We start from the raw sequence: 72,089 nt of genomic DNA on the forward strand, positions 1-72,089 counted from the left end.
CCATTCATCAAATATATGGTTAAACAAGTCCTCCTCCATCTTAAACTTAGAGTTAGATCCTTTCACAATTTGTTCCAGCAAGGGATCCAAAGTTCTCTAAGGATCCCTTGTCATTTTCACACGGATAAACTGTCTATGTAGCCTGAGTGGCTCTTAGTCTCTTGTCTAATTTCTCATGACTCTCTTGGATTAAGACTCTTGCACCCTCCAATTTTTTAATTTCCAATTGCGCATTGGGATATTCCCCAACTCACTTTAAGGTGACTGGCTTCATTTAAGCTCTTTTCTCCATGACAGCTTCATCCTCCTTTTCTTGAGATTGTGGTTCCTCTTGGCTGGACTGTGGACATGCTTTTGATAGTTTCCTCATCTATTCTCCATGCCAGTTTCTCCCTCCTTTTCTTGAGATTGTGATTCCTCTTAGCTGGACTGTGTGGATATGGTTTCAATAGTTCCCTCATCTATTCTCCATGCCACCTTCACCCTCCTTTTCTTAAGATTGTGGTTCCTCTGAGCTGGATTGTGTGGATATGGTTTCAATAGTTCCCTCAACTATTATCCATGCCAACTTCACCATCCTTTTCTTGAGATTGTGGTTCCTCTTGTTTTGATTGTGTGGATATGGTTTCAATAGTTCCCTTATCACAACTATCTTGTCTAGTTACTAATGGTTCATCTCTTTCTATATAGTCAATAGTTCCCTCATCAGACCCATCTTATATAGTCACTAATGATTCAGCTCTTCCTACTTTCCCAAGCCCTCTTCTTCTTCTAGCCTTGAGTGTGTGGAGTTAGAAGCATGATTCTCTCAGTTTGGTCCCTTTGTAGCATTCGTGTTTGAGCTCGTGTTAAGACCTTAAAAGGTACAACAATAAATTCTAGTTGCACACTCATCATTCTAAGACCTGCATGGTAGGGTTGGTAGAAGTGAACACTTCATTACTTGTTCTTTAAGGACATTCCTTAAAGAGGTGATCTATTGCACATTTTACATAGCTTGCACTAGGGCTCACAAAATTTTGTATGGCTTGTTGGATCATTGAGGCCAACTTGGGACATTTGGCCACACAATGAGACCCTTCGCAGTGCTAGCATTGTAATGGGGCTCTCTTCGTGCAACATTCATGTCTCTTCCCTTCCATTACATTATGGTTTGAAACATAGGCACTGGTGCTTTTCCTTACATGATTTAATATTAAAGAGTGATCTCTAGAATTTCATTAGGGTAATCAACGTTCATCATCAAATCTCTAGATTAGTCTACATCAACAAATCCTCAATAACCACACCTGAATAACGAGTGTCATTTTAGGTGATGGTTGCAAGGTGGGCAACACCAACGGTGGTATAGGTATGTCAGGTATCTTAAACATTCCCCTAGACTGTTTTTGCACATTAGATACATGAGTTTCCTAAACATTCCCATTGATAGGGAGTGCTGTAATGCCAAAGGCAGTCTTGCTACATGCAGTTTTGTGGAAATTACAATTGTTGTTTGTGGGCCACATACGGCACATACTGGTATCATGGTTTCCCAACCATATACAATGCACACAATACATCAAAGATTGAAGCCTTAGATGTGGACATTCTATAGTTGTATGGTTTTACCTATAAATGGAGCTCCAAACTAGTTCTCTCCTTTGGTAGAGGTGCTGGTTCATCAAACTTTTTGTGGTCTGAGTTAGCTTTAATATGTCTATCGATGCACTGTTGATCTCATCAAGAGGTTAGATTCTTAATTTGTTGTCCAGCCTTCTCAAGTTGTTATGCCTACTCGAAGCCTATGAAGAAGCAACTGAGGTTGCGACAAAATGAATCATCCACTTGGGGAAATTCCAACATGTTATCCTCAAAATCGATGGACATAGCGATGTCGACTTAGTAAAATTAACAGGTAATCATGCATCTTAAAATCTTGTAGTCCTCTTCAAAAGCAGAGTAATAACTGCTCAATCAATCAATCTTTCTCTACACCTAAGTTGAGATTCTTCTATTGAGAGACATAATCCCTCATCGATTCGTGTTCTTCATGTTTTATGTTGTATAATTAAGCTATTGGACTCCATTTGTCATTGCTTTATGTAAAACTTGGTATGAACATATTCCAAAACCTTGTGAAGTTAACTTTGTCCCCAAGTTTTGTCACTACTTTGTGCAAATCTTGGTATGAACATATTCTGAAGCCTTGTGAAGGCAACTTTATCCCTAAGTTTTGTCATTGCTTTGTGCAAAACTTGGTACGAACATATTTTAAAGCCTTATGAAGCTAACTTTATCATCAAGCTTAAGAGATTGATACCATTGGTATGCTTTTCCATCCAAAGTTAAGAAAAAGGTATGTATTGTCATTTGGTCACTCAAAGATCCATAGGTTTCACACACTGACTCAAAAATTTCTAGGTGTTGAATGGTATTACCATCACCTGTAAACTTTTGAGCTTTGCCACATTTTATGGCTTATCTTGCAAAACTCTTGATGGTGGAAGAGCGTACCCAACTCCCTAGCAACCCCCTACCTATTTCTTTAGCCATCCTTAATAGATCATTGGGTGTTTGCAATGACTACCAAATGTGGTGGTGGTCTTATAAATCATGGCACTACCCTTCTTGTAGTTGTTGAATGTCTAACTATTTCTCTAGCCATCCTTAATAGATCATTGGGTGTTGTAATGACCAAATGTATAGTGGGTGGTCTTGCAAATCCTCCTGGTAAGACTCATGGCACCACCCTTCTTGTAGTTGTTACACTTCTTCCTCTTGCAAGTCCACCATCGTGTGTCTCATAAGGTAATAATGCAGGGTTTACAACAATGGGGGTATGGCCACCATCAACTCCCCTTATGTCAACAATCGCAAGCTCTCCAGTCGAGAATAATAGTCAGGTAAAATTACATTTCTCACGTGGTCCACAAATTATGGGTCTTCAAGCATAGCATCAACTTCAGCCTTGGTGTACACTCTATGGTTACTCTATGGTTCTTCTAAGGCTTCACACCCTAGGGTTATTTTAGCTCTATGGGTGCTATTCTTTCCAGACTCTTCAAGAACAGGCTCCAAGGGTGGCATCCCTTCCTCCATCACCTAGGACAAAGCTTCTAGATTAAGCGGAGCTGTTTGATCCCTTTCCAAACTAGGTCGCACTCCTTTTGTGTTGTCTCGCTAAGTCAATTCGACCCATCTCTCGACCAATTCTCTCCTAAGATCCAATTGTACCCTCTCTCGCTCACAAGGTCTTGCAGTTGGGCCTCTCAAAATCTACTCTCTAGGTTCATCTCTTCAATGGGAGGAAAGAACATCCTTCCCATCCTCTAAGCATTTGCAACATCTCTTCAATGGGAGGAAAGAACATCCTTCCCATCCTCTAAGCATTTGCAACATCTCTCTAGATCTTACGTATGAGTTAAGAGGTGGATGTCAGCCTCCAGCCCCTTGAAATGTTATAGTGGTAGGAGGTTGTAGTTGGACACTAGTTCCAGCCCTAAGGGTTTCTCTCTCGATACCCATTGCTTGATCTATGTCAGCTAAAGTGGTTGTGTGTAATTCAGTTGGAAACCCGAGCATACCTCTTGCTATTTCAAAGAAGTTTCCGAATCTAGTTGTTGGAGATGAGGTTTCCCTTTCTTCAAATGCCTCCTCGTTGTGGGGGGCCTCCATGGAATTCTTGCTACTTAATGTCTCAATTGAGTTCTATCTCCTTAGATAGTACACACTCAACCGACTAATGTAGATGATCGGATAGACCCAAAAATGAAATGAGTAGGTAGATGATGCCAAGAATGGCACTCTAAAGACCAAAGGAAGAACCATGGCATATTATAGAAATAGAGTTGTTTTTAATTGCCATTGAAGAAGTGTGCAATAAGACAACTAATGTTGCAACACATGATGATTCTTGGATCATCAAGAGTGGGGCTCCTAGGCATATGACCAATTACAAGGATTTCCTCCCTCTCGAGCTTGGAAGATGACATCATGGTGGTAGTGGGAAATAATATAAAGTTCCTAATTAAATATTCATGTAAGTATAAAGAAGATTGTGTAAAAAGTCTTTCAACTATGGGTTCTAGAGATGAAGAGGAACCTCCTTTCTGTCTCAGCCCATCATGGACCAGGACTTGCGGGTTCACTTTGACAAGAATAGTGCACACATTCTTGATGGAGATGACCATGTCATTGCAAAGGGCATTTAGAAAAACTATTATTATTAGCTTTCATTCATGCCACCAATTTAGGTAGCAACAAACTTTGGCACGAGAGATATGAGATATATGGGCATCTCAATATGTAGACTCTTTTTACCAGCACAACGAAAACCCTTTCCACACAAGAGGCCATTTTTAGGACTCACGCTCAGCTTGTTCACGCTAATCTCTATGAAAAGATGAGTACAATTGTGATTGGAGGTTCTTCCTATTTTTTCACATCCATAGATGATTACAATAGGAAGTAGATTTGGGTGTATTTCCTTAAGAAACAGTCTCGAGCTTTTAGAAATTTAAAGAATGGCTTGCATTGGTTAAAATTGAAATAAGTTTGGTGAATTCTTAGGTTTTTGCAAGGAAAGAGGCATATAAAGTGGCAGACTATTGCTCACACTACTCCGTAATAAAATGATGTTGATGTAGGAGCATAAGATCTACACCATTATGGAGATGTCAAGGAATACACTAAATAGTAGGAATCTTCTTAAATCCTTAACGCAGTTAGCACGATAGTGTAAATTCTTAATGGGAGTGTAACAAAGGCCATCACAAATACGAATGACTCCATTACAGGCATACTTAGGTAAGAAACCTTCAACTGCACATTTGAAAGCTTTTGGGTGTGAATATTATATGTACATGTTTTAGATGTTCAAAGAACTGAATAGGATGCTAAAAGACAAAATATATCTCCTTGTCTTACAACATGACATCAAGAATTTATACTCCTCAGGTAAAGAAGATCGTATTATTGAGTCATATTGTTAAGTCATGATGTACTGTTCCTATAATAATCCCCATAGGATACAAGAGGAGCTTACTTCTACATCATGCAATAAATAAATCACCAAAGTACTACTGAGTCACGATGTGGTGTTCCAAGAACAACCACATAAAATGCAGAAGGAGCTTCCTTCTTCACCAATAAAGGAATCACCAAAGCAGTACAAACTCTACATGCAACAACATGGACATCCTTGCATTTTATTTGAGGGAAGCATGTCCCATTTCCTATGGAGATAAAATTTGAAGATAAAGATCTACATCATGCTATGTCATAAAAGGGTAATCCATTCCCTAAGTAGATGGACTAGAACCTAAGTGGATGGAGCCATAAAAGGGTAAGCCATTCCCTAAGTGGATGGAGCCATAAAAGGGTAAGCTGTTCCCTAAGTGGTATAGGTAACTTTTGGATGGAGCAAAACCTCCGATCCTATCGAGGGTGTTCACAAATCCATAAGGTTAGAGAAGGAAAACAACAGGCTCAGAAGAATCTCGTGAATTTTACTCTCATGACACTGAGGTCCTACCACCTTTGTTGAAGAATAAGGGGATCCGAAGTGTTGGCACTAAGTGGAAAAGCACGAGGCTGGTTGCTAAAGTATTTGCCTAGGTTGAAGGTTTTGACTTTCAAGAGAATTTTTCTCCTATAAAACTAGGTTAACCATAATATGTACCGTTCTTGCATTGCCAATTTGTTGGGGGTGGCCTTTTCTCCAAATGGATGTAAATTTTTATTTTCTTAATGGAAACCTCAACAAGGAGGAGGTATATGCGGAGCAGTCACATATACCTCAAGGAGGAGGTATATGTGGCTACTCCACATATACCTTGAGGAGGATGTAAAATATGCTTTTTTTAATGGAAACCTTGAGGAGGAGGTATATGTGACTAATTCACATTTACCTCGAGGAGGATGTAAAATTTTATTTTCCTAATGCAAACCTCAAGGAGGAGGTATTTGTAGAGCAGCCATTGAGGTTTGTTGTTCCTAATTTCAAAAGAAAAGTTTGTAGGGATTATGAAAGGCACTCTACATGCTAAAAACAGGCCCCACGAGCATGGTATCAAAGAATTCACGGTTCCCAATTCTGAAGAGAAAAGTTTATAGGGCATGTGTTATATGCACATTATGTGTGCATATACTAGGAGGCTAACCCACATTAGGCTTGTGAGCATGGGAGCATGGGAACAAGCTCTAGTGGAGCATGGGTTAGGACTAACCTTAAGGGTTAAGGTTAGGGTCAGGCATCCAAGGGTCACACATGGGAAATGGAGAGTCAAGAGTCACTTGAGGGCCCTCCTATATAATAGGGGCATGGGACACACTCAAGGGGGGCTTGGATGCTTAGGCTATGGCCTCTTGATGTTATCTTGAGGCTAGGTTATGTTATGTTCTCTTGTGTAGATGATCATAACTACTCACCTACCATTTCACACTATAGCTACATGCTACTGGATTGGAGTTATATACCTCTTGATGGTATGGGACATCAAGGTAAAGGTATGATGTATTTCATTATAATTCATGTGTGCATCCCTTGGGCTCGGGGGTGGTCGAGTGGATGAGTTTATGCCTGATTTATGCATAACAATTATTTAGAGAGATCTTAGGGTTTTAACAGCATGCAACGTGCTAAAATAGGCCCCACAAGCATGGTATAAAATGGTTGATACTTATTTTATGAGTATCATTTTTTACATAGCCCTTCAAATGAAATTTGTATGTCTTTTGTGAGCAGGGAAAGTATATAGATGACCTCATCATTAATAGGGGATCACCATAAAAAGATCTCATAGACACTTAATGCAGAGTTTAAGATGAATGATCTCAGGCTTATACATTTATTGTTTAGGGATTGAGGTTATCAGGCAAAAGCTAGATAACATTTTCATTTCTCAGTAGAAATATGCAAGTGAGATTCTCAAAGCATTTAGCACAATCAAATCCAAGGCAATTGGTACCCCAATGGAGTTTGATATGAAGTTGTCCATTGAAGGCACTTCAGACCTTGTGGATGAGAACTTATATAGGAAATTGGTTGGTAGTTTTATCTTCTTGTGTAATACCAGACCAGATATCAGATTTCGTTGTTGGTGTTTTAAGTAAGTTCTCAAAAAATCCCTGCGAGAATCATTAAAAAGTAGGTATGCGGGTGTTACAATACATCCAAGGTACTCGTGTATGACATCACCTATGCTATGTCCAAGAGCCTTAGTGGATTTTATGACCTAGATTAGGCAAGTGATTCAAACAGAGTATTGTTTTTCTCTTTCTTCGAGACGCATTTCTTTGATAAGTAAGAATATAGGTGTGATGTGACATGGCTACATAGATACACAACCAACTCCTTCTCCACATAGTTCATCAGTATCATCACTGTGAGTTTACTCCCTAGGTTCTACTAGCATACAACTTTCATTCCAAATCAGAAGCTTCCTTTACGTAGGAGCACACTGTGTCGGGCTTTGCCATCTATTATATCAATTCATACAATCTTTTGCTTTATCTCTGTTATTGTGCAATTTGAGTTTTGTTTTTAAGTTTTGTGTTATGAAAGATCCTACTTCTTGTGAGTGTTCTCTTATATACACCGCACATTGTATCCTTTGACACTTATGAGCTCTTGCTATTTAGCCAGTATGAATATTAATAATAATGTCTTGCTCTACAATATTAATGCAACCTTTGTTGTTAATTGTGCTTTCTTCATGACTATATAGTCGAGTTTCATTCATGGATATAGAGTGTAATCTTGGTATAGTGGAGATCTTCAGAAACTCAGAATACATTACCTCCATCCTAATTTACTTTCTATATAGTCGAATACATTACACTCATGGATATAGAGTGTAATCTTGGTATAGTGGAGATCTTCAGAAACTCAGAATACATTACCTCCATCCTAATTTGCTTTCTATATAGTCGAGTTTCATTCATAAATATAGATAGTAATCTTAGCATAGTAGAGATCTTCAAAAACCTAACCTCTATCCTAATTTCCAAAAAGATAGATTTTCTTTTGCTTACATCCTCTCTCAACTTCAACTGCAATACTAATTAGATTGTAAGAATATAGTAATAGAGAAGAAATTCTCAATTCCCTTCTATGAGCTTAGTTTGTTATTACATTGCTTTGGTGTCAAACATGAAGTGCTTAAGTTTTAATCACTCTCAAGAATATAGTCAACCAAGTTTAGCCCACAAATGGTATCAAAGCTACATAATAACAACATGGAGTGTGGGAGCAAGTTCACCATCCATGCTTTAGAGAATTTTGATGGTCAAAACATGAAGTGCTTAAGTTTTAATCACTCTCAAGAATATAGTCAACCAAGTTTAGCCCACAAATGGTATCAAAGCTACATAATAACAACATGGAGTGTGGGAGCAAGTTCACCATCCATGCTTTAGAGAATTTTGATGGTCAAAACATGAAGTGCTTAAGTTTTAATCACTCTCAAGAATATAGTCAACCAAGTTTAGCCCACAAATGGTATCAAAGCTACATAATAACAACATGGAGTGTGGGAGCAAGTTCACCATCCATGCTTTAGAGAATTTTGATGGTCAAAACATGAAGTGCTTAAGTTTTAATCACTCTCAAGAATATAGTCAACCAAGTTTAGCCCACAAATGGTATCAAAGCTACATAATAACAACATGGAGTGTGGGAGCAAGTTCACCATCCATGCTTTAGAGAATTTTGATGGTCAAAATTTTCATACATAGCGGGTTAGATTTCGAATATATTTTTATTTTGTTTTTCGAGTCAAAATCAACTTGGCATAGACATGCTCCATTAAACTCGAAAGACCATCGCATGAAGGAAGGGGTCCTGGAACATTATCAGGGGTGAAAAGAAGGAGTAGGCCAACAACCAAGGCTCTTAAGGATCCATTGCTCAGAAGAGAAGAGATGATAAGGCCTTAGCTTTGATTAGGTTTCTCAAACATATTCATTGACCACATGGTTTTCAACACATCATATAAATGATGGATTCATATTTCTTTTACATGGTATCTACACAACATGGTTGGTCTACTGGGACCATGGCTAAACTATATGCAAGATGTCACTTAGTCCAAGGTGGACTTGGTACTTTTTGGCTTTGGGAGACAAGCTTTAAGAGGAAGGGCTTCTTGTTGAGTTCTTGCCGCATAGCTTTTATACTAGCAACATAACTAAATTTATGCATTGAACTAAACTTAATAGTTGATGATGACATCGAGCATAGGTTACACGTCAAATAAATATTGGGAGGTTTTTGACTGAAGGACACCTATAAGTTTACAGAGGGAGAGAATCTAATTTTGCATGCATGCATAAAAGGTAAAGAGAAGGATTTCACTTAAAGTGGAGTTATACAAGATTTGCTATTATAAGTCTCGGTGGGTACCATTTTTTGTTGTTGAGAAGACTGGGGATTCAAGAGCATGAGTGCCTTTGCTTGGGCAAGCTGACATATGGAGTATCAATCAAATCCATCATCAATGGCAAGGGGACATGCAACACGAAGGCTCTCTCAAGCTAGCCATTGTTCCTATTCTATCAACATTTTTGAAGAGATCTTTTCCCCAATCAATATCGAACATGATTGCTATTCAAGCTTGCTTATTCCACCTAATTGTAGATTGATTCAAGAGTTTGAAGAGTGTTATGTTTCACATTCTTCCCAAGTAAAAATTGGTACACCCATGGTACATACCTTGCTCGTATGGAGATAACACAAGCCCTTGTCAAAAAATTTAGGTAAACTGTCAAGGTGGGAAGAAGACTTGTGTGCACATACCTTGCTCGTATGGAGATAACACAAGCCCTTGTCAAAATATTTAGGTAAACTGTCAAGGTGGGAAGAAGACTTGTGTGCACATAAAAGAATGTGAAGAAGGCTTGTGCACACAAAAAGAATCTGTGAGATTTATGAGTTATGGATTAATAAGCTTGGGCCAAAGCACATCAAAATAAAATCTAGAGGCCTAAATATATATTTTTTTGCCCGCAGGGAAGTTCGTTCCTTTATCCCCACCCATTTTGGAGTGGAACCCCACCCTTTAAAAGCTAGGAGCGAGTGAGTTCGGAGGGGGGGTTTGAACTTGCACCTAGTTTTCAGGCCTAGATGCTCTGTCATTGAATTGCAAAGTGATAGGGCTTCAAAATAAGTTACCATCTCATTGAATCTTGGTTAGTGGGAAGGTGGATTACTCCATCGGCTCACAACCAACCCCTGTCGCATAGCTCACTAGCATTGAACCCGAGCTCCCATAATGGGACCCAACCGTTCTACCACTAGACTAGGCGCCCCATCTCATTGAATCCTGCCCATGGGCTTCATCTCATTGAATCCTAGTAAGAACGTTTACACACTATCCAAACGATGTTCCCGGTCGACTTGTACATGTCCACACTTGCCCTCTCCTAGCTTAGTAAAACATGGCGAGCCCTGCACAGGACTGTCCACCACCAGGTCATGGCAATAGGTCTCATCTTCCACCTGCCATATGTGAAGCTGCAGGTCATGGCGACCTTGCCAAGGTCCAGGAGATGCTGGCATCCGGCTCAGACCCTTGCTCTCACGACAGCCTTGGCCGCAGCCCCCTCATGCATGCTGCAATGCATGGCCATGCAGATGTGGTGAGATGTCTCCTCGATGCAGGGGCGCCCTGGAATGCCCTAGATGCATCTGGAAAGTGTGCAGGCGATTATGCTATGGAAGCTGGCCACCAAGATGCCTTTGACATGCTTTTGGATACAGGTACATGCTTTTTCCTCAGTTTGAATAAAATGTAAACTATCCAGGTGCTTTAAATGAAAGAGATTTTGATAGGGATACCCCTTTGGGTCGAAGCCCACAATTCTCAATCTTTACCATATGAGCTTGATGCGTATGATGCCATTTTGTTGGAGGCAAGTTGTATGCACATAAATATCTCTCAAGGTTGGAAGGAGCAGAAGTGGCAACAAACCTGAAGGAGCTACTTTTCCCCATACTGAGTGGGATGGCTGGTGTATACCGTCGTGGTTTGAACAAAACCGCTATCAAAAATAGGTTTTGTGATTGCAGGATTGACGAACTTTTGGATGGACTCACCATTCTCATGATTTTACCTGCAAGCCAAAGCTGTTGAAATGTTTGCATCCCAACTTGCCAGCCAACCCTTGATATCGCCAAAAACTTCAGCTTGTTTGTAGCTATCATCACCTAATTGAAATTGGTTGAACTAAAGGTGTGTAATTGATAAGCCATGAGTTTGATTATCAGTAAGTCGGCTCTAATGAGACAATAATGTTGAAGCTTGAGGATCCAAGCTCGTATGGAGATGGTGATGATGAGGATGACTTAATCGTATACTAATTAACAACGTGATTAATACTAATCTAAGCTAGGGTGAATGATATCTAAATACGGACATGATCAATAATCTAAACTAATTTAGTTTTAGACTCAAGCACAATTAGGTTACAAGATTAAAACTTGATTAAAACTTGTACTCATAAAGAGGCTTGAGAGCTTGCTTGAAAGTGATTCCTTTTATACGAGAGAAGTATAATAAGACTTTGATAGCTTGCGTGATTCCCTTGCTTGAACGTGACCTCTTTTATCTGAGGGAAGTACAACAAGGCTTTGATAGCTCATGTGAGATAACTTTGACTAGGTGACTTGGCACTCTAGCATTACTCATTTCAATACCCTCCCTTAATGCTAGACTGGGTGCAATTTTTAGGCTTTCACTCTTTCTCTCTCTCTCTCTCTCTCTCTGCTTGTGCTAGGCTACTTTGGTCCTTGTGTTACTTTAACACTACACCTATTTTGGCTATGAATTTTAGCTTGAGTGCATCATATGGCCTCAGAGACTGATTACATCACACTTTTTGTAGAGACAAGAGGGGTGAAGAATACAATGGTTCTTTTTTTAGAAGACCTTGATGTGGTTTGTCTGCCTCTTTTTGTGATAGCATTCTTCTTCTAGGTGAATAAGTTTTCCACAAGAATCACAAACAAGCTTTGGTTTATCTTTATTGTGACATTCATTCTTTGTGTGACCAAGTTTTTCGCAATGACAACATCTTGGAAGCTGAGGGACTGATTGATTTTTCCTTTGAAATATCTCACCCTTTTCACTTGAATGTGATTTAAATGGTTGAATTTTGATTCATGTTCAAGCAAAGATGATTCTATGTCTTGAATTTTAGTGTTGGGCACATTTTTAACTGTAGCAACAGAGGATTTGAATAGGCTTGTGCTTTTTCCTTAGGCTTAGGACTAGAACCAGTCCCAGATTTTTCTTTGCCATGAAAAGAGGCAACAAATGCCTGATCTATAGCAATCGAGTTATTCCGGTTGGATCAGGATTGCCCTTCTTGTAAAACAAGAGAGCTACCAAATCATCATATGTGTACAAATTTGAATTTCTCTTCGTCAAGAGCCGAAGAGTAGTAGCAAATCCTTGATAGTATCCAGGCAAACCATTGAGAACCGTAGAAACAAGTGAAATGTTAGAAATCACCTCGTCAATATTGATTATCTACTCTCGCAAATCCTTAACATGGATGAGAAATCCATCCATAGAATCACCCTCAGTCATATGCTCCGTGTCAAGCTTTTTCCGGAGATAAGCTACACATGAGCTTCATTGCGGATCTTATACAAAGATACAAGTATATCCCATGCACCCTTAAAAGAAGTACATGAACGGATATGAGGAATGACTTGCTGTTTATACGAGAGAGCAATCAAGGCATGAGCCTACACATCTTTAGCATCCCATCTGAGTTGTTCTTGTGTAGAAGGAACAGGCATAGGTGGTGCACTTCCACTGGAACCAGAATCACTCATTCCAATAGTGGATCTCCCTGACGTGCTAGCTACAGATACGGGACTAGCATGTCTTAACTCAGCACCAGATACATATACCCATAAATTCTTTGCAACCAATACATGCTTTATCATTTATGCTCACATGGGATAGTTAGTCCTGTCAAGCTTGTCCTCTGCAAAGAGCTTCCCGAATACTGTCTCAGAGGGCAGTGGAAAGATGTAGACGAATGACAAAACGTTGAAGCTCCAAGAGAGACGAGAGAAAACACCAAAACGCTAATGCACTAATCTCAAGAAAAGAGTGGATACAACCAGCCCGTGGGGGCGAGGAGTGGATTCCATAGGTGGAGGGTTGAAGGTGCTCACCAAAGTGATCAACAAGCATGATCAAGGAATGAATGATAAATGAGGAAGAGGACAGTCCATATATATACTCCAATATGAGCTGGCCGACCGCATCCTAGTTTCCTACACGACCTGAAAATAGGTGAAAAAACTCCATAAAATGGGTGGGCAACCCGCATCAAAAACCCATAAAATAGGAAAAAAAATGTGGAAAAATATGGGGAATGCCTGAGCATAGAAATGGCCCCCTTGGCCCCCTAAAACACCAGAAAAGCCACCAATAGGAGATAATATATACTAACACCCCCTCTCAGGTTTTCTGGGGGTGGCCCAAGACCCAAGGAGCTGCCATAAACACTGATAGCTGATTGAGATAATCCTTTGATGAATAAGTCTACAGCGTTGTCCTGGGTAGGACAATATTCAAGGATAATGTCTCCCTCCAAGATCCGCTCCCGCACAAAGTTGTACTAGATCTCTATGTGCTTGGTCCGTGCATGAAATACCGGTTTCTTAGCAATAGCCGAGCAACTCTGGTTGTTGCATGAGATAAGGGTAGGTTGTTGCTGTCGAAAACCGATCTCCTCAAGTGGCCGCCGCAACCAAATCACCTCACAAGCAGCCGAACAAGCTGCTCGATACTCTGCCTTAGTCGATGAAAGCGCCACCGTAGGTTACTTTTTACTCGTCCATGAAATGGCTCTAGATCCAAGAGTAAAGCAATACCTTGTAGTAGATCATCGGGAATCCACATCTCCAGCCCAAGCGGAGTTGCTCCAGCCACATAAAGTGCCCCCTTCTCCATAGAAGATGCCAAAATCTGTGGTACCTTTCAAGAGCTTGAGGTCACACGTGGGCAATTTGCTCGTTGGTGAGCAGCAACAAGCAACAGGGTGGCGTGGAGGTGATGGTGAGGAGCGTATTGCTCTGATACCAATGTTGGGTGGAGGTTGAGACAACCAGAACTTCTGGGAGCCTATGGCTAACAAGGAGGTGAGCTAGCTTGCACCCCTTCTATTTGGTACTAATCTTGTTGCTTGTGTTAAGGGAGACTTGGGGGGTCTTACAGATACCAACTGTAGAGCACTCGTGCCTATGTGCTAGGGTTTCCAGAGATAGAAAGAAGGATGCAGTGGAATCACACACATGTATCCTATGTATGTCTGTATTATGTGCAAGAAAGAAGTAAAAGAATTGAATCTCTAGTACAATGGATATGGCTGAGTGAAAACGCCAATTGCAGCCCTATCACCTACTATACACCCCTGGCGAGCACTTCACCTCTAGAGAAATGTTATGTGAAGTCCAACTGAGAAGGAAAGAAGATGATTATGATGAATTGACTACCCACGGATATATATGCACCAATGCTACTGGTTGGTTTGTTTTATTGCTATCAGCCAAGTCCACGACTTAGTGCCCAATCATCAACATAATAACGGTCTAAGCGGGCATAAATGCAACATGCACCACTCCTGCAATTACTCCAAGAAAAGAGGAGCGAATCTAGCTTCGTATGGAAGTCATCCTCTAACCAACAATCCCTTCCATGAAAGGAAAAGGTAAATCTCTCGCAGGATGCTCTCTCAAGTGACGCCACATCATAGCCACGTCACTACCACATGGCACTTAAGAGCAAAGGTGAGGTGTATCACAGTCAATGCCAAAGAAGACCTCAAGAACTTCTGATCTTGGAACAACCCATCAATAATTCCTCTTTTACTTTACCACATGTACCAATACACATGGCTTTCAAACCCTTCTTTAGTCATTTGTGCAACTAAAACCCCAAAAATCAATAGAAGATTAGTGGGATAAAAGAACGTAAATGTGCTGTGGAACTTGAGCGGCCTTGATTGGAGTTCAAGGCTGAATGGCAACAGAGGCAGCGCGAAGCTGAAGCTTGCTAGGGAGGAGCGCCTTAAGAGCTAAAGTAGTGGCAAGTATTGCCAAGGAGGAACACTGTAAGGCCGAGGAAGCCAAACATGAAGCAGAGGACAAAGCTTGCTGTCGTGGTGGATGAAGAACTTCACCAACGGGAGTTTCTCACCATTCTTCACTTTAAGTTCGACAGAAAACCTTATCACCAGTTGTAGCTAACTCATCTATAAGAGAAGATCAATTTAATAAGTATGATGGTCTTGAACTTAATGCTCTTCATTCTTGCGTTCATCAATTTATTGCTTATTTTTACGAAGGCCTGATTAGGGCAAAGTGATGGTGGCCGCTTGTCATTTGATGGGAGGAGCCTACATCTTGTGCGATGATTGGGCTCGTCAGCATGTGGACCTAGTCACAAGTATGGCAACTTGTGGGACATGTTTGAGGTTGACCTCAAAACTGGGCTCCTCCCACCGTCGAACCTTGATCGCTTTGAGGACGAGTTTCAAGACTTGCGTTAGCTCTGGCAGCCTCCTCACTTACGTCTACGAGGTCACTCAATTGGCCTTACAGTTGTGACATGACTTTGGAAGTTACTAATCTAACATTCTAGGATGGTTGTGAAAGTGTCACATGCATGAGTTAATAGCCTGGCATGTGGACATGGATTGACCTTGTAGCCGCTTGAGCGGCAAGATTAGTGGCAAGATATGGTCCGATTTGGGTTGTTTGGACAGTCCAAAAGGTGCCAAGAGGTGTTCAGGATTTGTACAAATGGATGAGACACAAGCTGGGCGCAATATGAACATGTTTAGTGACCTTTTTGATGATATTTCTGGGTGATGGTGGTTGATCAGCATACGATGTACTATCATATTCCTATAGAAAGGCAGTTCACGGGTCATTTGAAAGCATCCATTAGCAAGAGTTTGTAGGTCTAGAAGTGTCACCATTTGGCCACCCAATTGGTCCACGCGTGCTTTCTCAGTATGTGTGTACATTGGACTGGTGTCCATGGCAGTTGCATATGCCAGCGATTGATGCCACTCATGCGATACTGTGGATTTGGCTTTCTGTTGGGACTTGTGCTTGTGTGTACATACTTGGAAATGCCTGGAGGATTGGTGTTTCATTGGGTCTGGTACCTCGCGTACTTGCTTGGAGCACGTCTATTTTGGTATAGTCTCATGAATGGGGATTGTCCATACCAATGCTGCATTGCATAACATCTTTATGTGCTTACTTGCAATTGAAATTACATGTTTTCATGCTTGCCGGACCAATGTGTAGTTCCGAGGAAGGGGATGCCCGCCCGTGAATCGTACGTGTGAACTGTCTGTTGATGGTTATGCGGCATGTGACAGGTGTAAGTATTGGTCATAAACCTAGCCTTAGGAATTAGCACTAATTTATAAGTGAGTGTGTACACACTTCATTAGGTTTTGGATGACCAAAACTCACAAGTTATGACCAGCTCTGTGTTAGCACACACTGATGTCCCGAGGTGGACAAAACCCAATGCCCACCGGTTAGACCTTATCCCCTTTGCACAAAGGGAGAAACCAGTCATGTGTCTGTTCTAGCTTGCACCACAAGGCACTTGTCCTCTCTACTTGACACCTAGAGTGGATAACTCACCATCTCTCTCTTTCCTCTCTCTCTAGAAATAGGTGCCCCCTTCATGAGGCCTCTTTGGTTGTATTTTCTGCACTTTCTCCTTTCCAACTCCATGTCCAAGCTTGCTAGTGTGTTTTTCAAGCTTCCAAGAGTGTTTCCAGGTGGTGTTCACTCTTCCACATACCCCCAATGACTGAAATTCAGCATAACAGCTCTTATTTTTGCTGTATTTCTGGCCTTTTTGTTGAAAACCTTGATTTCAGCCTTCCTTTTTCAAGTTGAATCATAGGGGAAGCTTTCCCAGGGTTCCGTTCATTCTCTTGAAGACTTTTGTCACGAAGGATCGCGACAAATCGCAAATTTCAACACTCCAAATGCTTCCATCGTGAAGACTTTTGCTGTCATCGACTCTACTTGCAATTGGTAAGCTTTGATGCTTGAATATGGAAGCAAGTAGGAGGAGAGAGGAACCGGACTTCATGATCACATACCTTGTGTAGTGTTCTCTTTGAAGGAATGCTCAGCGGAAGATGGGAAAGTGGAAACGCAAGAGAGAGAGAGAGAGAGAGAGAGATGGAGAAAAACGTAGGTTGTATACCTGCTCTCAATATCAACCAAACAAGATGAACATGCTGGTACAAGTCCTGAGCAGGAGGGGGAAGATCACCACGTATGTGAGGGACTGTAGCAAGCCAAAACGTAGAGGCACAAGACATGCAAGAGGCAAATACAGTGTGTGTGAGGGGGGTAGGCCCGAGGGCTGGCTATATATATATGCCCAAAAAGGGGCAACTGACTAGCACATGACTGAGCAAATAATACCCACGACTCCATAAATGGGAAAAAAGGTGACCAACCCCTCAAGCTAACATGGTCAGCCATAGAGGCTCAAATAGGACACCAAAGAGAAACCAGCAGCAAGGGGACGATGATGTCTAACACCCCCGCTGAGCACCGAATGCTGAGTGAACTCCAAGAAGCCAGAGATGCCGTCCTTGATCAAAGATGAAAGACTGCAGCAACAGGTACGAGGAAAGCTCCACAAGCAATCTCCTTAGCAACTCAGCTACAAAAGCAATAGAACAAGCTGCCAGGTACACCACTCCTCTTGAAGAAAATAACCATGCAGACTGCTTCGTGCTGTTCCAGATAATGGTTCTGCTCCCAAGTGTAAGATGTAACATGCAGCGGAAGTATTCGTAATTACGGATCCTGTCACACAAGTCTCACACCGCCTTATGTATCGTGAGTTTCGCGAGTTTAGCAATCCACTTTTATGACTTCAAACTTTTAAGAGATTTAGAGAGAGAGAGAGATAGAAAGTGTACACCGTATGGGGTCCCGAATTACCCACTGAAGGCCCCCCTATCCCGTTATCGAAATAGTATTTGCTTTATTACTTTGAAGAGAATGACTTTGGACTGACGATAAGCCAAACGCAAGATCTCGAAGGACCAAGAGTCGGGCTGAACTGCACGCGGCTGTAGAAGCACCAATAATGACCGATCTCGAGCCTATGCACTCTTCCAATGGAATGAGGGAAGGCTGCAAATCTGAGGCTAAGGTATGGGCTGTTTGGGACTTGTTCTAAGCTATGTATGAATGCTGAAAATGAATGAATGCATGTGGGTTACCTTCACCGAAGTGCTGTAGCAAAGCGATGATGATACGAATGCTGAAAACTGGTTCTATGCAGAAAACGCAAGTCTTCTGATGGGTTGAATGCTGGAAACTGATGTGTTTTGTTGATGGAGGCTGGATGCTCCTAGATGCTATAGGATGAAACGCTGGCTGAAAACACTGATGGCTGAAGTGCTCTATATGCTGAATGGTCAATCGTTGATGCTCCTTAGGCTGAAGGCTCCAACGCTTGATGCTTGATTGCTAAATTATGAGATGATGGTGGAATGGTGCAAAAGCAAGGCTATTTATACTAACTATGAGTTGTTCGGTTGGCATTTAATGCTGGCCGATTGAAGCATAAATTGCTACACGACTTGTTTATCATGGATAATGGTATTAAATGCTAGAAAATATGGAAAAAATGCTAATAAATATCCTAAAAATACCAGATGCTATTTCAAGGCTTCTTCAATGGTCTATGTGCAATGAATGAATGATATGCAATATGCAAAGTGCTTTCTAATGCAAACCTAAGGTTTCTACTGACTCTACATGCATGAGTGATTCTCTCCAAGTGGGTTAAGGTACTTGACTAACTGACTGACTTACTATGGCTGAGGAATGACCTACATAGCTTGTGCCTGACATTTCTTGGAGTGAGGCTTACAATGGGGTCACGACGTACGACAAATATCATCCTAAAGGATACTAATGTTGTACAAATGTTGCACTGATGATGATGAGCCATCTTGTCACCATGCACTACAATGCAGAGTGCATGTGACATTCCCTCCTGCTTAGCTTGGTGGCAGGTTCATGGCTTCCAAGTAGTCCACCAATAACTGGGGATACTCTTGAAAGAACTCCTCGTCTAGCCACACGGCTTCGTGGGTACCTCGATCGTGGAACTTCGTGTAGAACTGACGTGTTCTTCAACCGGAACCATGCTTCCAACGATGAAGAAGGATTTGCTCAGGCTCAATGACTTTTGCTTTGTCTACCACGTCTGGCTGTTGTTCATCTGAAACATCAGGCACTTCTGGTCCAACATATGGTTGTAGCCAAGAAACATGGAAAACATCATGCATCGTCCAACCGTTACGCAACTTTAACTTCATGGAGACATCATTTATCTTTTTAACTATTGGAAAAGGTCCAAAACTACAGAAAGAAAGCTTGGGGCAACGTTTGCCCACTTGTTTCAATCTGATTTTCATGATGCGTACATAGACCCAATCCCCTTCCTTGAAGTGGACATCTCGTCTAGACTTATTTGCCTCATAGTCACCAGAAACGGGAAACGGGAACGGAAACGACGAACACGTAGAAACATGAAACTCTTGTCCCTAGGAATCGGGACCGGTAGGAACCGGCAGGTGGAGGTGGCTAAGTATAAATTATTGAAATAGATAACGAACAACAATGAAAAACATAGAAAAATGTAAATAACGAACAACAATAGGAATTTAAGACTCCTTGATTTATAATCAATGAAATTACATTGGGATACAAGTTACAACAGTCTCATAAGTGAGAGGCTAGCTCAAAAACCGGAATAAAAACCTTCCGGCTCGAAAAAATCATGATCAATAGACTCGTTGGAGCCACAATCTCCTATTGCTGTAGCAGAAGAACTAGCAACCATGTCGGGTGGAGTAGAGGGATGCTCCATCTGCTCCAAACCCTCTTTGTCCTCCTCAAACCAATGCTTCCAAGCATTTGGAAACTCCAAGCGCTCAAGAAGATGTAGATTGGCACTCACATAAACCAAGTCATTGGCTTTTAGAGTACCTAGACGGTTACGCTTCTTTGAAGCGACATGGCTGAATGAGCTCCATAGTTGCTCTAAGCAAGACGAAATAACAGCTTGGCTTAGAATCTTGATGGCAGCTTGGCAAGCCCTTGTAACTCTGGTGCATCTACTCCATAATCTTCCCACCACACATGGATCAGTTGTCATTTGATCCAGCAAAGCATTTGCTTTACCAAACCTCTTCTTGAGGGCCCTGTAGTCAGCTAGTTGATTCCTGATGGTTCTTTGTAGAGTTGGATCCGGCACAAGTTTGTCGAGCACCTTGTCCCACCCTGCTGACACCTCCCCATCTGCATACTGCTCCCCTGATTGGAAATATTGGTCGACCACAAGAGCAGCTGCATGCATAGGAGAATGGTACTCACTCCACCTGTGAGAACATATGTTCCTCATCTCTGTATCAAGACTTTATTTGTCTCTATTTGCACCAGCTTCTCTATCATCCTATCCATTGCTTAATAAATTCGATCAATGCATGGCTGCAAAGCATCTGTCATCCTTAACAAGTGGATGATGGGCTTCCCTAGATCAACAATTTTCCTACATTGCTCCCTAAATTCCGAGTCTGCGATGTTTGTCTTGCAATCCTTCCCTGCTTTTGTGCGTGCTAGATGATGTTTCTCAAACTCATCACTCACCATGAGTTGCTTTAGAGCACTAGAGCTCTTCTGTATAGACTCCATCATCAAGAAGTTGTATCCGAAACGAGTGTCCGAATACTTTCGAAGATCTCTTTGCGACCTCTTCCTAAACTCAGCCAACAAGAAAGTGTGCTTGTAAATGAAGGACACAATCTGGTTGCCCTTCTCTATGGTATCTGCTACCCACTTTATGTGTCCTAGGTCTTTGAGCAGGTTGTTCAAACAGTGGGCCATGCACACGGAGAAAGTGATATGTGGATATCACTCCCAATCTACCTACTGCCTTGTTTGCTGGCTCCCCATCGGTCACAAGCTATATCACCTTCTCTGGACCAACTACTTCTACCGGATCTGACCACTCTTTGAATAATGTCTCTGCACTCTTCCCTGTCTCTGATACGTCATGTGCACTGATGAAGTATGCTTGCCTCCTAGAATAGGCAATGACTCCATGAATCGACCTAGACCGCGTGTCACTCCATCCATCTGTAATTAGAGTGATGTCGTTCCGTTCCCAAGAGGCCCTCACAACCTCCGTCGCTGCACGCACTGTGTCCTCCTTTGACAAGATAGTGGTCCTCAAGGCCTCAGAAGTAAGGGGAGTGTAGGTGGGTCCAAACTCTGCAATTTTTCTCACCATATCCTTGAAATAGAAGCTCCGGGCTACTTGGAAGGCGATGGCATCATGGTAGAAGAAACAACCGAATGCTGCATCCACCTCCTCCTCCTTCTTAGGATCCCACCGACCTGGAAGAGTGCTCTGCCTCATTGAAGCTCCCGTATAGATTCGGTGTAGATTTGTAGCTCACACAAGTTTGGCTCCGGGACCAACTCTGCACGTATAATCTTCTTTGTCTGCAGCCTTTGAGAGAGAGAGTAGAAAGGATACAAGAGAAAGGGCTGATGTAGAGAGAGAAAGAAAGAGGAATTGGTTGCACTATGGTTGATGGAGAGAGAGAGAGAGAGAGAGAGAGAGAGAGAGAGAGACTTGTGACAAGCTGCTCTGTTTTTTATACAGATTCTGCAACCATAGGCCCATAGCCCAACGTACATAAAAAAACGAGCGTATGCCCAACGCTTAGAAAAAAAACGGAAGGAAAAAAAAACATGCTACACTTTTTTTTTTGGAAAAAAATGGGCTGCGCTTTTCTATCTCATGCACGTTTTTTATTTTTTAAAAAAAACTGGCTGTGCTTTTCTATTAAAAAAAACGGGCTTCAAACGTTAAAAAAAAAACGGGGAGCTTCAGGCTACGCTTTTAATAAAAAACGGGCATGAGATGGGCCACGTGTTCTCAAAGCTGGCTGCACGTTTCCGCTGGTTTCCAGCCCGCCTATTCATACGATCCCTATGAGAAACGACTTTGCAAGTCGATTAGCATTTCTACAACGTTTCATGCATCACAGCCCCCAGAAACGACGTTTTCACGTTTCTACCCTTGGAAACGGGCGTTTCCTGTGTCTATGATTTGCTTGTCCGCTATGAGCTTCTTGGTGCTTTGGTCAAGCGGTCTTTAACTGACTCAATGATTTCGGAAAATGCTTCCGTCGTTTTGTTAACCTCAAGAGATGGAGACATCATTCTCGTCAAAAGAGAAAAGAAACGACGGCCAAAGGCTGCCTCATATGGAGTCCGTCCGACATTGGATAAATGAGTATCGTTCAAGATGGCTTGGACCAATGGAAGATAATGTTTCCATTTGGGCGGCTGGTCATGACAGTATGACTTGAGAACATCAAAGGCCAACGGGTTATAGATTTCTGTTTGGTTGCCTGTTTGTGGATAGACTGCACTAGACAACTGTAACTTGGTTCCAAAGTTCTCGGACAATGCCCTCCAAAAATGTGAGGTGAACTTGGAATCCCTGTCTAATGTAATGGTGCTAGGTAAACCACAAATGGGATACCAATGCTTGAGAAAAAGGCAGGCTACGTCCTCAGCTGTGGCCGTATGCTTACATGGAATGAGCATGCAGAACTTACTGAAGCGATTCACAATGGTAAAACACTGAGTATTACGGGATCCGGTGGATGTTGGTAGAGGCCCTACAAAGTCCATAGAAATGTCGATGAAAGGTCCGTCAGGGATAGGCAAATGTTGAAGTAACCCAACCTTCTTTGTATGTGAAACCTTAACTTTTTGACAAATCTTACAGGCTTGAACATGTGAATATACATCACGTCTCATTTTTGGCCAATAAAAGGACCATTCCAATTTCTCAAGGGTATTGTTGATACCGCGATGTCCTCCAACTAAGGAGTCATGGGCATCATGGAGAAGAGCTGCTCGCTTTTCCCGAATGACACAGAGACGGTTCTTGTAGAACAAACAACCGTTCTGCACTGAGTAATGGCCAGGCTCAGAGGTGAGGGCCAAATTGTATTGAGTACCAAACTGAGGGGAGTCGACATACTTGTCTTTCATGCTATTTAAGTCTTTCCCCGTGATTTGGAGAATGATAGACTCCTGCAGTGGCTAGATGCTGGCCTTTCGACTAAGAGCATGTGCGACTGGGTTATGCTTACCAGGGATGTACTCGATCATTCCTCCAAATTGTTGGAAGAGCTGACACCATTTGGCTTGCCGATCACTTCACTGGGCACTTGGCATGGTCTGAAGTCACTTAAGTGCTTGGTGGTCTATTTTGACTGTGAAAACCTGTCCATAAAGAAAAGGCTTTCAATGTTTGAGCGTTGTGATCACACCCAAAAGCTCTTTGTCATAAACCGAATAATTCTTTTCGGTGACATCCAACTTTCGACTGTAGTAGGTCACGGGTCTATTATCCTACTAGAGAACTGCACCTATGGCTACATTGCTGGCATCGGTAATTACCTCAAAAGGTTCATCCCAAGATGCTAACTTCAAAACAGGTGCTTCTGAGGCAGCTTTTTGGAGTGCATGGAATGCACCAAGCGCCTTGCATGTGACTGTAACTTTTTGTCTATGAGTCTTCGTCTCCTTGAGCAAGTCGGTGAGAGGTGCTGCAAGGTTAGAAAACTGTTGAACATGGGTGCTGTAGGCTTGGCAGAGTCTTAGGAAAGAACGGATCCCTTGGGCGGTTTGAGGAATGAACCTTTAAGGGGTCCAAGTGAATCCCATCGGAACCGATGATACATCCCAAGTATTGAACCTCTTTAACGCTGAAAATAGACTTTTTGATGTTTATGTAGAGCCCATTATCTCGCAAAAGTTGCAAGACTTTCTCCACATCTTTCTCATGCTGCTCCGCAGTGGCTGAGAAGACAAGTATGTCATCAAGAAATATGAAAACACACTTACCAATGAGGACTGCGAAAATCCTGGACATCATTTTATTGAAGGTTGCGGGTGCATTGGTAAGCCCAAAAGACATGACTACGGACTCGTAGTGACCACGCTCTGTCCGGAGAGCTGTTTTTGGAATGTCAGCTTCGAAAATGCGGACCAGATAGTAACCACTCTTGAGTTCGATCTTAGCGAAAAATTTTGGACCGTCTAAATGCTCCAAAATGTACTCAATCCTTGGCATAGGAAACTTATTCTTAATGGTGAGTTTATTCAATACCGTGTAGTCTACACAAAGGCGTGCAGACTTGTCCTTCTTTTGGACAAATAGGATGGGTGTAGCAAATGGTGAGGAAGAAGGCCGAACGAATCCGGCTCGGAGGAGCTCAAATAACTGCTTTTCTAGCTCGCCCTCTAAAGTCTTGGAAAGACGACAGGGGAACCTGCAAGGAGGTTCTAATCCAGGACCAAATCGATATGATGGTCCTTAGGACGAGATGGGGGGAGACTGGGTGGGAGATCGTTTCTAAGCATAATATCCTGATGTCTAGACAAGAGGTCTGCTAACTGTGGGACTGAAGATGAGATAGCTGCTAACGATGTGGTAGAGGCTGTCTGAGCACGAACATAAAGCAGTGCTCCTTCCGCTCCCTTGCGGATAGCTCGTCGGGCCTAGAGATGAGAGATCAATGGGATGCCAAGAATGCTTCTATCTCCACGAATCATAACGAACTCAGGAAAACCTTTACAAATAGTAAAAGTGTCCTACCTCCAATTGGTAATAGGCTCATACTGACGAAACCACTGGATTCCTAAGATCATGTCACACCCCAAAAGAGACGAGACGATGAAATCTCGTTGGAATGAGGCCTTTTGAACCTCAAAGGCAAACTGCTGTGCCTTTTGAGATATGTGGGTGCGGAGACCAGGTGTGAACCCATCCACATCCAAATGATATGGCACTAATATACAGCTCATTTTGTTAGCCAATTGCAGAGAGATGGCATCCTCAGAACAACCCATGTCAAATAGGACTACAAACTATCGGCCCTTGGCAGAGCCATAAGCTCGGATGAGGTTTTTTGGGCAGCATCACTCTCATCCTCCTGCTTAGCATCAAATACCACGGAATGCATAGGATGCATAGAAGGTAAAAGCTGATCTGCGTTTGTGGTAGTAGGCGGGGCTGGAGGAGTTGGAGATGCTGTGGCAACTGTGGAAGTTAAACAATGGGGAATAGAGATGTGGGATACAGAGATAACTAGGTGACACCCACCGGGCTTTATTTTGATGTAATGTGTGAAGCAGAATTGTTGAAACAAGTGTGTGCAAGTACAGACTGGTACAGTTACTTCCTCCGTTGCAGATCCACGAGCTGATTTTGGTAAGCTCTGAATTTGTTCATCTACTTTTCTTTCCAATAGCTTATGTCTGCTGCTGCAGATTTGTGCTATTTGGCCCCTTGTGAGAGGAGGGGTATGGCAGATTGAAAAGGGTGGAAACAGAGAAATTGGAGAGTGAATGTATGCTTGTGCTAAGTTGTGGAATCATGTGCATGAGATATGCCAGATGTATGTTCAAGGTTGTCCTGCTGAATAGTCTTGGCTGATCGAGTGTTGCTTTGAGACACAGATCTGTGTGTGTGAATCCTCTGTGCTGAGAGGTATTGTGGGCTGCCAGATTGGACATACAGGTGTATTCTCTTGGCTGGTTTTGGTGTACTCAGCCTTACATATTTTTGAAATTGAATAAAGAAATACCGCAAGGGGCGCCAAGCTTTGGGGCCAACAGGTGTCGTTTTATTTTCAGATTTGGGGCACTCTAGCTCCAATCCAATTTGTTTTCATATCTAGACTACAAGTGGAAGGGTGACTGCTAGTCTACCGCACTTTGGTTTCTACCAGAGGCCGGTTTCAAGGTTCCGTCCCCGGGACCAATCATCAACTTTCTTAAGGAGGTGAGCTCGTGGTTGACTCGAGGAAAGCCATCGCTGAAAAATTCAGCAAACATGTCTCATACAGAAGATGAGTACTTTTATCATGAAGAGGAAGAGCAAGAGACCTCTCCTGAGAGAAATGCATCTGAGGATATTTTTGCAGGAGAATAGGCTGCAGATGATGAGCATTATGAGGATGTAACACAGCCAGAAGATGTACTTGGTAAAGAGGATGATGATGCTCAATTTAAAGATCGTTTGGCTGGTGTTATGGATGTATTTATGCAGCTCACACAAAGTGAGAAGTTTGCTGAATTTATGAGATCCTGTACAGAGCCCGAAAAGAAGAAGAAGAAGGTGCGTTCTAAGAACGTTCCTCAGGGTCATAGTGGTGCCATCCCACAGGATCCATCTTTTGGACAGTTTCCGAACATGCAGCATGCTTATGGTGCTAACTATCAGAGTTCCTTCTTTGTGGACAGCCATCTATTCCTCAGCAGACTATGCATCCAGGTTATTTTGGTGGTGGCTCGGTGTTCCAATCTATGACTGGGGGTTATCCTCAAGGAGGCATGGGTATGCGAGGGCCTTTTGGAGCAAATTTTCAGCCTGGTATGCAGGGGAATATGTATGGTGGTATGCAGTCCGGTATGCAAGGAAATATGTTTGGGAGCATGCAACCTGGAATGCAAGCAAATATGTATGGTGGCATGCAGCCAGGGATGCATAATGGTATGTTTGGAAACATGGCTGGAATGTATGGCATGCCAGGTGTGGGAATGAGTAATGTTGACCCTATGATGGGCATGAATGTTGGGGGCAGCAATCTTACGAAGCCACTTCCATATGATAATCTAACACCTATGGGAAAGGCGAAGGATTATAAGGAAGGGGAAGGTGCTGTGAAGTTTGATACATTCAGTGGAGCCAAAGATAAATTGAAAGCACTTACCTTTTTACAGCAGTTTGATGCTGCTTTTTCTGGTGGGAATTGCACAGAGTCCTCTTAGGTGAGGAAAGTTGCCACTTTTCTCAAGGGCAATGCTTTGCAGTGGTGGTCTACTCTTCTTTTGCAGGGCATAGCACCCACTACTTGGGTACAATTTAAACAAGTTTTCTCTTCCGTATGGCTCACATCTACATTTGAGATGGATGTTATGACTGCATGGCATGGATGCTTCAAAATGTGAAAATTTGGAAGATTATAACAAGAAGTTTTGGGAAGCTTTACTCCCAGTGACTTCTTACCGTGCAGTACCTTTGTCTGAGCAGGTAGAGAAGTATTGTTGTGGGCTGCCCAAAGAGATGCGAGAAGTATTGTTGTGGGCTGCCCAAAGAGGTGCGAGATTATTGTATCAAGACTCGAGTAACGAACATGTCACAGATGATAGAGAATGCTATGATAGCTAATGCGTTATCCACTGGAGGATCATCTGGGTTTAAAGGAAGTAAGAACTCGAGTAAGAAAGCTGAAAAATCTGGGCATGCTTCTCGTGATACTAAAGGGTCTTCAGAGACGAGGTATAAGAAGTTGCCAATGCCCAAGAGAACTTCGGAGGAAAGACAGTCTTTGAGAGATGCTCGGAAATGTTTTTACTGTACAGAAGAGGGACATATGTCATTTAATTGTCCCAAGAGAAAGTCCCAAAAGGACTCTGACAATAAAGGAGAGCCCAAGTCAAAGAAACCAAAACCTTCTGCGGGGTTAGTTCCTTATCTTGTGGGGGAACAGCCAGGTGGTGAGGAGACAGAGTTGTGCAGGGCATGGGGCAAAGTGAGAGATCAGAATGCCTTGATATTCTTTGACACAGGTGCTAGAGCCAACTTTATTTCACCGGATTTGGCTAGCCGATTGGGGATTCGTGCAGAGGAGATGGGGCCGTTATATGAGGCTAACATGGCTTGTCCAGGGTATGCAGAACCCTTTACTCCTATCATTGGGAAGCTCAAGCTTCATTTGCAGGGTTATGTGGACAGCGAAGAGTTTTTCATCATGCCACTTGATGGCTGTGATGTTTTGTTGGGAATGCCATGGTGCCACATAGTACATGCGGTGATGGATACATACAATAGGAAAATCACTCTGACTCATAGAGGGAAAGAACATGTTTTGGATGTAAAACTCAAAGGGGAATCTGTCCCTATTGTATCCACCTCGGCAATTTCATCAGTAATGAAAAAGCATCTTTCTGCGTACTTGATTTATGTAAAGGATGCACAAGATGATGAGTCTAAGTCTAATTTGTCTATGTTAGATAAGGACACAACTGATTTCTTATGTGGGTTCCAAGATTGTTTTTCCGAGTCATTGCCAGGAGAACTTCCTCCTGAGAGGCCAGAAGATCATGCCATTGATCTAATTCCTGGTAGTACTCCACCGAATAGACCGCCGTACCGTGTTAGTGCAGCCCAACAGGAAGAGATTATGAGTCAGGTGCAGGAGCTTTTGAATAAAGGATTGATACAGCCTAGTTCATCACCCTTTTGCTCACCTGTACTCTTAGTGCAAAAGAAGGATGGTTCTTGGCGCATGTGTATTGATTACAGAGCGCTGAACAAGAATACCATCAAGAATCGATTTCCCATACCGAGGATCGATGACATTTTGGACCGCTTATTACAGGGCTCCACGGTCTTTAGTCGCATTGACTTGAAAAGCGGGTATCATCAGATACGAATTAGACCCGAGGATGTGCATAAGACAGCATTCCGAACCACGTTTGGGTTGTATGAGTTCTTGGTTATGCCCTTTGGTTTGACAAATGCACCTGCCACATTTAACAGAATGATGGACAGGATTTTCAGGCTTCATAGAGCGTTTGTGGGCACATTCTTTGATGATATTATTGTGCATTCACAAACTGAGGAAGAGCATAGAAGGCATTTGGCCATTGTGTTTGCAGAACTCAGGAACCATAGGCTGGTTGTTAATGGCAAGAAGAGTGAGTTTTTCTTGCAAGAGATACATTTCTTGGGGCATATTGTGTCTAAGCATGGAGTCCGTATGGATCTAGCAAAGGTGGAAGCAATTCTTAATTGGCCAGATTTGAGGACCGTGCATGATGTACGCAGCTTTCTAGGATTGTGTTCCTATTACAGGCGGTACATACGGTACTTTGCTGAAATTGCTTCGCCTCTTCATGCCTTGACAAAGAAGGCAACTCCGTTTAGATGGGCTGATCGGGAAATTACAGCATTCAAAAAGCTCAAAGAAAAGCTTACTTCGGATTTAGTATTGGTGTTACCAGACCTCCGAAAGGCTTTTGTTGTCCAGTGTGATGCATGCAGAAGTAGCATTGGTTCAGTTCTCATGCAAGAGGGACATGTGATAGCCTATGAGAGTAGAATATTGCAAGATGCCGAGAAGCATTTACAGGTTTATGAAAAAGAGATGTTGGCTGTAATTCACGCTCTTTCTACATGGAAACACTACTTGCTTGGGGCTGATTTCACTGTGCAGACAGATCATCAGACCTTGCGTTATTTCCTCACGCAAACTAAGCTTTCAGAGAAGCATATGCGTTGGGCAAACTTTTTATCTACGTTTCACTTTCAGATTGTGCATGTGGAAGGCAAAAAGAATGTAGTGGCAGATGCTTTGTCACGCAAGCCACAGGTCTCCGCAATTTCACTTGTTTATCATCATGAGCTTGATGAAATGAAAGAGCAGTATGCTCATGATGAGGACTTTGAAAGGTTGTATGATCAGATGTCTGAAGGTCAGCGGCATGAGCATTACACTCTCAGAGATGGATTTTTATTGATGCATGGCAGACTGTGTGTTACTAGGCCATTGCGACTCAAGGTTATGATTGAAAGTCATGCTCCACCGTATGCAGGTCATAGAGGTATTGACGCCACAGTAAAAGCAGTGGAGACTTTCTTTTATCGGCCAACCTTGAGAAGAGATGTTGATGCCTTTGTGAGGCAATGCATCGTATGTCAGAAGGTAAAGTTTGACCGTCAAAAGACACCAGGGTTATTACAGCCATTACCTATTCCGGATAGACATTGGGAGAGCATTGCCATGGATTTTATATTTGATCTTCCACGGACACAAACGGGCAATGATGGCATTTGGACTATCATATACAGGTTCAGTAAGCAGGCTCATTTCATTCCCGTGCGTAAGACGATCAAAGTGGATCATATGGTGAAGTTGTTCATGGCGAACATCTTCAAGTATCATGGCTTGCCTACGTCTATCATTAGTGACCGTGATCCATGGATGACGAGTTTGTTCTGGAGAGGGTTGTTTGACAACATGGATACAACTCTCAAGTTTTCATCGTCATTTCATCCACAAACAGATGGTCAGTCAGAAGAGGCTAACTCTACAGTGTTGGATCTTCTTAAGTGTTATGTGTCAGAGCACAAGCAACAATGGGAAAAGTATCTTCCTTTAGTGGAGTTTGCATATAACAACACTGTCCATACCTCGACGGGCAAGGCGCCTTTTGAGATTGTGGAAGGAGGGAAGAAGGTACCACCCATTTTGCATACAAAGGATAAGATCTTTGAGGCTGATCAGTATGTGGAGAGTATGGATGAGGCTTATCGGAGAGTTAAGTTGGCACCCCAGAAAACTCAGCAGAAGCAAAAGAAAGCCGCAGACCGTCACAGGCGTGCTTTAGAGTTTGCATTGGGTGATTGAGTTCTTTTGCGCTTTGAAAAGGCTAGACTCAAGAAAATGAAGGGTAAAGAGCGCTTATTCCCTAAGTTGAGCATGCGTTATTATGGGCCTTTTCAGGTATTGGAAAGGATTGGTGAGGTAGCCTATCGCTTGAAGCTACCAGATCACTGGAGGATTCACAATGCTTTTCATGTGAGTCTCCTTAGACCTTTCCGTGGGGATGTGCCTGAGGATGTATGAGATGAGGCTCAGCCAGAGGTTGAGGAACTTGATGAGGTTCTTATTCCAGAGCAGATACTGGCACATAAGGAAAGAAAGGTACGAGGTAAAGTTTCCCGTCGCTATCTTGTGAAGTTCAAGAACTATTCACCGATGGATGCGAAGTGGATGGAGGAAGGTGACTTAACAGATTCACCTCAGGTTTTGCAGCTTTATCTCGATGCCTTTGAGTTAGAGCCGACTCTTGTTGTGGCTCATTCAGGTTCAGCAGAGCATGGGTCTGGAGCATTACCTGATGCTCAAGAAGGGGGTAGCACCTCCACTCCCTTGATACAGACAGGCTCAGATGACATATAGAGGTCGCTTGGTGCAGTTTTTACCTCACCCGAAGGTACTGATGGCTGAGAGTACATCTGTTTATGGGACTTCTATGATATATGTGTACTAGTCACATGGGATTTTGTGGATATGTATGGTTCACAGTGGTATACAACTTGGACTATTACTATGCCATTGGTTTGCAGTGAATGTTGATACATGTGCATGGCTTAGAGAGATTGGGACGCTGATCTTGCCATATTGTATATTTCACTTTGGATATTTTGCTGTATCACCAGAATGCAATCGAGGACGCTTGCCATTTTTCAAGAGGGGGGTATGTCATGGCCCTGTGAAAATGGAACAGCACAAGTGTGGGCATGGTGGTTGTTGAGTCAAAATATTAAATGATTCACATTTGGGGTGCCCGGACAGAGATAATGATGTGTGGACATTTCCAAGTGTGAAGGGGGGAACTAAAACATTAATATTTTAATGTTTTATTGAAGGTTGCCCCTAGGCCTTAGTGGACCCTAGGGAACTTTAATAATTATTAAAGTTGGGGTCCTAGGACAAGTATGGAGAGGGGACAACTCCACTTTTGGAGTGCATGCCTCTCTCACTTCACTCTCTCTCTAGCTTTTGGGAATTGTGCAAGAAGGAAGCGTGGAGAAGAAACGTGGGACTAGTCGGCTGCTGTGCAGAGAAGTCCGGCTGCTGATTACTGTGTGCTAGAATAGGCCGTACAGCACTGTGGAAACTGACCGTACAGTCCTGTACGACAGCAGGTACTGTTGTAGGCTTAGGCGGCGGTTGTGGAGCAGGTACAGACTGTTGCAGGCGGCTACAGCTGCAGTTTTCAGGCAGCACAGGCTGGTACGACTGCAAGTACAGTCCTGTACTATTGCTGGTACACTGTACGGACAGAGCAGGCGCTAGACAGGTGCTGGACAGAACTGGAACCGGCGACGCTGACTGGCTGAGCAGGTACAGTCGGGTACAAAGACTGTTTTCAGGCAGCACATGCAAGTACAGTGCCACGTGGATTGCTGGTACAAGCTGTACAGTCAGGTACAGTGCTGTTTTTTTGGCCTGTACAGACAGGTACAGCACTGAGGTGTATGCAGGGAGGAAGGTACAGACAGGTACACCCACACGTGTGAAGCAGAATTGTTGAAACAAATGTCAGCAAGTACAAACTGGTACAGTTACTTCCTCCGTTGCAGATCCACGAGCTGATTTTGGTAAGCTCTGAATTTGTTCATCTACTTTTCTTTACAATAGCTTATGTCTGCTCTGCTGCAGATTTGTGCTATCTGGCCCCTTGTGAGAGGAGGGGTATGGCAGATTGCAAAGGGTGGAACCAGAGAGATTGGAGAGTGAATGTATGCTTGTGCTGAGTTGTGGAATCATGTGCATGAGATATGCCAGATGTATGTTCAAGGTTGTCCTGCTGAATAGTCTTGGCTGATCAGAGGGGAGCACAGAGTGTTGCTTTGAGACACAGATCTGTGTGTGTGAATCCTCTGTGCTGAGAGGTATTGTGGGCTGCCAGATTGGACATACAGGTGTATTCTCTTGGTTGGTTTTGGTGTACTCAGCCTTACATATTTTTGAAATTGAATAAAGAAATACCGCAAGGGGCGCCAAGCTTTGGGGCCAACAGGTGTCGTTTAATTTTCAGATTTGGGGCACTCTAGCTCCAATCCAATTTGTTTTCATATCTAGACTACAAGTGGAAGGGTGACTGCTAGTCTACTGCACTTTGGTTTCTACCAGAGGCCGGTTTCAGCTGCGCAGCATATTGCTGCTGCTAGGGTTTGGTACTAGACTGGTCAGAGTCAAAGCCCGGTCATATGTACTGGGTTCAAAGTTACGAATTGTGAACCGGATATTAGGATCTAATCCGCGAATGAATTGATCCATCTTAGCCTGCTCAGATAACCCTAACTGTTGTGCTAAAGTTATAACCTTTCTCGAAAACTGAAGCACGGGTGACCCGTTCTGGTTGAGTCCATAGAACTCATCTACGAGGTTGGTCATATATTGGGGAGGAAGAAATCTGGTCTTTAGGTCATGGACAAATGTATCCCAGCTAAAAGCTACGACACTTGTGGTCTGGTCTGTATGAAGACTATACCAATGCTACCACCAAGTGACTGCCTCACTAGTAAGGTAGGGAGCCACTACGTGGACTCTATCCTGAGGGTTTGTGATCCTAGCTAAAGGAAAATGAGCATCAAATTGATGAATGAATTGGTTAACTGCTGAATAATCACACTTAACATCATACTTACTAATATATGGTTGAGTTTGAATGGCGGTAGTCGATATCGCGGGCTGTTGGCTGGTGGCACCTATGGTGGGGAAACTGAAGAGAGGTGCTGATACCTCAGATGTATGGCCTCCTTTTCCCTTTGGTGCTCGAGTAACATACGTTCTCGATCGAGCTCTCGTTGGTGCTACCGAGCCGTGAGTTCCTCATAGTCCCGTCTTTAGCTTCATCCTCTTGTCTTTGCTGTTGAGAGAGAGAGAGAGAGAGAGAGAGAGAGAGAGAGAGAGAGAGAGAGAAAGTGTTGGTGCAGGTATTCCGAGTATCTCTCATGCCACTCATGCCTTCGATGTGCTCATGAGGGAAAAGCTATGGGTGAAAATGCACCAATGTGTCTTGAGGGGCCGGCCATGCCTCATGCTTACAGGGCACATGTATCTATGCCTAATGCATCACCTTTTGTTTCTAAAATGATACCAGTCACAGGGGCTGTCCCAATTGACAAACATGCGGGAAAACGTGTTGAGATGCAGGCTAATGCATCAAAATCTAGTGACTTCAAAGCCGGAGACAAATCTGTGAAGTTTGACACATATCATGGGGAATATGATGCATCAAAGGCACTTGATTTTATTGCACAGTTTGATATTGCTTTTAATGATGAGGATTTCACTCAAAAATCCATGATCTGGCATGTAAGCATGTTCATGAAAGGCACTACTGCTCATTGGTGGCTCATTGAGAAGCTCTCACTAAATCCTGTTAGATCATTGGAAGAGTTCAAGGAGAGGTTCTATATTCAATTCCTACCTCCCAATGCATTGAATGAGATAACAATGAAGTGGGATTGGGTGAAGCAGAATTAGGGGGAAACAGTGAATGCATATGTGCAAAAGTTTTGGAAAGTACTTTTGGAGGTGTCTCCATTTATACATGTCACCGAGGCGGAAAGGAAGAGAAGATTTCAATCAGGATTGCAACCCGTGTACAAAGCGGGACTACAAATGTATCTCGGCACACCTTACACCAACTAATCACAGCCGCCATTGCCACACCAAGCAATTGGAACTCAAGTTGAGTCAATCCAATAAGGCTAAACCCTCATTTCAAGGCAAAGAGAGGGCTTTCTAAAACCTGCAAAATAATGGACAGCCACCTAAAAAGGACTAAAACCAAGCTAAAAATGGTCCAAAGGTTGAAAATAAGTCTACCAAGAAGCGTCCCTTCCAAGTGAGAGACTATGGTCTCATTCCGGAGCGAAAAAGCAATATATTAGCGAGGGGAAATGCTTTACTTGTGGTAACACTGAGCATATTGCAAATGCATGTCCAAACAAGAAAAAGCGTGATAATGCGAATGCATCGAAGCCTAATGTGCATATAGTTCCGGATGTGGAGAGCAACACTTCACATGATAGCAAAGACAGGGTTGTATGTAAGGCTTGGGGACAGCTTAAGGATCAACCCACTTTGTTCATGTATGATGATTGTGCAACTAAGAACTTCATATCTACATAGATGGCAGCTGCTTTGGGTATTGAAGTGGAGGACATGGGTCCTCAAATTGAAGCAGGAGTTGCCTTTGTTGGTAGAGAAGTGCAAGTTATGCCTATTATTGGCAAGTTGCACATACACATTCAAGCCTATGTGGATCATAAGGACTTTCTTGTAGCGCCTTTGAATAGCTATGATGTATTGCTTGGAAAGCCTTGGCATACATGCATTAATCCGTGTAAGGCTTACAAGACCAAACAGGATCACCTTCATGCATAAAGGCCGAGAGCATGTGATTGATGCTGGTGAATAGGGTGATACCATTCCCCTTGTAGCTCATGTACAAATTAAGAAAATAATGAAAAAGAGTATTTTTACGTACTTTATTTTTGTACGAGATCATGTTGAAGAAAATAATGTGCATGTAAACACTCTTAGTAATGATAGGCTGAAATTCTTGCAAGAGTACAATGATTGTTTTGCTGATGAGTTACCAAATGCGTTGCCACCCGTACGACCGGAAGATTATTGCATTGATCTTGTGCCAGGTAGCTCACCACCTAACAGGCCAGCCTATCGTGTGAGTGCATCCCAAAAAGAGATCATGAAGCAGGTAAATGAGGTTCTTGAGAAGGGTTTGGTTCGGCCAAGTTCTTCCCTATATTGTTCACCCGTCTTGTTGGTTCAAAAGAAGGATGGATCTTTTCATGTGTGTGTGGATTATAGAGCTTTGAATAAGCTTACTATCAAGAATTGGTTTTTGATTCCACGCATAGACGACATCCTTGACCAGTTGGATGGATCGGCATACTTTAGCCGAATTGATCTTAAGAGTGGGTATCATCAAGTGCGTGTGGTGCCTGTGGATGTACATAAAATTGCTTTTAGGACAGCATTTCGGCTTTATGAGTGTCTTGTTATGCCTTTGGTCTTACGAACGCTTCGACTACATTCAATAGAATGACGGATCGCATATTCCGTGGGTAGAGGAAATTTGCAGGTGTCTTCTTTGATGACATTCTAGTCGTATTGAAGACCGAAGAAGAGCATAGAGCTCATTTGGCTACTGTACTTGAAGAACTGCATAAGCATAAACTCTTCATAAATGCAAAGAAGAGTGAGTTCTTCTTGACAGAGATACATTATCTTGGAGGGATGTCACCATTTGGCCACCCAATTGGTCCACCTGTGCTTTCTCATTATATATGTACATTGGACTGGCGTCCATGGCAATTGCATATGTCGGGGATTGATGCCACTCATGTGATACTGTGGATTTGGCTTTTCGTTGGGACTTGTGCCTGTGTACATGCTCGGAAATGCCTGGATGATTGGTGTTCCATTGTGTTTGGTACCTCGTGTACTTGCCTGGAGCACGTCTATTTTGGTATAGTCTCATGAATGGGGATTGTCCATAGTACATACCAGTGCTACATTACATAGCATCTTTATGTGCTTGCTTGACCAATGTGTAGTTCGGACGCCCGCCTGCTGTGAACCGTGTGCGTGAAACTGTTTGCTAACATGGTTATGTTGCAGGTGACAGGTGGTAAGTATTGGTCATAAACCTAGCCTTAGGAATTAGCACTAATTTATAAGTGAGCGTGTACACACTTCATTAAGTTTTGGGCGACCAAAACTAGTTATGACCAGCCCTGTGTTTGCACACACTGATGTCCCGAGGTAGACAAAACCCAATGTCCACCGCCCAGACCTTATCCCCTTTGTATAAAGGAAGCAACAAGCCATGTGTCCATTCTAGCTTGCACCACCAGCTCCTCTCTACTTGACACCTAGAGTGGACAACTTACCATATCTCTCTTCCCTCCCTCTCTAGAAACTCCCTTCACGAGGTTTCTTTGGCTGTATTTTCTGCACTTTCTCCTTTCCAACTCCATATCCAAGCTTGCTAGTGTGTTTTTCAAGCTTCCAAGAGTGTTTCTAGGTGGTGGTCACTCTTCCACGGACTTCCAATGGCTGAAATGCAGCAGAACAGCTCTTATTTTTGCTGTAATTTCTGGCCTTTTTGCTGAAAACCCTAATTGCAGCCTTCCTTTCTCAAGTTGAACCATAGGGGAAGCTTTCCGAGGGTTCCCTTCATCCTCTTGAAGACTTTTGCCGGAAGGATCACGACAAATCGAAGATTTCAACACCCCAAATGCTTCCATCGTGAAGACTTCCGCTGTCATCGACTCTACTTGCAAGTGGTAAGCTTTGATGCTAAATATGAAAGCAAGTAGGAGGAGGGAGGAACTGGACTCCATGATCACATACCTTGTGTAGTGTTCTCTTGTCCTACGTGCTCTCTTGCAGATTGTTGCTACCATGTGTTGGTGGAACAATAGAGAGCATATGGTAGGGAACATAGACACTTGAGAGGGTAGTGTGAATTGCAAGTCTACACCGACAACCACATTGTTTGCAATATTGTATTCATATGCATTGGTATAGAAATCTAGTCAGAAATTTCCATGACACTATGTACTTGATTCTCCAAGATCAATATGTTTTATTTGAGGGAGGGGCCGGCCGTTTCGGCTCATTGTGTGTCTCTTGTCAATTCAGCAAATTACTTCTTGTATTGAGCATGTTGTCCATTAAATCTTGGTGTATTTAAGTGTATTGATTAGCATTGTGTTCGACCAAGTTACAAGAAGCAAGGCAGCGAGGGCACATTGTGGATCATTGAGAATGCAAGGTGTAGAGCAGCTCTCATGTGAGGAATCTTTCGCATGCACAGTAGATAGGCATGCATGAACTGGATCTCAGTCAAGTTCCAAAATCATCATTGTACATATTCATGTTTGTACATCATGGAAGGCCAACCATGCCAGCTAAACAAAATAGATTGCCTAACGCCAGCAGGTTTATTGCAGCTATTTCTCATTTCAGAGGGCAAGTGAACCCACTTTGCAATGGATTTTATTAGAGAGTTACCTTCCATGAGCAAAGGGCTTAGGGTGGGGGCACATTTATGTAGTTATTAACGGTCTTGACAAACATGCACATTTCATTCTTACAGGTGTGGCTTACACAAAGACCAGGGACTTGGCTTATGAGGACTGCCTCTACAAGTATTCACAACGTTTTCTATATCTCATTTTATATAAAATAAGACACGTGGGAACCTCATGAAATTCGCCATGTTGCATAGCATCGTGTATTGTTATTGGAAATGCCTGGAATCGGGCCTAAACATCCACTTCAGGGGGTCCCTTGGGTTGGAAATTGTTTTCAGTTGTTTCCATTTCAAAGTGGTGCATTTCTGCCATCTCCATTCCAAAATGGTTCATTTCCTCTGCTTTGGCCGTTTCCCTGACAATACTCTTACTACTTTGTGCCTTCTCCCTACCTCTATTTGTCTGCCTCTCTCTTGTATTTATCCTCTCATTCCTGTATATTTCACTTTGGATATTTTGCTGTATCACCAGAATGCAATCGAGGACGATTGCCATTTTTCAAGAGGGGGGTATGTCATGGCCCTGTGAAAATGGAACAGCACAATGTGTGGGCATGGTGGTTGCTGAGTCAAAATATTGAATGATTCACATGGGGGGTGCCCGGACAGAGTTAATGATGTGTGGACATCCCTAGGTGTGAAGGGGGGAACTAGAACATTAAACTTTTAATGTTTTATGAATGGTTGCCCCTAGGCCTTAGTGGCCCCTAGGGAACTTTAATAACTATTAAAGTTGGGGCCCTAGGATTAATATGGGGAGGGGACAACTCCACTTTTGGATTGCATGCCTCTCTCTCTTCTCTCTCTCTCTTCTTTTTGGAGAAACGTGGAGCATACGTGCTGTTGAGAAGCGTGGAAAGCAAGAGGGAAGAGGTCGACTGCTGAATAGTGCGGTGCTGCTGTTTTCCTGTGCAAATCTAGCCGTACAGTCCATGTGTGCAGCCCGTACAGCCCTGTACGACTGCAAGTACAGTATGGCTGCTGCAGTTCTCTCTGTTGGTGCAGGCGGCGCTGATATGCTGAGCAAGCACAGGGGCTGTGGGTTCTGACAGAAGCCGTATAGCAGGTACAAACGTATGACTGCTGCCTGGTGGCTGTACTGCAGGTACAGAACTGTACAGCAAGTACAGTCAGGTACAGCAGGGAGTAGGTGCACCAGTTCACTCAGGCGACAGCAGAACTGTCCGTACAGTTTTGTACGGACAGATTCAGACACGTGTGCAGAGGCTGTACGGATTGGTGCAGTACAGTTTTTCAAGTCTGTACAGTTGGGTACAACACTGAAGTGGATGCAGAGAGGAAGGTAAAGACAGGTACACCCACACGTGTGAAGCAGAGTTGTTGAAACAAGTATGCAAGTACAGACTGGTACAACCGTTTCCTCCGGTGCAGATCCACGAGCTGATTTTGGTAAGCTCTGAATTTGTTCATCTATCTCTCTTTCTATTTAAGCAGAGTTGTTGAAACAAGTGTGCAAGTACAGACTGGTACAACCGTTTCCTCCGGTGCAGATCCACGAGCTGATTTTGGTAAGCTCTGAATTTGTTCATCTATCTCTCTTTCTATTGCCTTATGTCTGTTGCAGATTTGAGCTATCTGGCCCCTTGTGAGAGGAGGGGTATGGCAGATTGAAAAGGGTGGAGACAGAGATTGAACAGTGAATGTATGTTTGTGCTGAGATGTTGAATCATGTGCATGAGATATGCCAGATGTATGCTCATGGCTGCCCTGCTAAATGGTCTTGGCTGATCAGAGGGAGGCACAGAGTGTTGCTTTGATACACAGATGTGTGTGTGTGAATCCTCTGTGCTAAGAGGTATTGTGGGCTGTCAGATTGGACATACAGGTGTATTCTCTTGGCTGATTTTGTTGTACTCAGCCTTACATATTTGTGAAATTGAATAAAGAAATACCGCAAGGGGCGCCAAGCTTTGGGGCCAACAGGTGTCGCTTTGTTTTCAGATTTGGGCACTCTAGCTCCAATCTATTTTGTTTTCATATCTAGACTACAAGTGGACGGGTGACTGCCAGTCTACCGCACTTTGGTTTCTACCAGAGACCGGTTTCATAGTACCTGTTTCATTCCTGACCATGTTTGTGGGTGCCTTGTGTGTGACTTGACGGTTTGACAATCATATCCATTGTTGCTAGTGCTTGTGAGTAAGCATGGGTGGTAGAAATGTACAGTGGCCAGGCTCCAGCCATGTGGAAGGCCTAACAGCACCATGGCTTACAATGGGCAGGCCAGACTTGGTTGGATGGTGCCATGAAGTTGTAACGCTCTTGTACAGCACCTTGAAGGCTTGCTTGTTTTTATTCCCAATTGCACGAAACCCTAGAAAACACATTTTTCTCGCATTTTCCTTATTTTGACTCTTCACTATCTGGATTGTTATTGTAGGTGTCCAATCAGAGCTGATTTTTGGGGCTTTAGAAAAGTACACACCTAAGGTCGATTTCTCAAACAAAAGCTATCTCGAAGAACGTGTCAGGTTCAGTGAGGATAAACTCCTAGATGAAGAAAGCAAAGGGGTTATGATGGCATGGGAAAAGCCTTTAATGGAGGCACATGCAAAAGCTGTGTGTGCAGGTGGCGGAGACATATTGAATGTAGGTTTTGGAATGGGCCTTGTTGACACCGCAATACAAAGCTACCAGCCTGTTTCACACACAATTATTGAGGCACATCCAGAAGTGTATGCCAGAATGGTTGCTACAGGATGGGCAGATAAACCAAATGTCAACATTATTTTTGGACGATGGCAGGATGTTTTGTCAAAGCTGGGTGTATATGACGGTAGCTCTCTTTTTTCTTAAATCAATTCTACACAATGCATATTCTCTTCAATTTAGGCTGGTCACACTCAAAGGGGCACAGCGGCATGATGGCTGCCCAGAAGGCCTTGATCGTCAACCTTGCCTGTCCAAGCCCCCACGTGTGGGCATTTGTATGTATCTAGCCTTATAAGAGTGTTGTCTACAAGGCATTGCAGATTGACTATTTACCTTCTGATTGCAGGGATATTTTTTGACACTTACGGGGAGCATTATGAGGATTTGAAGGAATTTCACGATTTTTTGCCCAAATTACTGAAACCGGGTGGTATCTACTCCTTTTTCAATGGCCTTTGTGCTGACAACGCTTTCTTCCACGTTGTCTACTGTCAACTTGTGTCCCTAGTTTTTTCACAAATGGGCTTTTCAACACAGTTCATCCCCCTTCCTGTCAAAGACTGTCTAGATGAGAAGACTTGGGAAGGTGTGAGTCATAAATATTGGCAGCTAGACACATACTTTTTACCTGTGTGTCAGCAGGAAGATGAGGGCTGACTCAGTGCATTTAGTGGAGTCTCTACAAGAAATAGCCTAGTAAAGGATATTGAAGTACTAAACAAGTCTTGGAGTTATGACAATATGTGTACCAGGCAGAGAGGTTGACGATTAAATGCCAATCCCACCTCGAGGCTTGCAAGTGAGTTTACATTGTTCTTCTCTGTTCAGTCTTAGTAGTTACTCATTCACCCCAATTGTCTCTTGTGTGAACCCCAACAACCCCCCCCCCCCCCCCCCCCCTCCTCTTTGTGTGTGTGTGTGTGTGGGTAATGCTGTCAATGCAATTACTTATTTCCTTCAGCTTGGATCTTTGGCTATTTTTCGTCCCAAATGAGAAGAATCATAATTTGAGGAAAAGCTTTACAATTCTAGGTAGGATTCCTTTTTTTTTTCTCCCTACTCCCAACTTCATTGAGCTGACAGTGAGCGTGAGCTGGAGCGCCCCCCACCCCCCCCCCCCCCCCCCGCCGCGGCATTTTCTTCCCTTCCGCCTCCTGCCCTCCCCAACTCTGTTTTCTGGGCTTTCCGCTAGCTGCACTCTCCCTCCCTTCCCCATCTCCTGCGCACTGCCCCCCCCATGGTGTTTTTGTTTTTTTTACTTTCCGCCTCCTGCCCTTTTTCCACCCCGTTGCCCCCTGTTTTCCCTGTTCTCTGCCAGTTGCACCATTTCCTCCTTTGCCTTCATTTCATCCCACCCCCTCGTTTGAGTCCCATTGCAGCCCTTCCTCCCCGCTTTCTCCTGCTCTTTGCTTGCCCTCCAGGGCTTTTCCTCTGGAGGTTCTTGCACATGGGTGGTCTCCATTTCGGCAAGTTTCGGCAACTTCTAAGTTCTAGTCTTTGAACCTCCAGAAGGACTCCATGGCAGCCACTCCGTCATCCCCGACTGAGGCCTCCGTCCCTTGCCTCTCTTTTTTAGAAGCGGACGTCCAGCTCCTCGCTTCAGTAGTCGCATCTTTAGAGGCCTTCACCTTGGTATGCAAGATTGTGGGTAGCCGCCCGGTGCACGGACAGCTCAAGGATCTGTTACAGGCTAGCCTCCTTGGTGCGCCTTGAAAGGTCATTAATATTCATCCTTTGGGGCGTGGCTGCTACCAGGTTGAGTCCGACTCCACCAGCAGCTTCGGACAGTTCGCACTATGTACGGGCCAGGCCTTCTTTGCGAGGTGGCAGCACGGCTTCAACCCTCTGGCTGGCGTTTTAGGCTTTCCCGTGGTAGTCTGCTTCCCCAAGTCATAGGAAGGAATACCTGCCTCTCCTCCCGGTGATAGGTGGTGCTATTGTGAGAGTGATGGAATCCCCCTCCACCACCGCTTCGGTTCTTGCTCGGGTGGCCGCCATTCCATCCCTTCGTCTCTGCGTAGCCTCTCCAGAGACAGCGCCACTTGCCATATTTCTCCCTTGCCTCTGGGGACCCCCTATTCTGTAGAGAGTTGAGTACTCTGGCCTCCCAGGCCAATGCCTCATATGCAAGCAGATGGGACATCTTGCTAGAGCTTGTCCTCGTTGTCATGCAAGGAGACTGCCTCCAGTGGTTCCCCCCCCCCCCCCCCCCCCCCCCCGCGGTCCTAGTTGAGATCCTCTTCAGGGGTGTGGGAGGGAAGCTGGCCCCAGGCAGTCAAGCGCCATTGATGCAAGAGAGTGGCAAACTGTTGGCCTTAGATGGAGCCGACTTCCAGAGCAGAGCGGTGCCACCAAGCTACCAGGGCGTAGGAGGATACGGTTTTGTTAGAGAACCGTTTTGAGCACCCGCGCAGGCGCGTTACCTCAAGGAACCCACCTCCAGCCTTGCCTTTTTGGAGGCCGCTACCTCGTCGAGATCCTCTCCTTTTTCCCGTGAGGCCCTCCCAAGCCTTCCTCCCCTCCTCATCCTTTTCCCACCCCTCAGCTGCCCCATCCCCCCCGCCGCCTCCCCCACCTTCGTCTTCAACTCTCCCCTCAGCAGCTTCCTCTAATCCAACTCCTTCGGAGCCTCCTCTCCCCCCCCCCCCAAAAAAAAAAAAAAAAAAAAACATCCGCCTCTTTGGAGCATTCCCGCTGCCCTAGACCCAGAGCAGAGGCAACTAACGAGTTCAGACTACCACCTGATTCATTGTTTTCTGGAGTCTGTAGAGATGACCATCGCTGCCTCTCCGGTGAGGGCTCTCTCTCTTTCGGTGCCAAGTGCCCTCCCCCCACCGCGCCCCCCCCCCAATGGATTACAGTTTCTTCTGATGTCTCTCCGTCAAACGAGTTGGTATGTTCAAGGAGACGGTGGGTCCCATTCTGATTTGCGTGGTGTTTCATCACTCTAGGCCCTCCACGCTAGAGAGTGGCGCGATGATCTTCTCCTTCCCCTTGAGTGCAACATCGGGAATGGAATGGGATACAGAGTCGGTGTCTTCCGCCATCCAAGGGCAGGTAGTTGAGCGCTCTCATCATTTGCATGATCTGCGCATCACCAATGTGCTTACCCAACTTTGGCCCTTGGCTTGGATGGAGTGGGGAGGATCGGGCGGCGGGCCACAGAGATTAGCATGGAGAGGTGGTGTCCTCCAACTTAGAGGTGCTTCTTTTTGTGTTTCTTCATATCTCAATAGCAGTACCCCTTACCCCCTCCTCCAGATACCTGCATTTCGATAGGTGGAGCAGGATCGATGCCCATGTGGCACGTCTTCGCCCTAGGACTGATTGTGAGTACTCCCCGTCGAAACCCATGCCCAAGACTCTTCGAGTGGTCTTCGAGTGGAGGGTAGTTTCAATAGTTCCGCTTCCATCGAGATTAGATATGCGGATTGTCTCGTGGAACATTCAGGGTTTGGGGGGACCATAGTGTTTTCAAAGGCATGGCGTCCTTGGAGGAGAGCTTCATAGAGCAGCAGTTGGGGGACCCATTGATATCCTCTTTCTCCAGGAGCACCATCTCTTAGAGGGGCGTACCTGCCCGTCGCGAGAAGATCCTTCCAGGCAGGAGCCACACTTTCTGGTCCCACTCTTTTGGCCCCTCCGGAACACAGGGAGGAGTTTGTATTGCTGTCAGTGAGTAGCTATTGCCGGCAATAGTAGGCCGAGGCACCATTGACATCAATCGGGCTCTGTGGGTGACCATCAGGATTGGAGAGGACTGTGTGGGCTTTAAATGTATATGCACCAAACGCTGCAGCAGAGGCAAGGCCACCTACTGGAGTATAGTTCATCAGTCCCTTCCATAGGTCGACTTTTGGTGTATGGGTGGGGACGTTAACATGATAGAGTCAACAGAGGATAGACTCAGAGGAGGTATGGCTACAGTTTTTGGCACAGAGTACGCTACTTGGGAGGAGCTGATCCTGGCTCTTAGGGGGCAAAACCCTTGGCATTTACCAAAGTTTGGATGCAGCCTCGAGAGTCTGTGCTTCTTGAGATCTGCTAGGAGGAGCATCAGCCCCAACCTATCCAAACTTGATAGGTTCTATGTGGATGAGTGGGCTTGTAGTCATGTTGGCATGATTGGTATTTTGGCAGGTAGTGCTTTCTCCAATCACGCACCGGTTATTTTGTCTTTGGAGGATCCTTGGAGGCAAGACAGACACTTGAGCACTTGGCTCCGAGATATGCAGCAGGATAGTGTAGCTTTGGGAGGGGCTGGATTTTCTTTGAGGATCTGCCGCAGGCACCTTGGATGCAGGCGTAGGTGAGATTAGCAGTTTACTGCAAGAGGCAGCACAGAGCAGATTGGCTGGATTCCGTGAGCAAGAGAGGAGCATCTGCTGAGGCCTAGCTTCTCTTGAGCGACTTCAAGACAGCGCCCCAAATAGCCTGTGGATTGAGGGTCGGTTGGTTGCCGCTCGTATTGAGCTTAGATCCATAGAGGAGCGGAGGGTGTATATAGATACCATGCCAAAGCTTCCTTTTGGACGTAGGCGGGAGATAGGGTCATTGGGGATTTCTTGGAGATTGCAGGCCCCCACAGGCAAAGAGATGGTATCTGTAGGTTGCAAGGCTAGCATGGATCTATCATTTCATAACCCCCCCATGTGAGAACCACAGCCACAAACTTCTTCAGATCCCTTCTCACAGGTGCCCCCATATCCTCACGGGTGGTGGATGCACGAGAGCAGGTCTGGCGGCATACGAGAGAGGTGGTTTCCCCCGCTTTGCAAACTTTCCTATATTGATTCCCTTCACAGCTGAGGAGTTGGTAGAGGCCATGATGACACTTCCTAGGGGAAAATGCCCGGGAGCGGACGACCTTCCAGTCTCCTTATTTCTTCGTAGATGGGATCTCATGGAAGGCGGCCTTAGAGCAGCCTTCAATGAGATTATGACTACGGGTGCCATGCCAGAGAGACTATCAGAGGGTTTGATCCACTTGATTACCGAAGAGGGTGGTGAGACCCATCACCCTCCTCGGGACTGCCATACAGAGCCGTGCCCTTCTGGGCAAGCTGATTGTTAGAGGCCTTCGTCCAGGCGAGGCGGGCCTTGGAAGGATTTCCTCCTGGCTAGGATCTCAGCCCGTACACCGAGTCTGGGGAGCCCTTGACTATAGAGCACTAGATGGATCTTCACAAAGATGTGGGCTCGTGCCCTTAGACCAGCTTTTGAGGACAAATTTGCAGCCAATTTATTACGAGCTTGGGATCATCTCACGCGGGGCCTTCAGCAATTTGCTCCAGTAGTCTCCGAGGAGCATCTCCGACAGCCCTTGATTTGGAACCCCCTGGTCCATCTACCTAGTGGTCACATGTTAGGGGCTCGTGCACATGTATCCTAGGGAGCTTTGGGCACGGGCCCTGCTAGGTCCTTTGGAGATTGGCTTACATTCAGACAGCTGCCCCCATTGGGATCCAAGGCAGGTCCAAATTCAACCTCGACATCGACTCTTCCATTCCTCCGGAGTAGTTGACCCTGATTCCCTATTGTCACATGCACTCTGCGCTGTAGTGCATGGTGACAAGATGGCTCATCATCATCATTGCAACATTGTACATTATTAGTACCCTTTTAGGATGATAATTGTCGTACACCATGACCCCATTGTAATCCTCGGTCCAGGATAAGTCAAGCACGAGCTACGTAGGTCATTCTCAGCCTTAGACGGTCAGTCAGTCAGTCCAAGTCCCTTAACCCACTTGAAGAGATGCATTCATGCATGTAGAGTCAGTAGAAGCCTTAGGGTTTGCATTAGAAAGCACTCTGCATGATGCATAGCATTCATCTATTGCATATAAACCATTGCAGAAGCGTTCAGATAACATCTAGCATTATTAGAATTTATCTAGTATTATTCCCATAATTTATACCATTGAATGGGCATTTTTACATCATTTATCCATTTATCCAAGACAAGATGCAATCGGCCAGCTCTGTAGCCAGCCGACCAGCATCAAGTGTCCATATAAATAGTTGAGCATATCATTCATTCATCATTCATATCATTATTCAGCCTTGAAGACCTCAATGCTTGGAGCGTTCAGCACAAGAAGCATAAGCGATTGGAGAATTCAGTACCTCATCCATTAGCGTTTCATCCATCAGCATATAGAAGCATCAACGCTTGAGCATTCAGGCTGCATTAGCAAAACGCAGCATCTACAGCATTCAGCCCTACATAGTACCTTGCGTTTTCAGCATTCATACAGTTTTTAGCATCCTTGTTTGCATCGTTTTGCTCCAGCCACTTGGTGAAGGTAAAACTCGGCATTCATACTCATTTTCAGCATTCATACATAGACTAGAACAGTCCCAATCAGCCCCTTCTCTCAGCCTCAGATTTGCAGCCTTCCTACATCCATTGGGAAGAGTGAATAGGCTCGAGATTGGTCATCATTGGTGCTTCTACAGCCATGTACAATTCAGCCCGACTCTTGGTCCTCAGAGATCTTGCTTTTGGCTTATCGTCAGTCCACAGTCAGTCTCTTCAAAGAAATAAAGCAAATACTATTCCGGTAACGGGAATAGAGGGCCCTTAAATGGGTAATTCGGGACCCCATATGGTGTTTAGTTTCTCTCTCTCTCTCTCTCTCTCTCTCTCAAATCTCTTAAAGTTTTAAGTCATAAAGCGGATTGCTAAACTCGCGAAACTCAGGTGTTTATATGGTGTGCATTATTATGAGGAGTAGACATGATTGAGTAGCTTGGGTATTGGGCATCCTCATCACACGAGATGGTGGCTTAGGAGGTTAGATGGTTTCAAGATGACTTAGATTAGATTTAGTACATTGCCAAATAGGCTATACATTATTAGGATGGCAACCCACACATGGAGTGGATAGACTTTTTTCTTGGACACTATCATGGTGGTGTTGTGGAGTCTGAACATTGTCTAGCCATGGGAGGTGAGGCAATTGTGTGGCAATTTCTTATACAACTTTATGAGCCGAGTCTAAACCATGGACAATAGCACTGCTTACGACTGTAAATCTATGTAGTCATGTCATGGTCACTCTGCGTATATGACCTACGTAGATACACAGCCAGCTTTTTTTCCACATAGTTCATAAGTCATCAGTGTGAGTTTAGTCTTTAGCTTCTACTAGCATACAATCTTTATCTTAGCAGTTTTAGATTAGCAATCAAAGCTCCCTTTACAAGAGCACATGGGTGGGACTTTGTCATCTATTGTATCACATGAGTAATACATTATTTTTCTGTCTCTATCATTATGCAATTTGGGTTTTGAAGTTTTGTGCTATGAAAGGTCATTATTCTTGTGATTGTTCTCTTGCGCACATTGTATCCTCTTATTAAATGGTATCAAAGCTTCAGCTCAATAGAAAACTTCTTTGCTAGTTGTCGTCTAACAATTCTTTAGGAGTAATGGCATCTTTCATAAGACCTCACCCACCACTATTCAACGCTCATGGAAAGCTTATTACTATAAAACTTATTTTTACTTTGTTGTTTAATAGCACTTTAGGAGAAATGGCATCTTTCATAAGACCTTACCCATCAACGCTTATGGAAAGCTTAGTAGCATTAATTATCCTGTTTGGAAGCTCGAGCTCAAGGCTATCATATTCTTCTATACATTGCCATTGGTGTTGGTATTCACCTCCACCAACGAGAAGTGTAGATGGCAACCATCTACCACTTGTTGTCGACCTTGTCCAATCTTAGAGACGCAGGGGTGTAGATGCTCTTTGTGCCATCATCACTACTGTGGAAGATAGTGTGCTAACCATGATTCAACATGACTCTGTGCATGGGATATGTTGTGAAGAGCAAGTATGATACCTCGAATCCCTTAAGGATTCAAAATCTCAAATATCAGCTTCAACAAGAGAAGTTGAACAAAGATGATTGCCTTCTAAATATTATAGTTTTGTTACATTTTTAATATTAATGGTAGGTTGAGTCCTTTCACATTTCAAGAATTCAACTCATTACTTTGAGATGCGGATGCGTGTAGGAAAAAGCAAGCGTATGCCAAGAATAACACCTTCAAGATCAAGGAAGAATCTAGTCACGTTGCAGAGATAAAGTTGTTTGTTGTCATTGAAGTACTGTGTGTAGTGAGACAGTTAATCTTACAATACATGATGATTCTTAATCATTGACAATGAGGCTTCTAGATACATTACTAGTAGTGAGGAATGGTATTTCTCCCTTAAGCTTGTGGGAGATAACATCATAGTGGAGGTGGAGGCAACAATATAAAGTTCCCAATAAAAGATTCAAATACTATTTTACTCATGTCTAAAGAAGGTTGTGCAAAAAGTCTTTTAAATTTTTTTTTGGGTTTGCGATATAAAGAGGAACCTCCTTTTTGTCTCATCACGAACTGGGACTTGCGGGTTTCCTTTAATAAGAATGGGGTAGTCATTCATAATGGGGTGACAAGGCTATTGCAAAGAACATTCTTAGGAACAACTAGTACGAGATCTCAACATTTGTAGCCCAAGGTCGATTTGGGTAGAGGCAAATCATAGCATGAGATAAATGGGCATCTTAGTATGTAGACTCTTTCAGAGATGTAGAAAGGTAAGCTAGTTGAGCATTTCATATTAGTTTTTGATACTCCCAATATATTTATATGTTAACTTTGCATGATGGGTAAGCAACATTGAAAATTGGCCTTTTTGCAAAAGGCCAATTTCAATTCCAAGACATCTATGAAAAGAAGAGAACACTTGTACTTAAAGGTTCTTCCTATTTCTTTATATGTTAGTTGATGGTTACAAAAGGAATCATTGGGCATATTTTCTTAAGAAAAAGTCTAATGCTTTTGGAAAGTTTAAGGAATAGTTAGCATTTTTTCAAAATTGAGATAAATTGAAGTAGTTTAGGACAGGCCAAGGAGAAGAATTCATGTCCGATGAGTCCTTAGGTTTCTATAAGAAAAGAGACATAAAGCGACAGATCATCACTATTGACACTGCAACAAAATGGTGATGCAAACATGAGAATTGTGTTATTGTTGAAAGGGTAAGGAGTATGCTTAATTGCAAAGAAATTCCTAAATCTTTTTGGGTTGAGGCAATTAACATGGTTGTGTACAATCTTAATTGGAGTGCAACAAATATCATCAAAGGGATGACTTTATTACGTACCTACTCTGGTAAGAAACCTTCAATTGCACACTTGAGAGTTTTTGGGTGTGAATGTTCTATACATGCTCCAAATGCTCAGAAAACCAAATTAGATGCTAAATGCATCTTCTTAGGTTACAACATGGTTCAAAGGGATATCAACTCTATGGCTCTCACGCAAAGAAGATCATATTGAGCTGTGATGTGGTAGGAACAACCACGTTGGATGGACGAGGGGCTTTCCTCTTCTTCATTAAGCAACAAGGAAGTCACCAATGTAGCTTAACCTCCATGTATAACACGAACTTTTTTACATTTCGATGGAGGACAATCCATACCATTTCCTATAGAGATGTATTTTGAAGAAGTACTAGAGTTTGCTGTCACAAAAGGCTGCACCATTTTCTAAGTACTATATATAACTTTTAAATAATGGAGCAGGACCACCAGCCATAGAGGATGTGCCTCTAGATGTTCATAGGTTCGAGGAGCAAAACATGCCTGGGGAGAATCTTGTAAACTATGCTCTCATGTCAAAGGTTCTCACACCCTTATTAAAGCACAAGAGGATTCAAATTTGATAGCAATCATGTAGCAAGATGTTCACATGTTAGAGGAGCAAAATAGGGCTCGGGAGAATCTTGTAAACTATGCTATCATGTCAAAGGTTCTCTGAGCCTACCATCCTTATGAAAGCACAAGGGGAATCAAATTTGATAGCAATCATATTTAACAAGCAAAATATGGCTCCATCCTAAAAACAACACTTGGGAACTTGTGCTCTCAAAGATGTAAAAGATTATTGGCATTATGTGAGTTTACAAGGTAAAATATTCCTCCATTCTCAAAAGCCACACTTGGGGTCTTGTGCTCTCCAAGACGCAAAAGGTAATTGGCACTATAAGGTAAAATCTGGCACTATGTGGGTTTATAACATAAATATGGGTTTGATGGTACTTTTGAAAAGTACAAGTCATGGATAGTTACCAAAGGTATTTCATAGGTTGAAGATTTTGACTCTCAAGAGACTTTGCTCCCATAGTTAGGTTGACCATAATCCACACCATCCTTGCCTTGGCAACACAAAGGGAAGGGCATAGGTAGGGAGGGAGAGGGGAGTGGTTTGTTCTCCAAATGGATGTAAAATCCACTTTCCTCAATGGGAACCTCAAGGATAAGGTATACGTGGAGCAACCATTAGGGTTTGTGGTTCCTGAAAGAAAAGTTTATAGGTTACAAAAGGTGCTTTTAACAAGTCCCACGAGCATGGTACCAAAGAATTGATACTTACTTTGTGATTATTGGTCTTTCACATAGGTTAAATGTTTTGACTTTCACGAGACTTTTCTCCCATGGCCAAGTTGACCATAATCCAAACCTCCCTTGCCTTGGCAATGTAGAGGGAGGGGCAGAGGGAGGGAGGGGAAGGGGAAGCGGAAGTGGTCAAATCCACTTTCCTTAATAATGGGAACCTGAAGGATAAGGTATACATGGGCCCATGGCATCAATACATGGCCTCACTGTAGTACTAGCATAAATATCTAACAAACCCCCATATTATAGAGATTGCAGATTAGTCTCTAAAGGGGATGACGCCCAAAGCGTTGCGAAAGGCCTCAAAGTTTTCACATGATAAGGCTTTAGTGAAAAGATCTGCCACATTGTCATGTGTACTGCAATATTAATCTCACATGTATGGAGTCTCTCTTTGACAAAGTGGTAGTGCACTTCAATGTGCTTGTTTGTCCTGGAGGCATGAAAGGCAAGATTCTTGGCTACTGCCATTGTATGTTAACTCTTATGTGAGACACAAAGATCCTCCATCAATCTTCTCAACCACACACATTCACGTGTCACAGTGAATGTTGCTCTGTATTCAACTTCACTTGACAAGATTGCCATAGTTGCTTGTTTCTTGCTTAGATAGGAGATGCATGAGTTGCCAAGAAAACACACAATTTTTCATATGTGGATTGAGGTGTATCATAATCACTTGCCCCAGTCTAAATCACTCAAGTCCTGCAATTCTAAATCACCCCCCTTTGCATAGAACAATCTAAGGTCTTGAGTGCCTTGCAAGTATCTAAAGATATGTTTTACTGTCTGCCAATGCTTACCTAGGCAATGCATAAACTTTGAAATCTGTGATACACTAAACTAAATGTCTAGTTGTGAGGAGTTGCACAAATGTATAAGGCATCCAATAGCTTGATCATAAGTGGGCATATTGAATGGTTCTCCGGGATCATGTAGATTAAGCTTTATACTAGGTTCGATTGGTGTAGAGATTGGTTTGCAACTTTTCGTATTGAACCTTTTGAGCAATGCCTTGGTGTACTTGGACCGCCTAATGACTATACCATCATCTTGCTATATTAACTGCATGCCCAAATAGTAGTGAAAAGACCACGATTTGACATCTCAAAATTTAAGGTGAGGTCGGCCTCTTGAAAGCCGTAATCAAATCCTCGTTGGTTCCTGTTAACATCAACATAGAGAATGAAAACAAACAAATCATGCTTGTCATTTTTGACATATAAAGTGCTTTATATAAGACTATTTTGAAATCCTTGTCCAATTAAATCTTCTGGTACCAAGCGGTAGCGGCTTGTTTCAAACCATAAAAAGCTTCCTTAAGCTTGCATATCTTCTCTTCTTGACTGAGTTGGGTAAATCCAAATAGTTGACTCACATAAAATAAGTCACCATTCAAGAAATTTGTTTTAATCTTCAATTGGTGGACTTTCTATCCATGGTGGGCTGCCAAAGTAGTAACAAACTTGATAATGGTCATACGAGAAGTGGGGCAAAAGTTTCATCATAATCAATCCCTTTCTTTTGGGCATAACCTTTTGCCAATAAGTTTGGCCTTGAACATGTCCATAGATTCATTAACCTTTCTCTTGACTTTGTAAACCCACTTAGTACCAATTGCTTTCTTACCAAGAGGTAGACTAAATCCCAAGTACCATTTTTTTTAATGGCTTGAATTTCATCTTGCATGGCTTTAACCCAATTTTGATCTTCTTGAGCCTCTTCAAAAGACTCCAGTTCATCTACATCATGTAGAGAACTAAGAAATGAAAACTCGCCAATATCTACTGAAGACATGGTTTTAGTGTCGGATCTAGTTATGCTTTGCAAAGGAGCAAACAATTTGCTATCCCCTATGCAAGGTGCTTCTAACCCATTTAAGCATAAGCTTAGACTCATTGATTGCTAATATTGAAAAATTTACCACATCTTTTACCTGATGAGAAGTTGGTGCATCAGTTTCTTGAGCATTCCCCCTTGCAACAAACAAGGATCAGTAGGCAAAATCTACTAAGTATCAACAAACACTAGCAACAAACTATCAAACATGTTTGAGGAATTGACATAGGTATTTTTATTGAATTCCATCATAGGATAGGCAAAATCCTTAGCAAAGAAAACATCCCTACTAACAATGATTTTCATTGGTACAAGGATTGTAGAGATGATAGCCTTTGGTTTCTGCACTATAGGCAATAAAAATGCATTTCATTGCTTTGTCATTGAGCTTAGTCCTACTTTGTGCTAGCACATGGACATATGCCAAATAACCAAAAAATACGCATGTATTTAATCTAATTTTTTGTTGAACTAAGCTTCATAAGGAGTGACTGCCTTCAAAAGCATTAGTGGGTTACCTATTCAACACATAGGTAGCACAAAGAACTGCTTAAATCCAAAACTTCATAAGGAGTGACTGCCTTCAAAGCATTAGTGGGTTACCTATTCAACACATAGGTAGCACAAAGAACTGCTTAAATCCAAAACTTCATAAGGAGTGACTGCCTTCAAAGCATTAGTGGGTTACCTATTCAACACATAGGTAGCACAAAGAACTGCTTAAATCCAAAACTTGTGTGGAAGCTGCTAACCTTTACCATGCATCTATCCACCATGAGAGTCATGTTTCATCTCTCAACAATACCATTTTGATGTGGTGTAGAAGGAGCTGTGCATTGATTCTTAATGCATTTTGTACTAAAAATTCTTTGAAAGCATTAGACAAATATTCCCCTCCTCTATATGCACAGAGGATTTGGACTTTTAGACTAGTTTCATTCTCAACCAAAGCACGAAAGTGTTGAAAATGAGAAAATACCTCTGTTTTTGCTTTCATGGGGTAAGACTAGTCAAATTTGTAATTATCAAATGAAGGTCACAAAGTAAAGATTTTCTTCCAAAGACAGAATCCATATCAGACCACCTAAAGATCTCTCTAGCTAACCTAACCTTGGGTTGAGGTTAGGGTCAGGCAACCAAGGGTCACACATGGAAATGGAAGGCCAAGAGTCACTCTGGGAAATGGAAGGTCAAGAGTCACTTGAGATTTCTCCTATATAATAGGGGCATGGGGCACTCTCAAGGGATGTTCTCTTGTGTAGAGCATTGTATCTACTCTCTTGTCATTTCATACTAGAGCTATGTGCTGCTGGAATGAAGTCATATCTCTTGGTGGTATGAGACACCAAGGTAAGGTATGTGGTACTTCATTGTATTTATGTGTGCACCCTTGGGCTCGGGGGTGGTAAGGTGGATGAGTATATGCTTGGTTTATGCATAGTTATTAGCTAGAGAGATCTTTAGGGGCAAGGGTTAGGTCTAACCTTGGGGTTGAGGTTAGGGTCAGGCAACCAAGGGTCACACATGGAAATGGAGAGTCAAGATTCACTTGAAGATCCTCCTATATAATAGGGGTATGGGGAACTCTCAAGGGATGTTCTCTTGTATAGAGCATTGTATCTACTCTCTTGTCATTTCATGCTAGAGCTATGTGTTGCTGGAATGAATTCATATCTCAGGGTGGTATGGAACACCAAGGTATGTGGTACTTCATTGTATTAATGTGTGCACCCTTGGGCTCGGGGGGTGGATGAGTATATGCCTGGTTTTATGTATGTTTATTTTTGGAATTAGGGTTAAGGTTGCAACAATGCACACACACAAGATAGAGAAGATTGAGAGCACACAAACTCACTAGATAAGAATCAACAAATGTGTGCTAGATACAAAAGATAACTACACACCCCAAAATGAGTAGATAAGAGGTTGTACATATGCACGGGGAAAAAACCTCCTAGTGAGGGAAAAAGTACCCCGGCGGTCCTAAGTGTGTTCACACACGTCACTACCATAGAATGCTACAAATCCCCCCTAGAGTGATGATATGAACATGTACAGAGTATGGCCGATCAATCCTGAGAGAAGGAAGTAAGCCCAAAGCTTTACGAAAAGCTTCGAATTTTTTACGAGGAAGAGCCTTCGTGAATAAATCTGCCATGTTATCATGTGTAGGCACATAGACCAAGCTGATCTTTGCTATAGAGAGTCTTTCTCTGACATAGTGGTAACTGCTAATGCGCTCTGGCTGTCAGTGAAAATTGTAGTGCTAGACGACTGTCCAATACCCAAATCAGCCATAAGACGTCTGAGCCACACACACTCAACTGTAGCTGTAAAAGCTTCCCTATACTCATCTTCACAGTTGGAAGTGGCCATTGTAGGCTGATTTTTGCTAAGCCATGATATACATGAAACACCAAGGTGAAAGCAAACTCACTAGTGGACACTCATGTGTCATAACATCCAGCCCAATCTGAATCACTGAAGGCATGCAGTTGATTGTGACTCACCCCCCTTTGGATAAAATAATCCAAAATACTGAGTTCCCTGTAAATAACAAAAAACCCGCTTAACAGCCTGCCAATGCTTCGTACCTAGGCTATGCATAAATCTGCTGAACTGTGAGACCGCATACTGTATATTTGGCCTTGTGTTGCACATATAAAGAAGGGATGCTGATACAAACTAGCATCAAAAGAGTCTCCTGCATCTTGAAGACTAAGTCGAGCTGTAGCCACAGGTTTACAGTCTTTAAGATTAAACCTCTTTAATAGCTTTTGTATATATTTAGACTACAGCATAACAATGCCATCATTGCACTGCATAAACTAAATCCCCAAATAGTAATGCAAGGGCCCCAAGTCTGACATCTCAAATGATGACTGCAAATCAGCCTTAAAGGTTGAAATCTGATCTATATCGCGTCTGGGAGCAGCATGTCATCAATGTATAGAACGATGACCAAAAATGTGTCCTTACTCCTCTTCACATAGAGAGTACTCTCTGTTGGACTGTTGCAAAAATCATTTGCAACCAAGTATGCATGAATCTTCTCATACCATGCTCTAGGAGACTGCTTAAGGCCATAAAGAGCCTTTTTCAACCTGCATACTTTAGACTCTTCTCCTTTCACAGCAAAACCAGGAGGCTGGGATACATTCACCTCCTCATATAAATCACCATTCAAGAATGCAGTCTTAATGTCCAACTGATGTACATTCCACCCATGATGTGCTGCCAAAGCAATGAGACACCTAAAGGTAGTCATACGAGATGTGGGTGCAAAGGTCTCATCATGATCAATGCCCTTTTGCTGGGCATACCCCTTTGCAACCAACAATTCTGGCCTTGTAGCGATCAATGCTACCATTTGCTTTGCATCTTAATGTCCAACTAATGTACATTCCACCCATGATGTGCTGCCAAAGCAATGAGACACCTAATGGTAGTCATACGAGATGCGGGTGCAAAGGTTTCATTATAATCAATGCCCTTTTGCTAGGCATATTCCTTTGCAACAAGTCTGGCCTTGTAGCGATCAATGCTACCATCTGCTTTGCATTTTAACTTGTAAACCCACTTAGTACCAATGGCCTTCTTTCCATGAGGTAGATTTGTCAAATACCAGGTGTCATTCTTGAGTATAGAGTTATACTCATCTTGCATAGCATGCATCCAATGATCATCATCATGTGCTTCCTCAAAGGAAACAGGTTTCTCCTCATTACGTAAAGTAGAAATGAGAACATGATCCATATGAGAATAATCTACATGATGAGAACTTGCATGTGTTCTGCCACGTAAAGGAGCTGCCAACTTGCTATCCCTCAATGTCTGCACAAGCCATTTTGGCAAATACCTAGATTCTTCTATGGCTACTCTCTCCTCATCCACCACATCCTCAATAATTGCCTCATCAAAAGGCTGATTTTGCACCTGCAATGGCTGAATTTCAGTACTTGGTTGAGCATTCAATTGCTCTACATATGGCTGCCCTCCATTAAAAAAAGGTAGGAGCGAATCAAACATGTCATGTGAGCATACATTCTCATGTTTTTTGCATGAAAGCATGGGCTGAACTGAGTTTCGACAAAAACAACATCTCTATTTACCAAAATCCACTTTGAGGCCGGATGGTAGAGTCTATATCCCTTGCTTTTTCTGAACTGTATCCCACAAATATGCATTTAACTGCCTTATCATCAAGCTTACTACCTTGTTGCTCAGGCACAAGAGCATAAGCAAGATAACCAAAAACACCCAAATGAGCTTCCTGCCATGCCAAGCTTCATAAGGAGTTTTCGACTACAATGCCTTAGTAGGGCATTTGTTCAACACATAGTTTGCACACATAGTTGCCTCTAACCAAAAACCATGATTAAACCTTGGGCTTTCACCATACATCATGCCATCTCCATGAGAGACCTGTTCTTTCTCTCAGCCACACCATTTTGCTGAGGTATGTATGGCACTGTACATTGATGCCTTATGCCTTTTTCAGCTATATATGATTGAAATTCCTTGGATATATACTCCCCCTCTCTCGATCTAAACGAAGGGTGCCAACTTTACATTCACATGCATTTTCAGGCATGGATACAAAGTGCCTAAAGCACATAAAAACCTCTAACTTATGCTTTAATGGATACACCCAGCTATATCTGGAGTAATCATCAATAAAAGTGACGAAGTAGAGATATCCCCCAATAGATGGTGTCCTCATAGGACCACATACATCACTATGTATAAGCTGTAATTTCTTAACAACTCTCACAGATCCATCATTTGGAAATGATGCCCGATGCATTTTACCAAGAATACACCCCTCACATACATGTCTAGTAGGGGTCTCAAGAGTTTGTAACTCATACACCATATCATGCCCTTGAAGGCGTAACAAACTGCCATAATTCAGATGTGCCTGAATCATGCCGCGGATCCCCAAAAGTTTGTATACTACGTATACAACACACTACAATATATACCTTCTTCTCCTAAGAGGGTATCTCAATCGGAGACAGAAAAACAGGTTCGTGAGGATGAGGAGGGAGGCAGACTACTAGATCAAGTGTCAAGGAAGCTAGCTCTGATACCAATTGTTGGAATTAGGGTTAGGGTTGCAACAATGCACACACACAAGATAGAGAAGCTTGAGAGAACACAAACTCACTAGATAAGGATCAACAAATGTGTGCCAGATACAAAAGATAAGTACACACCCCAAAATGAGTAGATAAGAGGGTGTACATACGCACGGGGAAAAAAACCTCCTAGTGAGGGAAAAAGTGTCCCGGCGGTCCTAAGTGTGTTCACGAAAATAACCTGTCTAATTTTCCACAAATTTTTTTAGAATTTTTATTATACCCTGAACGCATTAGAATACGAACGGTTAAAAAATTTTTGAAACCCAAAGAGTCACCTCGGAATGTGAACAACCAAGGGTTGCGAAAAATGAAGAGACAAAAAACTCTAGAATTTTAAAGGTCAAAAAATTTTTTTGACCCCAAAGGCCAAAGGGCTCAACATGAACTTTTTTTTATAAAAATATCATGAATATGAAGATTTATTTTTCTCCCTTTTTTTAAGCTTTAATGAAAAGCTTTATGAAAGCCTTTTTTTTAAATTGAATGAATCCTGGGGGGGGGAGGGGGGCTGTGCGTCGACTACCAAAAAAAAAATCCCCCCTCCCCCCACTGTGCGCGATTTGTTGTGGGTGAGGGGGGAGCATGAGCTTCCCTTCCTCGCTTCCCCTTTCTCCATCTCAACTCCCTTCTCCACCATCTCTCTCACCATATCTCTATTTAACAGAGAGATTATGGCTTAAGTTTAATTATACACACTAATCATAATTATTCACTAATCATGAATTTTAACTAATCAAATCTACCCATATAAGGGGTGTTCACTTGTAGGAGAGAAAAAATGAAGGAAAAATCACATTTGAGAGATAGAAGTTATGCCATGCACACGGGAGAGAACCTGATGCATCAACATGCTGTCCCCTACTGAAATTCAGTGAAAAAATCGATAAAAGTTTGATAGCATACCCATGGGAAACCCGCAAAAATGCCTTTTTACCATAAAAATGCCTTTTTACCATAAAAATGCTCTTTAAAATTTCTAAATAATTAGGAAAAATTTCTAAAATTATAGAAATTTAGGGAATCCTTTCTACCAAAAAATACCCTCAATAACATGTGTAATATTTTGGTAAAAATTCCATAAAGTGCTTATTTTAACCATAAAAATAGAGAAAATTAGCATTTCCACTCACGGAATTTTCCCACAACGTCAATACGTCCATCCAAGTTGAGAAGCACCACGTTCTGACTGCCATATTGACGTTCTCAATGCATAGGCCACAAAAACAAACCAAAAAGTTAACATTTTTTGCTTAGTAAATGTTAAAATTTACTTAAAAATGCTAAAAATTTAGAATAATGAGAGAAAATTAAGAGGAGAAAAAACATCAAAAATTAACTAAAGACCGCTCTAATACCACTATTAAAACCCTAAAGATCTCTCTAGCTAATCACTATGCATAAACATGCATAAACCAGGCATATACTCATCCACCCGCAACCACCCCCAAGCCCAAGGGTGCACACATAAATACAGTGAAGTACCACATACCTTACCTTGGTGTCCCATACCACCAAGAGATATGACTTCATTCGAGAAGCACATAGCTCTAGCATGAAATGACAAGAAAGTAGATATAATGCTCTACACAAGAGAACATCCCTTATTAAGAGTGCACCATGCCCCTATTATATATAGGAGGGCCCTCAACAAGTGACTCTTGACTCTCCATTTCCATGTGTGGCCCTTGGTTACCTGGCCCTAACCTCAACCCAAGGTTAGACCTAACCCTTGCCCCACTAGAGCATGTTCCCATGCTCCCATGCTCGACGGGTTAGCCTCCTAGTATATGCACATATAATGTGCACATATAACACATATATGCATATAATGGGAGCATGTTCCCATGCTCCCATGCTCGACGGGTTAGCCTCCTAGTATATGCACATATAATGTGCACATATAACACACCACTATCAAGATACCAATTGTTTGAAGTGGTTACACTGAGACATGAATCCTGGTTAGGAATAAAGATGCAAATGGCCATAAGTGAGAAGTCTTCAAGGAAAAGATTCACAGGATCCTCTTTCTTGGCACTCTGGTTGTCTGGGACAGAATTGGTAGAACCTTTGTTATTTTTTCTTCTTCTTATCTTTAGCCTGCAAATTCTAGCAATGTTCAAGTGCATGGCCATGCTTCTTGTAATACTAGAAAGTAACCTCCTTTGGCTTCTTTGAATCATCCTTAGCCTTATAAGATTTATTTGAATTATTCTTCCACTATAACTCCTTGCCTTTGTCCTTTTGACAAGATCCTGATCACTGTTAGAACTGATAGATGTGTTCTTTTTGGGATCGATCCTCCTATAACAATAAGCTAACAAGCTCTTGGTAAGAGGGGCTACATTACCTTAAAGAAAGTCGGAGGGAAGTATTAAAACCCTAATAAGATTCATGCAAAGAGTTAAGGATGATGTTAACCATTTTCTTATCATCACGAATGATCTCATCAATGTTGAGAAGTTGTTCTATTAAGCCCTACAACTTGGTTAAATGTTCATTCATGGACCCATTCTCCTACATTTTCTCATTAAGTTGCATTTTGAGAAAATCAACTCGTGCATCATTTTTAGCCTGATAGATCATCTCTAAAGTGTCCCAAGCAAGTTTAGTTTTGGAAGACCAAATATGCAAAATAATAAACCTTTTGACAGACTATGTATCATTTGTGTATCATTAGAATCCTATCTTCTTTGATTAGCAGTAATTTGAGAGAGATGTCTGGGTCGATTGGCCTCAACCCCATTGAGAGCTAGCTCAAAGGGGGGAGAGATGAAGCTCTTTGCAACAAGTACAAAGGAGAAAGTACAAATGAGCAATAACCCTAAACAATGGATGAGGTTGCTTATATACTAGCTATATCCCTAATCTGCTCACACTTGGGAAAATATCCAATGGAAAAAAAGTACCCACCATGGCATTATTACATAGCCTCATTGTAGTACTACTATAAATATCTAATAGTTACTTTATATAGATGCTCTATATAGATGACCTGCTCTTGATAGGGAATCACTAGAAAAAGACAGTAGTGTAAACTTTGAGATGACTCATCTTGGGATTACGCATTATTGTTTGGGGATTGAGAAAACATTTTCATTCTTGTCGATAGAGGGTAAGTACATAGTTGTATGCTTTGTACCAAATGAGACTTTTTGGCTAAGGAAGATATGGGTGTGATGTATATACAATACTATAATGTGTGACAACCAAAGTTTCATGGCCATTGCTGGGAATCATGTGTATCATGCTCACTTATGCTCACACAAACCCATAGAAATTTGTTATCACTTTGTGCATGAGGCCAATCATGTGTTGAAAAATTGGGTTAAATCTTAGAGAATTGTGTAGACACCTTCACAAAGGCTCATAGCAGGGACTAATGGAGTTGCATCATCTTCATCGACTCGACATTGGGATCCACCATAGCTTTCAAGTGGACATTAAGTGGGGGGAGGGTGTTAGATATCAATACTCTACCCTCATATTATATTTCCTGGAACTAGCTAGCTCATGTTTGTACATTCCCCATTATGAGAGGTAGCTATGGTTGAGGAGCCCAGATACTCGACATCTATGTATTCACATGGGATAGTAGTCTAGGAGGCCAAGTGGTTTATAGACGACTTAGATTAGATTTGGCACACAACTAAATGGGTTACATGCTATAGTGGATCATTATCCCATAACGGTCCACACATGGAGTGGGTAGACTTTACTCTTAATACCTTGGTCTAGCATTGGGAGGCCTAAATAGGACCCATGATGAGCCTCGATGGTCATGAGGTGTGGGGAAAATGTATAGCAATTTCCAATACATCTTAATGAGATAATTCTATACTATGGATGGTGGCACCTATGCGGTCATGCCATGTCTGCCTTGCCTATATATGCCTATATAGATACATATCATGTCATGGTCGCCTCGTGAATATAGGCCTATATAAATACACGCTTCTCTACATAGTTTATTAACATTATGGTGATTGAAGTATTTGTGTGCACCCAAGTATGGACTTTGGCATGACAATCATTGGTAGTTCCCTTGAACATTGAAAATTCGTAGAGTTAGTACCATACCATAGCCATTGATAGGGAAACTCTACAAGATGGGTAAGGATACAATAATGTGGCAATGTGTGTCAACACACATGAGGTTCCCTTGATCATGGAAGATTATCATTCAATGCCATATGGTTACCCATCACATCACAACACGTAAAATCATGTGTAATTGGATCAAGGGAATCTCATGTGTCAACACACATGAGGTTCCCTTGATCATGGAAGATGCTCATTTAGGGCTCGAGCACATATCACAACACGTAAAATTATGTGCAATTGGGTCTATGGTGGCTCTTCTCTTCTGTGCGCATGTCAAGGAGTGCAACGTTTATCATGTCAGTGAATCATCCCCATCACACCAAAGTCACCAACTAAGCAATTTCAAGTACATCCTAGTGGTAATAGACTATGCAACTGAATGGGAAAAAGCCATGGTTATACAAGGGATAACATCGCCTTCCACCTCATCCATTTCAACTTCATCCACTCATTCAACCACCCTAGTGCAATCATCCTTGCCATTGACTCATCCCCTTGCTAGCTTCTACCACCTTAACATTGGCCTCCATCTCCCCAACAGGAGGTCCTCAAGTCCCAATCTGCCACTCATTCACCCTCACAAATGGACAGACCTCATCATGGTGGATCTCCATAGCATGCCATCATCACCCTCTCCACCCCATATCTTCATCCTCGCCCTCTAGCCTCACCAATAGCTTTGACTCAATGGACATCGCATGTAGCTCTTGTGAAGTCATTGTCCCCATTTCTTTTTCTTTTTGCAAGTTCCATTCCCCCTCCTAACGACGAGCATCCAATCATCCCCACCCTCTTCTATGATTTCATCCCTTTGTGACCTTGTCTCTATTTGCGATGGGCACTCAATCCTCCGTGGATATCTTCTTTCAGAGCTTGCTCCATGGCTATCTTCTCTTGGAGCCTGCCCTATGGGTGGCCTCGTCAATATTCCCAGATGCCTATTACTCACTCATGTGAGCCACCTCTTACAGCCTTTTCCCCCATCCTTGGCCCCCTCCATTATCAAGCATCTTGTTTATACCACCACCCTTTTCCCCACCACCTCCTTCTCTGGATTCTTCCCTAACCTTCCCCACACACCATCCACCTGTGCCTTATCCTTTTTGGGGATTCCCAAGTTAGCTGACATCCTTATAGATACCTCGATGGAGGCTTGTTGGAACATCCACACTATCATTTTATCATAGCCTCAACCTATGCTAATGCCAACCATCATTTCAAGCAGTCCCTCTTATCAGAGTGGAGATAAAGATAGCAACACACACAGATGTAGCAAACAAGGATAAGATAGAGACAAGCACAACACTCAAAGTAGATTGATGAGAATGAGTGAAGTACAAGTGATAGCATGATAAGGTCAATAAGAGTGTATACGTACACTTAGGAAAAAAACCTCCTAAAGAGGAAAAAGTACCCTGACCCATTATTAGCCTACATCCACACATCACTACTATATAAATTGTTATAAATTCCCCTTGTATTGATGATTTAAATAGGTACAAGGATAATAGGTGGCTAATCAATCCCCAAATGGCAATAAGCCCAAAGTTTACAAAAAGCTTTGAACGTATCTCGTGAGGAGAGAGCCTTCGTTGTTATGTGTAGTAGAGACATAAGCAAGACTATAATCTATCTTCTGCAAATGAGCCTCTCCCTAACATTGTGATAATACAGCTCAATGTACTTTGTGCAAGCATAAAACATTGGGTTTCTCACAGATAACTAATACACTCTGGATGTCAATAAAGATGGATGTGGGAGACTGCTATCCAACACCAAGATTTATTAAAAGGCCTCTGAGCCATACACTTCACAATCAGTGTAAAAGCTATCATATACTCACCTTCACAGCTCAAAGTGGCTCATGTCATCGTTGTTTCTTGTTGAGCTATGATATACATGAATCACCAAGTCGGAAAGTAAAAGCCACTAGTGGACACTCATGTGTCATAACATCCAATCCAATTGGATGTTATGTGGACACTCATGTGTCATAACATCCAATTGGAATCGTTGAAAGCATGTAGTTGAATATCACCCCCCTTAGTAGAGGATAGGCAGAGGGACTAAGTGCCTTATAAGTATCATAATACTTGCTTTGTGGCCTACCAATGCTTACTTCCAAGACTACATAAACTTACGTAAGTGGGAGACCCCAAACTAAATGTCTGGCCTCGTATTACATAGATAGATGTGGGGCACCCATTAGCTTGCTAATAAAGTGATGCATCAAATGGTTCACACCTGCATCCTAAAGAGACTGAGCCTAGCACTTGTTTGTACTGGGTGGACTCACAATCTTCAAGACCAAACCATGTAAGCAACCTCTGTAGGTACTATGATTGGAACATCATAATACCATCATCACATTGTATAAATTGTAGGCCCAAATACTAATACAAATGAGCCCAAATATATTATCTCAAGTGACACATGTAATTTAGCCTTAAAGTTAAAATCTTCTCTTGATTAGGACTTGTGAGTAGCATGTCATCAGCGTATAAAACAATGAAAATAATATTTACTTCTCTTTACATAGAGAATACTCTCAATTGGACTATTTCAAAAACCATTTACAAACCAAGTATGTGTTTATCTTTTCATGCCATGCTCTTGGAGCCTACTTAAGGCCATATAAAGCTATTCTTAACCCGCATACTTTAGACTCCTATCCCTTTTCAATAAAACCACAAGGTTGAGATATATAAACCTCCTCATGCAAATCACCATTTAAGAAGGTAGTCTTGATATCCAACTAACGTACATTCCAACCATGATGTGTTGCTAATGCAATAATACACCTGATCATAGTCATACGAGGCGTGGATGTAAAGATCTCATCATAATCTATGCCCTTCTCTTAAACATAATGCTTTGCTACTAGACTTGCCAGACTTGATATTCAATAAAACCACGAGGTTGAGATACATAAAACTCCTCATGCAAATCACCATTCAAGAAGGCAGTCTTAATATCCAATTGATGTACATTCCAACCATGATGTGTTGCCAATGCAATAATACACCTAATCGTAGTCATACGAGACATGGGTGCAAAGATCTCATCCATAATCTATTCCCTTCTCCTAAACATAATGTTTTGTAACAAGTCTTACCTTGTAGCAATCAATGTTACCATCAACTTTATGCTTAAGCTTATAAACCTACTTCATACCAATGGCCTTTTTACCATAAGGTAAATCTGCTAAATACTAACACTGCTCTAGACAAAATAGGTTATATATCCTAAAAACGAGAAACATTTGGCATCTTTCACAAAGATTTCATAAAAAAGGCTCATTTTTTTTACCTCTTTTTTGAAAAGTGGCTACGCATGCATATAACACCACCTATTAACAATAAGTTTTTAAAAATATACCAAAATAGAGACACCACTTCAATCTAGAAAAGAAATTGATACAATTATGAAAAGGAGCTATTTTATCTAGACATATAGCTCATGACATAGTTTGGTTCCTCATCATCACTCCTATTTATACCATCATCATCGCTAGTTGGTGTGCCTTCCCTTGAGGAGGTAGACGTGGCATCCTCTTTATCACTATCCCCACAAAGAAAAAAAAATCTTCTATGTATACACCTGAAGCTAAGACTCCTTGGGTTAGCACACCTGAGGATGTGCTAAGGAATCTTCTCTTGTAAAATAGAAATGGTTAACTTTCTCAAGTAACCCACTTTTGTAAGAGTAAAGTCATACACCAAAATATCTACCTCATCAAGTAGTAGTACACTAATACTAGCAATGTTCTTTCCCCTCTTGCACTTGCCATTTTGTTTTATTGTATTTACCATTTTCAAGCAAGAATTTCCCTCAAATGCATTTACATGAGTTATTCATGTCCAATGTATTGTTAGTGATGTATGTTAGCCACTTTCATCTGTATTAGTAGCTATTATTTGCCAATCCAGAATGGATGTTTTAAAGCATCATCCTGAGCTAGGGTAGCAAGAAGGGTACCCTCCTTTATGTCTTGCAGATCACCACTCCACATCTCTTAAAGTCTTGTTTGCCTTTCTTTTGATCGTTTGGCTCCTATGTACATCTCTCTTGATTTCCCATGAAGAAGTTTATCAATCTCTACTAGAATTGGTGTCGTAAAATAAGTGGTTTTTTCAATAATAGTTGGTGGTGGCCCTGAAAAGAAGTAGCCAGATTCTATGAGTTATTGATATTCCTTTTAATGTTAGAATTAGGGTTGCAGGAAAGCACACAAAGCTTGGAGAAGGAGCAAGAGTGCACACAACACAAAGTGTATTAGATTGTGTCAATGTACAAAAGATAAGTTAGCCCTAGAAGGATGGGCGTATATACAAGCCGGGGGGAAAAACCTCCTAAAGAGGAAAAAAGTACCCCGGCGGTCCTAAGTGTGTTCACACATATCACTGCCTATATATATATGGCAACAAATCCCCCCTGGGAGTGATGGTGTGAACGAGAGCTAGCACTCATGTATAGGGGAGTGCCATGCCCGAAGTAGATCAATCCACAAAGGGGAGCAAGCCCAAAGCTTTGCGGAAAGCTTCGAACTTCTCACGAGGAAGCGCCTTTGTGAAAAGATCGGCAAGGTTGTCCTGTGTTGGCACATAGGCCAAGCTGATCTCTCCTACTGAGAGTCTCTCCCTGACATAGTGATAATGCACCTCAATGTGCTTTGTGCGAGCATGAAAAATTGGATTTCTCGCAACTGCCAATGCGCTCTGACTGTCAGTGAAGATAGAGGTGGTAGACTCCTGTCCAACACCCAAGTCAGCCATAAGCCGTCTGAGCCACACACACTCAACCATAGCTGTGAAAGCTACCCTGTACTCAGCTTCACAACTAGAAGTGGCCACAGTAGGTTGCTTCTTGCTCAACCAAGATATGCATGAGCTACCGAGCATGAAACAAAAACCACTTGTGGACACTCTTGTGTCATAGCAACCAGCCCAATCTGAGTCCGAAAAAAGCATGTAAATCTGGCGGCAATGATCCCCCCTTGGGATAAAACAACCCAAGATGTATGGTGCCACTCAAGTAGCGAAAGATGCATTTAACTGCCTTCCAATGCTGAGACCCTGGGCTATGCATAAACCTGCTCACCTGTGAGACTGCAAACTGAATGTCCGGCCTCGTAATGCATACATAAATGAGGCAACCAACAGCTGTCTGATAGAGTGTGACATCAAAGTGATCTCCAGCATCATGAAGACTCAACTTCAAACCTGTCTCCATTGGAGTAGCAATAGGCTTGCAGTTTTCAAGGCCAAATCTCCGCAACAATGTCTCAATATACTTTGTCTGACACAAAGCAATACCTCCATCACACTGCTTAAATTGTATCCCCAAATAATGATGCAAATGTCCCAAATCTGACATCTCAAAAGAGGCATTCAAATCAGCCTTAAAATCAGCAATATGACTTTCATTTGGTCCTGTGAGCAGCATGTCATCGACATAGAGAGCAATGATTAGATGTACATCATCCACACATTTAACATATAAAGTGCTTTCTGTTGGACCATTCTGAAAACCATGTGTAGTCAAATATGCATGTATCTTTTCATACCAAGCTCGTGGAGCTTGCTTTAAACCATATAAAGCCTTTTTCAACCTGCACACTTTGCTTTCCTGCCCTTTTTGAACAAAACCACGAGGCTGCGATACATACACCTCCTCATGCAAATCTCCATTCAAGAACGCAGTCTTTATGTCCAACTGATGTACATTCCAACCATTATAAGCTGCCAATGCACAAATGCTACGAATGGTAGTCATACGACAAGTGGGAGCAAAGGTCTCATCTTAGGACTTACATTTGAATTCCCACCTATAAAGAGAGGCAACAACGTATCAAATACATCCCGTGAGCTCACACCTGTCTCTTTGGTACATGATAACAAAGGCTGCACAGCATCTTCCACAAAAACAACATCTCGACTAATCAAGATTCGCTTTGACTGCGGATGATACAATCTGTAACCCTTGCTCTCAGCACTGTAACCAACAAAAATGCATTTGACAGCCTTATCATCCAATTTTCTGCGTTGTTGCAGAGGCACTAAAGCATAGGCCAAGCAACCAAAGACACGCAAGTGACCAATAGAAGGCTTCCTGCCATGCCAAGCTTCGTATGGAGTAATAGACTGCAAGGCCTTAGTGGGACACCTGTTGAGTACATATGCAGCACACATGATAGCCTCAAGCCAAAACGCATGTGGCAAAGCTTGGCTCCTGACCATACATCGTGCCATCTCCATAAGTGACCTGTTCTTCCTCTCAGCAACACCATTTTGCTGAGGGGTATATGGCACTGTACATTGGTGTTTTATCCCACGACTAGCCAGAAATGCATAAAACTCTTTAGACATGTACTCCCCCCCTCGATCAGAACGGAGGGTGCCCACAGTACAATTGGATACATTTTCAACCATAAGAAAAAATTGTTTGAAGCACAAAAACACTTCGGACTTGGCCTTCAGTGGTGGATATACCCATGCATGCCTTGAGTAATCATCAATGAAAGTCACGAAGTACAAGTGTTTACCAAATGACGGAGTTTGCATAGGCCCACATACATCACTATGTACAAGTTGTAATTTGCGAGTGGCCCGCACAGAACCATCCTTTGGAAACGCAGAACGCTGCATTTTGCCCAAAATACAGCCTTCACAAACACGTTTCAATGGTGCCTCAAGAGGGGGCAATGAAGCAACCATATCAAATTTTTGCAAACGCAGCAAACTAGTAGCAAAGTTCAGATGACCAAAACGAGCATGCCATAGTTTTGCATCTGAAACTGCCTTTTCATCAGAAACTGCATTTGTTGAATCTTCCACACACTTGTCATAAGAATTGAGCCTATACAACCCACGAAACAAGGTGCCAGATACAATAATCGTATCACCAGAAGTCAAATCATGAACAGTACATCTGTCATCCACAAATTTGACTACAAGTCCAAGTCTAGCAAGCGCAGGGATAGACAATAGATTCTTCTTTATCCCTGGCACATACAAAGCATCTGAAAGTGTGAAAGCGTTGCCATTTACAGCCGTAAGCATAATTTTACCAACGCCCTTCACTGGGTAAGAAGCATTATTGGCACATGTGACAGTATTCCCATTAGGGACAGCCTCAAGAGAAGTGAACATATCACGATGCGAGGTAATGTGCTTTGTAGCACCACTGTCAAAATACCAAACATGAGAGTCAACAGAAACTACCAAACATGCATCATGTACAGATGGGTCATACTGGCAATACACGCTAAACGCCCATTCTGTATCCTGCACAACATTTGCAGAATCTGCATTTGTAGAAGCATCCGCTATTGTGGCTGCATTTGACTCTTTCTTCTTTGCCTCTTTAGCCTTTAGCTTAGGGCAATTCTTAATGACATGATCATTTGCCTTACAATAGTTGCACCTAGTCTTTTTCTTACCTTTATCAAGAGCCTTCTCAGACTTATTGTTGCTACCTGTGGAAGGAGAAGAAGTTGTAGACCTACTAATAGGAGAAGAAACAGTAGAAGGGGCTGCCTTACCACTTCTTCTCTGTTGCTGGGTAGCAATAAATGCTTGATCAACTGCACGCTGCCTGGCCCTGTTTTGCCTGGACTGCGCTTCTTGCAAGAGCTTGTTGACTAAAGTACATACTTGACAGCATCAGGTCTGTCCTCTTTAAGAAGTCTCCACGTGGAAGCAAAAGTCTGATATGTCTCAGGTAAAGCATCAAGAACAGTCTGCACAAGAGAATGATCAGGAATAATCTCACCTACAGAAATCAACTGTTCTTTAAGATCTTTAATCTCAGCAAGAAAAACATTCATGTCATCATCTTCCTGCATAATCTTCAATTCTAGCTCTTTACGCAGGTAAGCAATTTTTACCTCGTTACGACCTGCATACAAACCAGCTAGAATATCCCAAGCCTGTTTTGCTGTTTTTAGCTGAACGAATATGTGGGGTGATGTTACGTTTGACAGAAAGTGCAATCAAGGCATGAGCCTGCGCATCTTTACCATCCCAAACGAGCTTGTTCAGCAGTGGGTAAAACAGCAGCAACAGTAGAGCTGCTAGAACCTGTAACATCCTCAACAGATCCTACATCCATAGAACCTGGACGTATATCCGTACCCTGCACAATGTTCCACACTCCTTTTGCAACCAAAACATGCTGCATCATGTATGCCCAAAGTGGGTAGTTGCTGTCTCCATCCAGTTTCAGCAGACAACATGCGAAATACATCATTGTTGTTATCAGCCATGGTGGCCACTGACTGAAACTGATGCAAAAGCTACCTGTAATGAAGCAAAGACTGAACAGAAGACAACTTGTGCTATGTAGCACAGTCCACAATAGAACACGTATGCCTGTTTTTTGCAGAAAACTGCACTGTCGAAATTTCTGCAGAAAATGACGAAAACACCTGTGCAGAACTTGAAATGCCAAAACGGAGCCCGAAACGACCTCAGATGCAAATTCTGAGAACTTGCAGAGTGTAGGGACTTGCAAGCGCTCGTGAAAACTCACCTCAATCGGAGAACGTGAGTCGGAGGGTGCTGGTGGCGATGTAGCCCTGGGAGCCGATGCCTGCTCTGATACCAATTGTTGGAATTAGGGTTGCAGGAAAGCACACAAAGCTTGGAGAAGAAGGAGCAAGAGTGCACACACAACACAAAGTGTATTAGATTGTGTCAATGTACAAAAGATAAGTTAGCCCTAGAAGGATGGGCGTATATACAAGCCGGGGGAAAAAACCTCCTAAAGAGGGAAAAAGTGCCCCGGCGGTCCTAAGTGTGTTCACACACATCACTGCCTATATATATATGGCAACATTTAAGTATTTCTTTTTGTTGTTCAAAGAACTTCTCCCACCATTGTACATCTTTCTCTCCTACACAGTGCTTTGCCTTATCGATTAGTAATCTTCTCTTTGCAATGCACCTTTGAAACTCCATAGCATGACCTACCTAGCTTGCCTCTTTTGCTTCCTTTAAGCTTTCCAAGGGTGCCATTTTTGAAGCCTACATAACCATGTCTAGAATAAATTTGAGAAATTTAACGACACCTGAAGGAAGCCACTCTACATCAATAGAGAAAATCTATCCAGACAATAAGGTTTATCCACCTTCTTCTGTAGTCTTAATAAAAAAGACATGTTGTAACTTAGGTCGTTCAACTACTCTAAGCACCTCCTTTTTTCCTTACTTGGCCCATTAACAAAAAAAATAAAAATCTATTATCTCCTTCAAATGCTCTAACAGTGGCTTTGGTATGTAAGCTTTCTTTATAAGTGCCATAATGGTTGACAAAGTAAAGACATTATGGCAAGATAACTTTTTTGAAGACATGTTAAACATTAGATCAATATAGTCATGAGTGTGACCCACAAGTAGAAAATTCCCTTTCACTTTCTTGAGCTCCCCTAAGGAAACTAACATGCTTAGATATCCAAGAACTGTTGATTCTTATTCTCTCTTGTAATGTTATCTAGTTGCAACTATAATATGTTTGGCAATGCCCCTTACTAAAATATTAGATATCACATGATGAATGATTGTGATTATTAGATTTGGACCATTATGGATATTTAGAAACATGAAAAAAAACCTTGGGGTAAACTTGATCATTATATACAAGGCAACCAACCAAATGCATTTGCACAAGTCTGTCTTTTGTAATTCCCTTAGGTATCCTAACAAAGTGAGACGCAAGTTTTTTTTGGTCCATTATATACAAGGCAACCAACCAAATACATTTGCACAAGTGTGTCTTTTGTAATGTCCTTAAGGCAGGGTAACAAAGTGAGGCAACCAACCAAATGCATTTGCACAAGTGTGTCTTTTATAATGTCCTTAGGCAACCTAACAAAGTGAGGCAAGCAAGTTTTTTTCTTGTCCATCCATCAATAACTAGCCTAAGATACTTCTCTGTTGGAGATGCAATACGCTTCCCCATGTGGTTCATTGTCTTTCTTCTTTCATTTACTTTCTCTTCCCTACGAATTCTCAAAGTATCCTTGATTATCCTTAGCTCATCTAG

At 42.6% G+C, this 72,089-nt stretch overlaps 1 protein-coding gene across 1 annotated transcript; it reads left to right on the forward strand.

Moving 5' to 3' along the window:
- Positions 1-10,339: 10,339 nt before the first annotated feature.
- LOC147602766 (ankyrin repeat family protein) lies at positions 10,340-43,166 on the forward strand. Its single transcript, XM_086797666.1, has 3 exons — positions 10,340-10,741; positions 40,224-40,619; positions 40,842-43,166. Exons 1-3 carry the CDS (start codon positions 10,420-10,422, stop codon positions 41,150-41,152), a joined length of 1,029 nt encoding a protein of 342 aa, XP_086653792.1. The 5' UTR covers positions 10,340-10,419; the 3' UTR covers positions 41,153-43,166.
- The last annotated feature ends 28,923 nt before the right edge of the window (positions 43,167-72,089 follow it).

Source organism: Cibotium barometz, chromosome 66 (genome assembly GCF_041138505.1).
Source record: "Cibotium barometz isolate CiBa-2024 chromosome 66, ASM4113850v1, whole genome shotgun sequence".
Classification (NCBI taxonomy): Eukaryota; Viridiplantae; Streptophyta; class Polypodiopsida; order Cyatheales; family Cibotiaceae; genus Cibotium; species Cibotium barometz.

Coding starts and splice junctions, on each gene's coding strand:
- LOC147602766 (XM_086797666.1), top strand. CDS start 10,420: ATGGCGAGCCCTGCACAGGACTGTCCACCACCAGGTCATGGCAATAGG. Junction 10,742..40,223: donor TGACATGCTTTTGGATACAG/GTACATGCTTTT, acceptor TTGTTATTGTAG/GTGTCCAATCAGAGCTGATT. Junction 40,620..40,841: donor AAAGCTGGGTGTATATGACG/GTAGCTCTCTTT, acceptor TTCTGATTGCAG/GGATATTTTTTGACACTTAC.